We start from the raw sequence: 72,089 nt of genomic DNA, 5'->3' as shown, positions 1-72,089 counted from the left end.
GACCTTTATGTTCTTGAAATAGGATATCATATTCTGAAACAAATTTTTCTAAATCATCTTTCTATTTAGTATCACAGCCTTCAAATACATTGTTTTTATTAGGCTTCTTTTCCTTTACAACCATTAGTAAAAATTGCTTGCATGAATTTACAATTCTTTTCATCTGCCCTGAATTTATAAGAGTGTAGTTATTTTTGAGCTGATGAGCTCTTACAATATATTCTATTCCATCTTTTGTGAGTTGATACTTATTTTTAGTTATATAGAAAATGGCTTTTCTATCATACAAGTAAGGACTTCCTAAAACAATACCACACATATCCAAGGGAACTATATCTAACTCAACCTCATCTACAAATGTTGACCCAAAAGCAAACCTAAGTTTACATTGTCTAGTCACTTATATCTTTGCCTTATCACATACCCAACCTAATGGATATGGCTCCTTGTGAGGTGTTGTTAGTAATCCAGCTTCTTTACAATTGCTTCAGAAATCAAGTTTACTTGTGAATCACTATCAAATAAAGTATCAATCTTTTGATTCTTGGAAATAACTCTAATATGAAAAAGCTCATGCCTTTTCCTCTCATTTTTTTCATTATCAATAGATTGTGTAGAATTACTAGTAGATGCTTTAGAATTTTTACCTTTTATTCCTGTAGCTATGACTATTGTTTCATCACCTGAGTATGACCCCAAATCATTTTGAATAGCAGCAGCAGTCTTCTTCTTCTTGCCATCAAACTTTTGGGTTTCAACTCCGGAAGCAAAGACCAGCAGTGTTCATCACCGTGTCCACCCTTCTTGAAATGAGTCCATGAAGGTTTGTCTCTCTGTAAAACATTTTCCTTCCTCTCTTTCCATCTCAACTTCTTCTTTTCCTTTTTTTTCTTGTAGTGGGTTTTGATGATCCCCCAATCTCTGGGTTCACATTCTTGCCTCTAGCCTCTAGATGTGTAGCATGAATGAATACCTCATCTATGCTAGTGGGGTTAAACATGAGAATGGTGTGCCTCAAATAGCTATGCAGACCACCTATATACTTCAACAAAGTTTCAGGTGAGTCTAGAGAAATGCCTAGAATTAAAGCTCTTTTTCTAAATTCTTGGGTATAGGTTTGTACACTTTGGCCCTTTAATTGGAGAAGAATTTGCCAACTCATCATCGCTTGCTGCATATAAGTTAGTGGATAGAACTGTTTTTTAAGGGCAGAAACAAATTCTCTCCAGGTAGAAAGAATTTTACCATGCTTCTTCAAATCAACTTGGGTCCTGCCTTCCCACCACACTAGGACAGTTCCTCCAAGGTGAAGGATAGCCAGTTGAATTTTACTGTTAGGTCCCTATAATACTAGTGATTACCCCATTACTTTTGTCATTTTTGTGACCCTATTGTCCCCATATTGTTATTATTGTGCACCCTAGAAGCCCACTATTGTTATTTATGTGGCCTTATATTATTATGGTTAGGTCGGCTTGGGTTATATTGTGACCCCTTAGACTCCTATATATAGAAAGGAGGTTTTGTCATTTGTACCATCCAAGAATTGTTCATTTGTGTAATGTAAAGAAGTTTACCCCCTCGAAGAGGCTTATTTCTAAGGCATTCATCTATCTTTTCTATCTTTTTGTGAGTTGGTTTCATAACATTTGGTATCAAAGCTAGGGATTCTAGGGTTTCGCTTCTCCAAACAGGTCATCGTGGAATTTCCGCTATAACATTTTTTCTGTGACATTTCAGATGCTAAAAAAAAACCCATTTGGGTTAAAATCGATCTAAACCTCGGGTCCAAATTTTAGGGATTTTCGCGCTATATTTGTGGAGATATGATCTAAGGAAGTTGGCCTTTTTGCAGACTCCTGAATTATATTCCAAACAGGTGACCTACGAAAAATAGTCATAACCTTTGTTTTGAGCATCAGATTGAAATTTCGTAAGAAGTTGCAGAAAGAGGATGGACTATAGTTTCCTGTGTATATTTTTCAGATCCTAAGGTCAAAAGAGTGACACGTGGAACTTCATAAAAGTTTGCTCTTCTGAAAAGGTATATCATTAGGTCATCTTGGGAGATTGTGCATAACTCTTTCTTGGAGAATCTAAATTCGATCAGACTGGTGGCATTGGAAAGAGGACACAGAGGGCTATTGCAGGTCGCAATTTCAGAACTAGAAGATCCGAAATTACAGAGATATGTCAAATTCAATATCGATTGCCTACAAAGTGAAAAAAGGTGTGTATTTTCTTTTAATATTTGCATAAGCTTGGTTTGAAAAATTAGTTTGAAGAAATTCAAAGGGCATAGTGAAGTATTATTATCGATAATTAATGCCCCGAAGAAAGAAAATGGAAACACCTAGTAAACAACTTGAAATCTCTAGCATGACTCATGAAGAAGAGGAAGAAATGCTACATGAAATGAGACTACTATGATATATGATTTTTCCACAAAAAGATTCGCCAATGACGACGCAAGAATGCCAACATTATATAGAGACTAATATTAATCACCAATAAACATTTATAATTTGCATATTAGGGATTAGTGAGATTCAAAAACTTCAAGCCATCCTTAACAGAAAGTGCTAAGATAAGATAAATGACGTGGAATCTAAGATAAATGGCGTGGAAGCTAAGATGAATGGCGTGGAAGCTAAGATGAATGGCATGGAAACTAAGATGGATGGCATGGAAGCTAAGATGGAAGCTAAGATGGATGGTATGAAAACATTGTTACTAGAAAGGCTTCCTAATGGAAAAAAGGTAGGAGAGGAAACTCATAATGAGAACAAAAAAAATGTTAATCATGATTTTAAGAATGACAACATGGAAGATTTGAAGAAATACATTGAAGGATTGAAGGAAGGTTTGACAAAGTTGCTACAAGAAAGGCTTCTTAATGGCGAAAATGTTGTAGAGGAAACTCATGATGAGAACAAAAGAAATGATAATAATGATTTCATAGACTCTAACATTGGAACAAAGACCCACCATGTTCCAAAGATCGATATGAGGAAGTTTGATGGCAAGGATCCTGTAACATGGATACTACAGATGGAGCAATTTTTCGAACTCCATAATGTGCAAAACACACAAAAGGTATTTATTGCAACTTTATATTTGGAACCAAACCAGTTTGTATGGTATCAATGGCTTTGCTCTCATAAACAAATTGTAACTTGGGAAATTTTTACGGAAGAAATGACAACACATTAAGAGGATACGAAAAACAACACTTTTTTTAGCCAATTGATAAACCTCAAACAAAAGGGTTCAATGAGGGAGCACATTGAGGACTTCCAAAAATTGAATATAAGGGTAAAAAATATTCTATAGGAGCATAGGATTGATATGTTCATAGGGACTTTAAAGGATAACATCCAACATGAGGTTCGCCTTTGGGAACCGGACTCACTGGAGAAGGTATTCAAGTTGGCAAGAAAAATGGAAAGCAAAATTATGGCAACAAGGAAGCCTACCACTCACAACTATAAGGATGTAAGTGTTGTTTCCCCCAGCCATCCACAACCTACAAGGTTGACACCCCAACAATTGGAAGAAAAAAAAGAAAAAGGGCTTTGTTATAATTGTGATAGCAAATACACTAAAGGTCATAAGTGTGCTGAGAAGAAATTATTTTACATGGATTGTGAAGAGGAGGAAGAAAAGGAACAAGAAACACCAAAAGAAGAGGATATACACTAGGTACAAACCCTAGAGAAAGAAGAAATGAATCCAACCATATCTTGTAATACATTGGCTGGAATTACCACTCCTCAAACTATCAAGATAGAAGGACATATCAAGAAGAAAAAGGTAATAGTGTTGATTGATTCGGGAAGTACCCATAATTTTATTCATTGTAAGATAGCCAAGGAATTGAATTGCTTCTTATATCCAGCACCAGAGTGTCAAGTGATGGTTGCAAGTGGATGAACCATAAATTTCTCTGGAAAGTGCCATAATATCAAGCTATCCATGCGAGAATATGTATTGAATAGTCCAATGCTTTCCATTCCAATGGGTGGTGTTGATGTTGTACTAGGAGTCCAATGGCTACAATCCTTGGGTACAATAGCTTTTAATTTTCAAGAACTTTTCATGAAATTTTCTTCGGAAGGAAAGGAAGTTGAATTAAGAGGTATTGAAGGGAAACCAAGAAAGATAATAAGCTCTAATGGAATGACAAAGCTTCTAAGGAAAGAATGAAGGGGTGTAATTACACAATTATGTTTGCTAGAAGTTCCCACATAAAAATCATCTATTTCTCCAAATCTCCAAAAAGTCTTAGATAGTCATTCCAAGGTATTTGAGACTCCCAAAGGACTCCCACCTATTCGTGATCAGGATCATGCTATTCGTTTGATTCCAGGAAGTGTCCTTCAAACATCAGGCCTTATAGATATCCCTATGCCCAAAAAAGTGAAATTGGACGTATGGTTGCAGAAATGCTAGAGGCTGGTATAATTCAACCTAGTCAAAGTTCTTTCTCTACTACCATAGTATTCATGCACAAGAAGGATGGATCATGGCGCATGTGTCCGGATTATAGGGAGCTCAACAAACTCACTATTAAAGATAAATTTCCCATTCTTGTCATTGATGAACTATTGGATGAATTGCATGGATTGATTTAGTTCACCAAGTTGGATCCTCATTCAGGATAACATCAAATCATAATGAAGACTGAAGGCATTCCGAAAACAACATTTAGAACTCATGAGGGTCATTATGAATTTTTGGTCATGCCTTTTGGCATTACCAATGCACCTTCTACATTTCAAGGTTTGATGAATTCCATTTTCAAGCCCTTAGAAAATTTGTGTTAGTATTTTGTGATGATATACTAATCTATAGCAAGTCTTGGAAGGATCATGTTGACAGGGTGCTCAACCTATTGCAGGAGAAACAATTATATGCAAAACGTTCCAATTGTTTCTTTGGAGTACAAGAGGTGGAATATATGGGTCATATTGTATCTCATGAAGGTGTTAAGGTAGACCCCAGCAAAATTAAAGTCATTAAGGAATGGAAAATCCCCACATCCATAAAACATCTGCGAGGATTTCTTGGGTTGACAGGGTATTACTGTAAGTTTGTTATGAATTATGGGAGAATAGCAGCACCTCTAACAATATTATTGAAGAAAGATTCATTTTTATGGACCCCAGAAGCAACAAAACCCTTTGAACATCTTAAAGAAGCAATGTTCCAAGCACTGGTCTTAGCTACGCCAGACTTCACAAAAACCTTTATTATGGAATGTGATGCCTCAGGAAATGGAATTGGTGCTGTTTTAGTGCAAGAAGAAAGACCCATTGCTTTCGAAAGTTGTCCAATTAAAGGAAAGTATTTACACAAAGCTATTTATGAAAAGGAAATGTTGGCAATACTACATGCACTTAAGAAATGGCGACCATACCTAATGGGAAGACACTTCAAGGTAAAAATGGATCATGATAGTCTTAAATACCTTTTAGAACAAAGATTATCCTCAAAAGAGTAGCAAAAATGGGTCACAAAGATGTTGGGTTATGACTTTGAAATCATCTACAAAAAAGGGAAGCAAAATGTTGTGGCAGATGCGCTCTCAAGAAAGGATGAGGATGTGGAAGCATTTCTTTGTGCCATATCTATTATCCAACCAGATTAGATAAATGAGGCAAGGGATGAATGGAAGAATGATGAAGAAGTGGGGGCACTCATTCAAAAGTTACAACAAGATCCTGGTGCATCTGATACATTTAGCTGGAAAAATGATTCATTATGGTACAAAGATCATTTATACCTATGTAAGAATTCCCAACTCAAACAAAATATTCTTATGGAATTGCATGCCTCTCCCTTAGGAGGGCACTCAGGATTTTCAAAGACTTACCATAGGGTTAAGAAGGAATTTTTTTGGGACGGCCTTAAATCTGATATTCAAAAGTTCGTGGCGGAATGTTTGGTTTGCCAACAAAATAAAGTTGAAACAATTAAGACCTTGGGTCTAGTACAACCTTTATCCATTCCAAGACAACATTGGGAGGAGGTTTCAATGGATTTTATCACAGGTTTACCCAAATCCAAAGGGAGGAGTGTCATCATGGTAGTAGTTGACAGACTTACCAAGTATGCACACTTTTGTGCATTATCTCATCCATTTAAAGCCAGTGTAGTTTCTACTACATTTATGGAAACAATTCAAAAGCTACATGGAAACCCAAAGATTATTGTAAGCGACAGAGATCCCATCTTCACTGGAAATTTTTGGACAGAATTATTTTCTTGTCTTAGTACTCAAGTAGCTCATAGTTCATCTTATCATCCTCAATTTGATGGGAAAACTAAGATAGTAAACAAATGTTTGGAAGGATATCTTCGTTGCTTTGTATTTGATAAACAGACACATTGGGTCAAATGGTTTCCTCTCGCTGAATGGTGGTATAACACTTCCTTCCATACTTCAACAAAAATGACCTCATTTATGGCACTTTATGGATATCACCCACCATCCATCACATCATATTTAAGAGAAAATTCTAAGGTTCAAGCAGTGGAAGATCACATCAAGAATCAACAACAAGTTCTCCAACTCTTAAAGGATAACCTCATCTTGGCGCAGAATAGAATGAAACAACAGGCAGATCAACATCGCAGTGAAAGAAGTTTTTATGTAGGTGATTAGGTATTCCTACGGCTACAACCATATAAACAAATGTCCCTCAAGCAAGCTATGAAGGATAACAAATTATCACCAAATTATTATGGTCCATATAAAGTGTTGCAAAAGATAGGTACAATGGCATACAAATTGGAGCTTCCTGCAACTTCCTGAGTGCACTCAGTTTTCCATGTTTCATGCTTAAAGAAGGTTATAGGTGACAAGCTCCCAGTTCAAACAATATTTCCAGAACTTGACGAGGAAGGAAAGATCATATTGGAACTTGAAGCAATTAAAGAAACAAGAACTCGACAGCTACGAAATCGATCAATTTCATAGTATCTCATCAAGTGGAAGCACTTACCTATTGAAGATTCCACATGGGAGGATGAGAATTTTTTACAAAAGCATCCAGAACTACTCAAGTGTTGAGGAAAACACTTTTTTGAAGGAGAGGGGCATGTTAGGTCCCTATAATACTAGTGACTACCCCATTACCATTGTCATTGTATTCCTTATTATCATTGTTGTGACCCTATTGTCCCCATATTGTTATTATTGTGCACCCCAGAAGCCCACTATTGTTATTTATGTGGCCTTATATTATTATGGTTAGGTCGGCTTGGGTTATATTGTGACCCCTTAGGCTCCTATATATAGAAAGGAGGTTTTGTCATTTGTATCATCCAAGAATTGTTCATTTGTGTAATGTAAATGAGGTTGCCCCCTCGAAGAGGCTTATTTCTAAGGCATTCATCTATCTATTCTATATTTTTGAGAGTTGGTTTTATAACATTTACTCCTTTCTAAATCAATGTTTTTCACCCTGCAATACACATCAATCTTTCTAATCCAATTATCTAACTTTTCTACATTTAATTCTCCATCATAGATTGGCAAATCAAATTTTACATCGAATTTAATCAAAGATGTTTTCTTCTTTTTCTTTTCAGGGCTAGAAGGAGGAGTTGATGGAGGAGGCTCTTCCCTTCTCCCTTTGCCTTCTGAATGGGAAAATAGAAGAGGTTCCTCTACTCTTTTGCCTTGTTCGGGTGTTGAGGTGCTTGCACCTCGATCCTTCTTAAATTCCCGATAAATTTCTTCCACCATGGCTCTCATGGTCATGAAACTGTCCATGAACTAAGAGTCTGATTCCAAGGGAATTTCTTCTGCCATTTTCCTCCTAGGATAGACTCTTTCAATTTCTGGGTTAGCCTCAACTAGTTCTCCTTCTCCTAATTTGAGCTTTGACCTAGTTAGCATTCAACAATCAAGCACAAGCTTGTCTAACCTTAGCAAACCTAAAGCTCTGATACCACTTGATCTGAAAATGAGATCTTAGACAATTATTAAGGTATTATAGACTCATGTGCATGGATTTTCCTATGTTACTTTGTGCAATGGATTGATAAGATTACGAAATACATAGACAATGAAGCAGTTAAAGAACACAATAGACAAAAGCACATAAACACATCAAGTTTAATATGGAGTTCACCCAACACTCCTGGGCTACGTCTCCTGGTCCAGCCTTCAGTGGTGACCTCTCTATTATGTCTTCAGAAGCAAAGTTTTTACAAAAGTGAGCTCAATTTTAGTCTCACACAACAGATACAAAACAACAAGGCTTTACTTGGATTCCCCAAGCCTTTATGAGTACACAAACTCTCCTCACTAACTCTCTATCTCTGTTTTCTCTCTGTCTCAACACTGCTTGTCTCTATCTTCTGTCTACTGTGGCTTTAAAGCCAATTGGCGCTGTCTGTTCATTTCCCCTTCTTGAGCTCTCTAGCTCCCGGCCTCTATTCGCTCGAATCCCCCTCTGAGCGTTAGCAATCATTGCTAAATGACTTCAGGGATGGTAGCCACCTGTTCTATAACGGAATGGACCATTGATGCCTTTGAAATCCCAAAAATAGCGTTTTTTGTTTACACATAGAAACACTATAAAACACGAGAAAAATCCACCAAATCACTATTCATCGAACTTCAAATATTCATAAATCCGCACTATATTTCTATCGGGTCCACCTTTATATCGGGATCGCATCTCCACCATTGATGTGAGTGATCTTGATCCAATGGATGAGATTCATTTCGGGCAGCTCATGTGTACGGAAGTTAACCACCTGAAAAGGGTGGTTTTCTCTCTCTGGGGCCTTTCCGCATGGCAGCAAGTGTACGAGCTCGGGCGGAGCCCGGCCAAAACCACTTATTGCCTACGGCCCGCTCGAAATCCCGCTTATTTTGTGATTTCCCTTTGTATTTGCAAAATACATTAAAACATGGAAATCCTGCAAAATGGCTCATATCGGACTTGAAATAATATACAACAACATTAATAAACCCTTTTGGGTCCATTTTCATCACATCGATGCTTTTTCCTTTGTATTTCATTTATTTAACGAAAATGTGAATTACAAAGGAAAACCATGTTTTCCGGATCTCAAAACATATCAAATATCGTTCATAATTTTATCGGGTCCGGCTATCGCAGTCACAGTTGTTATCGGCCCCGCTCCTTTGCATAGCTCTGATGCGATATTGTGATATCACGATCGCATGTCACTGATCCTCTGGGTCGCGGTTAAGTCCATATATATATATATATATATATATATATATATATATATATAGATAGATAGATATAGATATATATCAGTGATGTGATAGCGCGATTGAATCTGGACCATTGATCTGCGTGCATAGATCAACGACTCTCTTTTGATCATGCTTCCCATATAGCTGCCTCCGATAACCTTTGGCGATTGGATCTGGACCATTGATTGGCCAGATCCAACGACTCTCATGCAAAGTAGTTTTAAACCCCCGATAGCTCTGTTTTTCAATGTTTTTTAGGCCTAATAGTGTTATCTGCCTTTTTTTAAAGGTTCTCCCCTTGAGATAGTTTTTAACTATATGAAGACTTAGAGGGTTTTAGGATCCATTTGGATCAGTGATACATCCATTGACAGATTCAAATCGATACAACATAAACTAAAGTAAAATATGAGGTGTGCCAAGTTTTAAAAGGATCAATACTACATAAGTTGAACCACAATTTAACTATGGAAACTTCAATCAAACCATGCCCACACATTCGTTCATGGTTCTGCAAAGCGATACAATAAGATTAAATAGATTCAAGGAAATGGGGTTTTTTGCCTCTGTCTCAGTTAGTATCAACTAAAAAAGGGAGAATTTGCAAATACAATGTTTCTTCAATCCACTGCACTTTGTAACGACACTCAAATTGTTACAAGAACTCACATTCGAAGCTATCACAATCCACACATGCGACTACTCCAAAACACAACCCTTCAAATTATGAAAAGCGATACATCGAGAGTTGAAAAGGAAAACGAAGAGATTGATTGAATTTGTCATGGATCTCTGATACCAAAAATGATGTAGGGTGACTCAAGAAGACTCACCAGTGTTGTACCTCTCTCAGCTCTGTCAGATAATTTGGCACCGCTCTGTAAACTTTTTTTTCTTCTGTTCTGCCAATTGATTTCGCAATGATTCTCAAAATTTATGCACTCTTACACTGCCAATTGATTTGGTAGCACTTTCTCAAACCACTACTTTTGTTGCTTTGTCAAAATATTTGCCAATGCTTTCTTAATATGGTCTTTGTCTACATCAAATGGCTTTCAAAGCACCTTCAATGCTCAATGATCTAGCCATATTCAATTCCTTCCACTTGGATAGATTTCTTATGCTCTCACAATGAGACCCTTTTATGCCCTTTATCAAATCAAACCTGCAATGTCTTGTCTATCACCTTCTTGGCTCTGATTTTAACTCTTTTGTGTGAATCCTCTACTTGGAATCTAAATCTGTTCAACTTGAATCCACAAGGCTACTCAAAAATTTTATTTATGATTTGGAAGTGTCTTCTACGAACTTCTGTGTAATATGACTCCATCCTTAGATCAGTACCATATCAAGTTCACCACAGGTTCTAAAATCAACCCTTTAAGCTAAACTCTAGGCATGTAAAAACTTACACAACCATTCAAACTGCACCATAAATTTATGAATGATTACCTGACATACAATCTTAGAGTTCACTAATTGTAAACCACTTTGTGTTGCACTCTACGTATGATTTGAACTCTATTCTTCTCTCCTCATATGATATTCGATTTCATTCTTCCCTAGTTTACCAAAATTTGCAACCCAAATACACAAATTAGAAGAAAGTGTATCAATTGTATTCAAAGAGTAGGGTTCTTTGTTGTTCCTTGGTTTAATGGTGTTGCAAAGCCACACCTCTAGTGACGGTGATACATCGTATTCTAAAACCAAGGATTTTGTCTTAACTTCATGCACTCAAATCATTGTAGAAACTACACATTCCTTTACAGCCTCAAAATCAATACAACGAAAATCAAAAGGGCAAGATAAGGTGTCTTAAAAAGGATTGAGTGCACATGCATCAGGTTACAGTTTAATAACAACCATTTATAGATAGATAAATACCAATGTTGCTCAACATCGTCCCTTCTTGTTCACAACATTTTGTATGGCAACAAGCCCCATAAGCATTTCATCTTCAACACCTTTACTACATCTTGCTACTCAACATTGAAAGGAAACACTGACCATCCCTTCACTTGAATGTGGAAATGTAGTGTATATCCTAGCAATGGATTCTAGTGTTGTTCTATCCAACTCACTAAGTTGAAATTTTTACTAATGTTTATTAGAATTGTTGAATGTTTTACATCATTGGAATGTCATCTTAGTTCTAGCTTATTCGAAATTTTATTATTGTATGTGCACTTTGATATGACGTAATGTGATTATCGTTCCATTTTATATGTTGTAATATTAGATATATAACAGAGAAATTAATTATTGCATGAAGTAAATAATAAGTTTTCATTCTAAATGTCATTTTTTGCAAAACAAGGATCTTCCAAAAGATCTAAATGATCCTCGTCACATAGATCCAGATCACATTGGGTCTAATGATGAGATGGCAGATGATGCTCATGATTACAAAAATATAGATGAAAATGAGGTCGATGTCGATAAAGATGGATATGATGATGATGATGATGATGATGGTGATGATTATGATGAGGAAGTTGTTGGTAGTAGTTAGTGAACATAGTTATCGATCAAACGAGAAAATGAACTCGTACCCATCTTTTTGAGGTAGCAAAAGATCACCCGATTTTGAAAAGTGGTGATGTAAGAATACAATTTTTTTTTTAGCATATTTTTGGCACTTTAAATTTTCTTATGTATCAAGTATGAACATTTTTTTTAGATGTTAGTGATTTTCATTCTGATTTTGAAAAGTGTTAATGCAGAATCAACCCCATTTTTTTAGAGGATTGATTTTTGACACTTTAAATTTTTTTATGTATCAATTATGAACACTTTTTTTAAATGTTAGTGATTTTCATCTTGATTTTGAAAAGTGTTGATGCAGCAACAACCCTTTTTATTTAGAGAGCTTATTTTTTACACTTTAAATTTTGTAATGTATTAAGTGTGGATTTTTTTTTAAATGTTTGCGATTTTCATGTTGGTAATAAAACATAATTTTTTTTTTAAACATGACAAAAAAAAAACTCAAATAATAAAAAAATATATATAAAAAAAACCCAAAACATAGCCATAAAAATGTAAAAAAAAAAACACAAATTAAATTGTAAAAACAAAAAAAAATAAACAAAAAATTAAAATAAAAAAAAAAAAAAAAAATATTAAAAAATAATTAAAAGAAAAGGAAAATATTTCAAAAAAGCATATAGTTTATAAAAAAAAATAATAATAATAATTGAAAATTAAACAAACAAAACACATCTATAATTATTTCTTTAAGCTAAAAAAAAAAAAAAAATACAACCACATAATAATAATAATAATAACCTTAAAAAAAAAAAACAGAAAAAAAAAAGTTGAATATTTAAACTAAATAAATAAATAAATAAATAAAAAAATTTAAAAAAAGTTCAATTAAAAAACTAAAAAAAAATCATAAAAATTACAAAATTAAAATACAAAAAATTAAAAATAAAATTAAAGAAAAAAATATTTAAATTAAAACGAAAAAATCAAACAAAAACTAAACAATTAAAAATAATAATAATAATAACAATAGTAAAAATAAAATTGAAAAAAAAAAAAAAATTGAAAACAAAACAAGGATAGAAAATAACATAAAATAAAGGAGTTAAAAGAAAAAAAAAATAATTAAAAAAATTGATAAAAAAATGAAAAATAAAAAATTCCTGCCACCCCCGGATGCGGGTGTCTAAAGCCGCTTTCATTGCGATGGGACCGGAGTGGGCCGAGCTCCTGCCAGCCCTGTACAGTGGAGCTGGATCCATGTGGAGGGAGGATCACAAGCAGGTGGGTTTCACTTGGTTTAAAGGAATGTTTGTTGGCGACATTAATACTCCGTTCACCTCCGCACGCGCTGTCTTGTTTTGGCTCTCGGCTCCCATGAATGCCACAGTTATGGCAGGAGTGTCTCGAGGCAGGGGAAGGCGCATAATAACCAGACTCCGCCATGGGTTTCTTCTGTTGTTCCTTATGTTGTGTTGGTTGGGCTCTGGCTCAGCTAGCTCGAAGCCTCTGTCTACTTCTCCGACTCCTGCTACTGCTTTGGGCTCCCGTCCGTTAGCCTGTGTGTATGGTCTTAGACATATCTCTCCGGTGGTCTGTTCTGTAATCCATAAAGGCACTGTCTCTGCTGTCATGCCTCGGCTCCGCCAAAGAATGCTTAGCCACAGAGGCACCTCTCGGGGTGCTCCTTCTTGCCCTTCTTCCGGTGATGCTACTTCGAGTCAGCACCCTCGCACTCGCAGCGGAAGAGGGAGCATTCTGAGGCCCAGTCAATTTCTTGAACCCAGCTCTCCAGGTTCCTCGTCTTCGCCCTCCTTCGGTTCTGCAATCTTCACATTCAACTGCTCCCTGAACCGTCCTCAAATCATTGCCCATGTATCTGTGCTCTTTCTCGAGGAAGCCCAAGAAGAGGGTGAATCCAGTGTTCTTCAGGAGGACCAGGGAATAGTTCCGATGCCAATTGCAGGTTCCTCGCGAGACATGGAAATGCCGGCCAGCAACGTCTATGCCACAATGATGGAGCCTGCGCCGCCGATTTCGACTACGAATGAGGAGGCCCAAGCTCAGGACCTGGCTGATGGTGGATGGTGCAGGATCGTGGAGGAGACTCCTGAAGTTTAAACCAAGCTTTGCAGCTTCTTTTTAGGTTATGCGGCCCAGTAGCAAGGGCTTTTTGTCAATACTGTTAATCTTTTGTATCTGTTGTTGTGTCGAGGTCAATCATGTTTGTTTTTTTGTAAATCTGGTAAGCTCAGGAAAGCTAAATTGTGTTCCTCTGGATCCCCTGCGTGGGACTGCAAAACATGGTCTTGTCCAACATCTATGCTCTGGACACTTTCTGTTTCATGCTGCCTTCCCTTCTGGACAACTGGTTCTTTTTGCTCGTCATGTTGTAATTTTACAATTTTAATGTGAATAATAGAATAGTCTTATTTACAAAAAAAAAAAAAAAAAAATCCTACCATGGGCGAGGGAGGGGACGCAGTTGCATGCAGCCTACCTCCGCGCCCGCGCATGTGGCGAGATTTTATTTTTATTTTTTATTTTTAAACCTTTTTATTTTATTTTAATTCAATTTTAATTGTTTTATTTTGATTTTTTTTTCAATTTTTTGTAATATTTTTTTTTTTTTTTTTGTTATTTTTCAATTTTTTTAATTGCTTTTTTTTAATTTAATTTAACTTTTTAGTTATGTATTTTTTGTATTTAAAAAAAGTTTTTTATTTTTATTTTGTTAATTTACTTTTTTATTGTTAAATTATGTCTATTTCGGTTTTTTTTTTTTTTTTTTTAATTATTTTATTTATTTTTTAATTTTTTTTGCCTAATTTTTTATATTTATAAGTTTATTTTATTTTATTTTCTACATTTTTATGGTTTTTATTGTCATTTTTTTATAGTTGACTTTTTTGTCATGCTTTTAATTTTTTTTATGCTATATTTCTTGTTATTATTTTTAAAAGACAATTATGTTTTTTTTTTTTTTTTTTTCTATTTCTATTTTTGAATTTTTTGTGTCTTTTCTATTATTTTTGTGTTATTTTTAATGTTTTTAATTTTCTATAATATTTGATTTTTTTTTGTTTTTTTTTCTTTTGTATCGTTTTATGGTATTTCTTTGAATATTTGATTTTTTTTTATTATTTTTTGTATTTTTTTTTAATTGATTTGTTTTGATTTTTTTTTATTGTTTTTTTTCAATTTTGTTGAATTGTTTTTTTTTGTTTAATTGTTTTTGTAATTTAGTTTAATTTTTTAATTATGTATTTTTTGTATTTAAAAAAAAATATATTTTTATTTTGTTAATTTAATTCTTTATTGTTAAGTTATGTCTATTTTGGTTTTTTTTGTGTTCTTTTAAGATTATTTTATGATATTTTTTATTTATTTTTTTTATTTTTTTGTCTATTTTTTTATATTGATAAGTTAATTTTATTTTATTTTTTGCATTTTTATAGTATTTATTGTCATTTTTTTTAGTTGATTTTTTTTGTCATGCTTTTAATTTTTTTTATGTTTTATTTCTTGTTATTTTTTTTGAAAAGCAATATTTTTTTTTTTTTTTCTTCTCTATATTTGAATTTTTGGTGTCTTTTGTATTATTTTTGTGTTATCTTTATTGTTTTTAAATTTTTATAATATTTGATTTTTTTTTCTTTTGTTTTCTTTGTATTTTTTTATTGTATTTTTTTCAATATTTGATTTTTTGTATTATTTTTCATTTTTTTTCATTGTTTTTATTTTTTTTCAATATTTAAATTTTGCTTTCTTTTTATTATTTTTTGTGTTTTTTTATCAATATTAAATTTTTTTGTTTTCTTTTGTATTATTTTTTGTGTTTGTTTTTTATTTTTTTTTCAATATTTGATTCTTTGTTTTCTTTTATATTTTTTATTTTTATTTCTTTATACATTTATTTTTTATTTTGGTTTTTATTTTATTTTTTTTACCTATAAGGTCTGTGTTGATGCTCGTCTAGCAACCCGATCCCATTATGGGCAATTTGATATTTTATGATATTTTTGATTCATGCTGCCTTCCCTTCTGGACAGCTGGTTCTTTTTGCTCGTCATGTTGTAATTTTACAATTTTAATGTGAATAATAGAATAGTCTTATTTACAAAAAAAAAAAAAAAAATCCTACCATGGGCGAGGGCGGGGACGCAGTTGCATGCAGCCTACCTCCGCGCCCGCGCATGTGGCGAGATTTTATTTTTAAACCTTTTTATTTTATTTTAATTCAATTTTAATTGTTTTATTTTGATTTTTTTTTCAATTTTTTGTAATATTTTTTTTTTTTTTTTGTTATTTTTCAATTTTTTTAATTGCTTTTTTTTAATTTAATTTAACTTTTTAGTTATGTATTTTTTGTATTTAAAAAAAGTTTTTTATTTTTATTTTGTTAATTTACTTTTTTATTGTTAAATTATGTCTATTTCGGTTGTTTTTTTTTTTTTTTTAATTATTTTATGATATTATTTTATTTATTTTTTAATTTTTTTTGCCTAATTTTTTATATTTATAAGTTTATTTTATTTTATTTTCTACATTTTTATGGTTTTTATTGTCATTTTTTTATAGTTGACTTTTTTGTCATGCTTTTAATTTTTTTTATGCTTTATTTCTTGTTATTATTTTTAAAAGACAATTATGTTTTTTTTTTTTTTTTTCTATTTCTATTTTTGAATTTTTTGTGTCTTTTCTATTATTTTTGTGTTATTTTTAATGTTTTTAATTTTCTATAATATTTGATTTTTTTTTGTTTTTTTTTCTTTTGTATCGTTTTATGGTATTTCTTTGAATATTTGATTTTTTTTTATTATTTTTTGTATTTTTTTTAATTGATTTGTTTTTATTTTTTTTTATTGTTTTTTTTCATTTTTGTTGAATTGTTTTTTTTGTTTAATTGTTTTTTTAATTTAGTTTAATTTTTTAATTATGTATTTTTTGTATTTTAAAAAAAATATATTTTTATTTTGTTAATTTAATTCTTTATTGTTAAATTATGTCTATTTTGGTTTTTTTTTGTGTTTTTTTAAGATTATTTTATGATATTTTTTATTTATTTTTTTTATTTTTTTTGTCTATTTTTTTATATTGATAAGTTAATTTTATTTTATTTTTTGCATTTTTATAGTATTTATTGTCATTTTTTTTAGTTGATTTTTTTTGTCATGCTTTTAATTTTTTTTATGTTTTATTTCTTGTTATTCTTTTTGAAAAGCAAGAATTTTTTTTTTTTTTTCTTCTCTATATTTGAATTTTTGGTGTCTTTTGTATTATTTTTGTGTTATCTTTATTGTTTTTAAATTTTTATAATATTTGAATTTTTTTTCCTTTTGTTTTCTTTGTATTTTTTTATTGTATTTTTTTCAATATTTGATTTTTTGTATTATTTTTCATTTTTTTTCATTGTTTTTATTTTTTTTCAATATTTAAATTTTGCTTTCTTTTTATTATTTTTTGTGTTTTTTTATCAATATTAAATTTTTTTGTTTTCTTTTGTATTATTTTTTGTGTTTGTTTTTTATTTTTTTTTCAATATTTGAATCTTTGTTTTCTTTTATATTTTTTATTTTTATTTCTTTATACATTTATTTTTTATTTTGGTTTTTATTTTTATTTTTTTACCTATAAGGTCTGTGTTGATGCTCGTCTAGCAACCCGATCCCATTATGGGCAATTTGATATTTTATAATATTTTTTATTTTTTATTTTTATTTTTTTGTCTATTTTTTTATATTGATAAAAATAAAAAATATCATAAAATATTAAATTTTGCTTTCTTTTTATTATTTTTTGTGTTTTTTTATCAATATTAAATTTTTTTGTTTTCTTTTGTATTATTTTTTGTGTTTGTTTTTTATTTTTTTTTCAATATTTGAATCTTTGTTTTCTTTTATATTTTATATTTTTATTTCTTTATACATTTATTTTTTATTTTGGTTTTTATTTTTATTTTTTTACCTATAAGGTCTGTGTTGATGCTCGTCTAGCAACCCGATCCCATTACGGGCAATTTGATATTTTATGATATTTTTTATTTATTTTTTTTATTTTTTTGTCTATTTTTTTATATTGATAAAAATAAAAAATATCATAAAATATCAAATTGCCCATATTTTTTATTTATTTAGTTGATTTTTTTTGTCATGCTTTTAATTTTTTTTATGTTTTATTTCTTGTTATTTTTTTTGAAAAGCAATATTTTTTTTTTTTTTTCTTCTCTATATTTGAATTTTTGGTGTCTTTTGTATTATTTTTGTGTTATCTTTATTGTTTTTAAATTTTTATAATATTTGATTTTTTTTTCTTTTGTTTTCTTTGTATTTTTTTATCGTATTTTTTTCAATATTTGATTTTTTGTATTATTTTTCATTTTTTTTCATTGTTTTTATTTTTTTTCAATATTTAAATTTTGCTTTCTTTTTATTATTTTTTTGTGTTTTTTTATCAATATTAAATTTTTTTGTTTTCTTTTGTATTATTTTTTGTGTTTGTTTTTTTTTTTTTTTTCAATATTTGAATCTTTGTTTTCTTTTATATTTTTTATTTTTATTTCTTTATACATTTATTTTTTATTTTGGTTTTTATTTTTATTTTTTTACCTATAAGGTCTGTGTTGATGCTCGTCTAGCAACCCGATCCCATTATGGGCAATTTGATATTTTATAATATTTTTTATTTATTTTTTTTATTTTTTTGTCTATTTTTTTATATTGATAAAAATAAAAAATATCATAAAATATTAAATTTTGCTTTCTTTTTATTATTTTTTGTGTTTTTTTATCAATATTAAATTTTTTTGTTTTCTTTTGTATTATTTTTTGTGTTTGTTTTTTATTTTTTTTTCAATATTTGAATCTTTGTTTTCTTTTATATTTTATATTTTTATTTCTTTATACATTTATTTTTTATTTTGGTTTTTATTTTTATTTTTTTACCTATAAGGTCTGTGTTGATGCTCGTCTAGCAACCCGATCCCATTATGGGCAATTTGATATTTTATGATATTTTTTATTTATTTTTTTTATTTTTTTGTCTATTTTTTTATATTGATAAAAATAAAAAATATCATAAAATATCAAATTGCCCATATTTTTTATTTATTTAGTTGATTTTTTTTGTCATGCTTTTAATTTTTTTTATGTTTTATTTCTTGTTATTTTTTTTGAAAAGCAATATTTTTTTTTTTTTTTTTTTCTCTATATTTGAATTTTTGGTGTCTTTTGTATTATTTTTGTGTTATCTTTATTGTTTTTAAATTTTTATAATATTTGATTTTTTTTTCTTTTGTTTTCTTTGTATTTTTTTATTGTATTTTTTTCAATATTTGATTTTTTGTATTATTTTTCATTTTTTTTCATTGTTTTTATTTTTTTTCAATATTTAAATTTTGTTTTCTTTTTATTATTTTTTGTGTTTTTTTATCAATATTAAATTTTTTTGTTTTCTTTTGTATTATTTTTTGTGTTTGTTTTTTTTTTTTTTTCAATATTTGAATTTTTGTTTTCTTTTATATTTTTTATTTTTATTTCTTTATACATTTATTTTTTATTTTGGTTTTTATTTTTATTTTTTTACCTATAAGGTCTGTGTTGATGCTCGTCTAGCAACCCGATCCCATTATGGGCAATTTGATAGTTGCTTTTAAAATTTTTGTTATAATGAATCAAGTCTGCCCCTACAATGTATCAATTTTATGGTTGGTCTTTAAGTTTTCTTTACAACAGGTCGAGTTCACCTACATTGCATGTCAATTTAATGGTTGATTTTTAAATTTTTGTTGCAATGTATCGAGTTGTCTTAGGATAAAATTTTAAAATCACTATATATTTAGCATTTAAAGAATAAATTACTCTTGGGTGTTCATTTTTAAATTTTTTTTGTCATGAAATGTTTCCATAATGTCATGATTGAAATATTTTGAAAAATTGATATCTTTTTGTAGTCATCATCTTTGGTTTTAATTGCATGGTTGAAAATTTGTTAAGATTTTAATGTTTTTCTAAGTCATGATATTTTATCTTTAATGCTATGGTTGAAAACAATTACAATTTCAGGGCTTTTTAGAGTCAAGATATTTTATCTTTAACAACATGGATGGAAATTGTTTGAATTATCAGGATTTGAGATATGATATTTTATCTTTAACATCATGTGCAAGAATTGTTGTAATTTTATAGTTTTTCGAAGTCCGGATATTTTATCTTTAATTCTATTGCTAAAAAATGTCAAAATTGTAACCTGACTTTTTTTTGTTATTCTAGAATAAACACTTTTTTTTCAAGCGTGTATTTTTCATCCATTTTTTAAAACAAAAATGCTTTTTACTTTCATTTAAAAAAATGTTAAAAATTTACTCTAAAAAAAAACATCGTTCTGGCATAAACAATTTTCAATTTGGGTTGTTTTTTCATGTTTTTTGGGGGTTTTTAAGCTAGAGTACCCATTTTGAGGTAATAGATCCCATTTGATCAGTAACTATGTTAGTGACATTCATGATCATATAGACTACAACATGGATCATTTTTGATATATTGTTATGACGTTAATTTTCATGGTTAATATGATATGTATCATTTTCACAGCCTCTAGTACCATATTATTGAGTTGTATATTTTTTACATGTATCATTTTGAATTATCATTTGGACATGACATATCATATTGACTTGTATCATTTTTTCTTACATAATTTATTATTTTTGTTTATATCATTTGTGCATGATGTATCATTTTGACTTATGTTGATTGTTGGACATGTATCATTTTCACATGTTATTGATCTACTAGTATATGTGAATTTCACCTGTTTTAGTTATATATGATGACGATCTTATCAATATTGACTCATTAACTTTTATATATTGAAAGTGGTTGATGATTTGGATGCATATTTATTACATATGATGATTTTGATTTACTGCTCTTGATGGATATTGTCAAATTCACTTAAATTATAGATATTTGACTCACTTGTTTTAATTATAGATGATGATCTTATTATAGTAATTATCTTATTATTTTATATATATTGGATATTGTAGATTCCATTTTGATGGAGATTTAATAAGTATAATGATGTTTTTAATGTGTATGGTTTTTTGTTTCCTGAAAATTACTTTATAAATGTTATACTATAAAATATTTCAAATGCATTCATATGAATTACTGTATAACTTATTTAAGAGACATGATATATTTAACTAATTAAATTGAAATAAAACATATTAATTTAACTGTATGAAAAATAATAATCATTTTTGGAAGCAGGAAAAAGCAACAATGGAAGAAAAATTGGAAGCCACACTAGAAACAAAATAGGAAGAAAAACTAGAAGCAAAATGGAAAGAAAAATTGGAAGCAAAACAAGAAGAAAAAATGGAAGTCAAATAAAAAGCCAATCTGGAAGCAGTTCTTGGCGCTAAACCTAGCACTATTCCCGATGATTGGAAGCAAAAAAAGAAGCAACAATGGAAGAAAAATTGGAAGCCGCACTAGAAGCAAAACTGGATGGAAAACTGGAAGCCAAACTAGAAGCCAATGGGAAGAAAATCCTGACACTAATTATGGAGATAAATCAATTCTATTCATGATGCTATGACTGGAGATATTTCCAATACAATTTATGACACAATTTCTAGCACAATTCCTGGCACTATTGCCAGCGCAATTCGCGACGCTATTTCTGGTGCTATTCTAGGTGCTATTTCTGGCATTATTTTTGGTACAAAATATAGCGCTATGATAAACATCCCTGTTTGTACCCCATTTGCACCAAAAAAGGTGTCCAATTCGTGAAATAAAATACATTAAATTTCGACCTTTTTTTAGGCACTATTTGTTATTCTGTTGTAGTGCATAATGTGGTAGAAGAAGTTTTATTCTTTTGTATTAGGATTTCTTTTATAATCTAAATCAAATCATTATGTGTATTGAAATAAAAATGTGGTCATTTCCTTGTTATTATTCTATATGTATATGATATGTTATTCTTCGTTATAACTATGAATATGATTTGTGATTTAAAGTCTCAGTGTTCAACACAATTTGATATGAATGACTTGGGGCTACAAAATGCCTCTTAGCAATAGAGATCAGGAGAGATAGAGTGAATAAAAGGCTTTGGTGTAACAACCCTTTTTTTTGCCTCTCGTGTTAATATCACTATATGAATTTGTTTATGTAAATTTATACAAAATGAAAATTATGGCTGAGTTCAAGGAATCGACATAGTTTGAGAGATCTAAGGAGGGGAGCTTGCTTGTGATGTGATTAACCCAATCCACTTCATTTATTTCCATGTTACCTACCCCCTTATGAATTAAAATGGTCTACACAATAGATAGTGAATTGGAGTATGGGACTTTGAGTGGAGGATGAGTCCCATGTTACTCCCTTTCTTGTGGGATGTGTGGGAAAAGAAGTTAACATGCAAAATGAGAATATTTGGGGAGGGGAGGTGATACGAGAATGCATGAAATGAAAGAGAGAAATATGCAAAGGAAAAAGTAGAAGACAAGTGACGAGGAAGTGGAACATGAGAATAATTACAAGAAAGAAGTGTTGGAGTAGTTGCAACCAGTGAAGAAACGTTTGAAGCCAGTGCTCTATAATTGGGACACCATTCATTGTGATTTCATTGAGGCCAACATTATGTGTCTATGTTGTCAGCCAGTGAAGGATTGGTGGAGATTTGATTCAATAGTCCTAGTTGAATAATCCAAAAAACCTCTAAGTGAATATTGTAAGCTGAAAAACCTCTTGGGTTATTTTTGGAAAGTTGACAAACCAATGGATAGGCTGAGCCATTGAGGTGCTTGTTGTAAGGGGATGATAAACCACTAAGTGCTTGCTAAGGAAGTTGATAAACCACTTGGTTCCTTCTAAGTAAGATGATACACAACATGGAAAGTGGGCTCTAGAGTCTTACAGTGCTTGCCTTGAAAATCCAGCTGATAAACCACCTATTTAGTGAAATCATTCTCCTAGGACTGAGTAGAACTTCAACTGAGCCTTGGTTGAGTCCCTATGATCAATTTCAGTGAGGTTTAGAGTAATTATTCTTCTCATTGCTATAGACTATTTGATAAACCACTTGGACAACAAAATCCTCTTGTTTTCTCTGTTTGACGGAATATTGGTGTGAAATTCCCTTGAACAAATTAGTCCTTAAACTTTTAATCTAGCTCAAGGGTGGTCAACTACAAGAAAGATTGCAGTGTAGCGAGCCTATGGTTGGGTGGAGAGTTGAAGTCCCTCCTTTATTTTTCAAACATTCAAGCTAATGATATAAATGTATTTACTTGTATATATATTTGTACCATGGATGACGAACAATGTCTAGTACGTGATATGAAAGTGTACAGATTAGAAATAATAGTGGAGGACTGTTGATATTCCTATATGTTTATGAGGAATGCTTTGCTTTAATGTTATTATGGTTATGTGGAACTTATATATATTTTTGTTTCTTTTTATTCCTATAAGATAAAAATTTAATAACATGAGTATTCCTGATTGCTTGATGTGCCTTAGCTATCCTATTATAGTAAGTAATTTCAATTATCTGATATGTTATGAATATCATGACTCACTACCTTGTTTAAGGTTGTGGACTTCCTCTCATAATAAGGAGTTTTTGCAGGGGTTGTGTTATGTATAACAATTCAATTAAGTCTGATAGTTACTTTTGTTAAAAAAAGAGAGAACATTTGCGTGATTAAGTGTAGACATGTGTGGTGCTTCAAGATATCGAGGGTTTCACAAGGGAAACACGGTATGTGAAATCCTTGTTAAATTGGGTTGTTGGAGCCATTTCTTAGTTTTTTTAGCATAAAACATAAGGCAGATTTCTACAGCCATCAAACTTATTATGGTCATGCCATAATTCCTTTAAGGATCAATGCTTAGATGTGGTTTTCAATCCTAAAAAGTTGGTGCTTTGGGAAATATCATGCTTTAAGGAAATTTTGGTCTAAACTCTTGAAGTTTCTTCCTTGTGATTTTAGTAGAAATTTTGCACTTGCATAAGGGGTCGCATAGTTCTTGGATGAACCATGTATTCAGGTTGTAATCTCTTTAAACTTTTAACGATAGTTGCATCTATATATATGGAGGGGCGTGGGGGTGGCGGAGATGCATAGAAGACTACCAAATGTATCTTGAAATATGGACATCCACCCAATCATCACATGTGCACCTTCAAAGTGTACTAGTTTCAAATGGTCCAAAATTCCATGGTAATTCAATGTAGGAGCGATCTCTGGTGTGGGATCTGCTTGGGAGGAGCCAAATGTTTATTTTGATTAGAAAGTAATCCAAGGATTTTAGGGTTCCAGAGGTGTGTCAAGAGTTCATACTTGTATGCACTTTCGATTTCCCCTGAACCATATTTAACTAAGAAGAGTAATGAATCATGAAGGGACTGGCCCCTGTGGGACCTATGAGCTAGGGTGAGGTGGAAAGTGCCATCAATATCTTGAATTGGCCATGTAAGTGCCATGTTAGATCCGTGAGTGACATGGGACTTTTTAGAGTGAAGTAGTAGATCCATTTGGGAACACGCGTGGTGGACCCATGCTAGCATGGCATAAATTAGTTGTTCAAACTTCAAATGGGCATTAATCTCAATCCAGGAATCAAATTGAGATCAAATTTATATCCCCAAAAATATATCGATGAGATGTATGCAATGGTAATATTAAATATTAGTTCCATGAAATTTGGAGAAGAATGATTTTTTTTGTAAACCCATATTCATAATACACTTTGGAGGTATGGTTAATTATAATGTAACAACTTCCACAACTGGAAAGGCACAATTGGGTGGAAGGGAGTGTTACATTTGATTGATCTAGAGTAAATATGTAAACTTTTTCCCACAACATTTCACATGGTAGGTTGCAAACCATTAAGCATTCTAATTTCTACGAGAACTAAGATTTCAATTAAGTAATTTCCTACAAAACCCAGAGAGATGGAGGATATGGCTTATGTTCCTTTTGTTAATAGAGTTGGTAGTTTGATCTATGATATGGCATGTACTAGATCATACATTGACCAAGCAGTGGGAGTCTTTAGTCAATTCATGGCTACTCCTATATGTAAACATTACGTTGCAATGAAGAGGGACTTTAAGTATTTGTGAAGTACCTTTGGATATTAGATTTGGGAACACACGTGGTGGACCCTCGCTGATGTGGAACAATTTAGTTATTAAAACTTCAAATAGGCATAAATCTCAATCCATGAATCAGTTTGAGGTAAAATTTATATCGTTGAAAACCTCACGATGAGTCATACGCCATGGTGCTATCAAATATTAATTCTAAAAAATTTGGAGAGGAATTTTTTTTTTTGTAAACCCATATTCATAAGAGACTCTAGAGGTATGGTTAATTATAAAGTAATGCCTTCCACAACCCGAAAGGTACAGTTGGGTGGAAGGGAGTGTTACATTCGATTAAGCTAGAGTAAATATGTAAACTTTTTGCCACAAAATTTCACATGGTAGGTTGCAGACCATTAAGAATTCTAATTTCTATAGGAACTAAGATTTCAATTAAGTAATTTCCTAGAACACCCAAAGAGATGGAGGATATGGGTTATGCTCTTTTTGCTAGTATAGATGGTAGTTTGATTTATGATATGGCATGTACTAGACCATACATTGCCCAAGTAGTGGGAGTCTTACGTCAATTCATGGCTAATCCTAGACGTAGACATTTGGTTGTAGTGAAGAGGCCCTTCAATTAAATTTGTGAAGTACCTTTGAATATTCCATTTTCTATCATAATGAAGTTTTAGGGGATACACACTTAGTGAATATGTAACATTATGTAGAATTTTATTGTGTAATGGATGTGGATAAAAGAAGATATATGAGTGGAAACATGTTTTGGTTATTTGTTGGATTAGAGAGTTGGATGAGAAAGTATAAAGTTGTTGCAACTTTGTCCATTATAGAGTAAAAGTATATGAAAGCTAATCACAATTTTAAGGAGGCCAATTGGATTATGGAACTATGTTCAAAGTAGGGCTAAGTTAGATACCTATTACAATTCAATGTGATAGTATTAGTGCCATTTCTCTAGCTAAGAACCCAACCATTCATGCAAAGACAAAGAATAGATATATAGTAACATTTCACAAAGGGCATAGTAGAGGATGGAAAGGTGATACTAGAGAAATTGACAGCTTACAAAATGTTGTGATGAGACCAATGAACAAAGGTACATGAAAGTGGTGTTGTGGGTTGATGTGACTTATGGACCTTAGCAATTAGCTTTTATATTAATGTATTCTCCCTTGTGCCTTTGCTAGGTATATGACAAGTGGGAAAATGCCAAAATTTCTTTAAAGATTTGATATTATTAAACACTTTTGTTGAGAGAAAAAACATTATATTGTAACCATCTAATCTAATTGTTGAGTAATACATGGATTGTACTTCAAAATATGAGGTTTTATTCCAAAAAGGTTTTCTAAGAAAAAATTATTTATGTTTTATATTTTGTTTATTTGTTGCAATCCATTTTTTAATTTATTTACACCCTTCTCTTATAAATTAGTGTAGAAAATGTATTTCATACTTTCTTACCATCCAATTTAAAATCAAAATCAATTTCATCATTCCTATAAAGAAATTATAATCCAAACATTATATTCTTTGAAGCTCCTAATTTATCTATCAAATTATTCAATCTGAAATGATATGGGAAACATATACATGTCTATTGATACATTCCTTTCCATTCTAATTCCCTATCCTAAAAAAAATGGCTTTCATTGTTGGTAAGATAAAACATTTGAAAGTTCAGTAAATTGTTAAGAAAACTTCAAACTATTAAACACAATTTTCCCATGTAATGAACTTTTAAAATAACCCTTACCTTCAAATGTTTGTTTGTTTTTAATATATGATCAACTTTTAATGAAAAACAATCTCCTAATTGAAGTTATATCTAAAGCATTTAAAAGGACATGCTTAAAGAGCCATGACATCTAAATCGAGAGTGACCTGCATTTCATGCCAAATTTCTTCCTCCACAAGGAAAATTTCCTCATGTATGGTTGGGGGTGTATAGGCATGAAAACTACGGGTTGAAGCTTCTACTTGAAGGTGTGCCTTGGATCCACCTGAAGATCCATGATTGCGAATTTCATGTTGACAATGATCTCTTTGATGTGTCATGGCTACCAAAAGCTTTAAGATGTCACATGGACCAGTGTTGGAATGATAGGGGATTTTCCTAAGTCGACCATGAAAGAGAGATGATATAACACTAACATCGAACTCAGGCCCATACCATCTCCCTCTAAAAAAGTTCACAATGAAGGGGAGGAACTTAAATAAGGATGGGATAATAGAGGAGTAGAAGGAAGCGATGGAGGAGGAAGAAAAGCTCAAGCCACCAACCAAGGATGAAGGACATCATGGAGAGTTCATAGATGTCATGGATGCATATACCACAATCTTACCGAGGAGCCTAGGTGTCATGCCCCTATGCCAATGGTGTCTTTCAACCACACATAGGTAGGGGTGGCACCACCTAAATTTTTCGTTTCACCACCACTTGAGTTCACGAGCTATTCTTATTCAACACTTAACCAATTTTCCACTCTGTTATCATGCAATGGAAATCATTTCATTTATCTTTCATTAGTTAATCTTCACATGCAATAGAAATAAATATAACTCAACAATGTACACACATATCATAAGAGAGGGGAAACTCCCAAATATAAGTTTTCTCAATCAATTATAATTCAGTAATGTACAATTTACAAACTTTACAATTTTCACTAAGTCGTCTAGCCTCTAAATGGCTTGAACACCTTCTACCAAATTCATGCAACTCTAGCATACATTTCCCAAGCCACCACTGTGTTACTCTAGTGTACATGACATGTCGGCTCATAAAATCTTCTGCCTGATCCGACTATACATATTCTACATCACTTTACCTAACCCACTCGTCGCACCATTCGGTGACTCGCCCACCCTAGGCGCCTGACTGGTGTCGCCTCTGCACTTCAGTCGCTCTTCTTGTTGGACAGGCGCCTGCCCATCACGGCGAGCCCGCTACATGCGTTCACCCATTCTTCGCACTTAACCGACTGCTACACCCCTATGTGCCTTTTAAATGATAGTGGGGTCACACATAACTAAATGTCCACCTCCAAGTCGCCATTTAACCAATGGCCTCTACCCAAGTTGCTTTTAAACGATCTAGCGTTGTCTCATATCTTGGGCGTGCACGCACACCTTTAACTTAGGTCATCGGTTTTTCGACTCTCTTGGGTGCTCGCCAACTCGAGGCCCTCACACTATGCCTCCCTCCTTGTATAACATGCACAAAGGATGACGAAGAGAAAGCGAGTTAAACCAACCCCATTTAAATGACCATATAACACCCCAATGGGGTAGAAATATATTTAACCATAGTTATTATTATTTTACTTAATTTTACATTATAAAAAAGATAAAATAAATTTAACCTTCTCTTTTTAGATAAACAATCAAAACAAATTTAATAACGTTTACTATTAATATTTTATTAATCAAAACAGTTTAAATCTTATAACTCTTTTTTATTTACCTATGAATTAATCAAAACATTTTAAATAAATATTTGTTGTATAAACCTAAATTAATATTTATTTTAAATTTCAATTTTTTTGGAAAACCATGCACATTTACTCCAACAATAAATCAATACATTAAAAAAACAAAAGTAAATAAATATAAATATAATCTTAATTTTTGAAAAGCCACACCAATTATACATTAATATCAAAGAGATATCATTAAACCATGTGCATTAATTAAACCAACCCATTAAAACAACGAAATCCATATATCAAATATACATTAATATGAAAAATATCATTAAAGCACATGCATTAATTAATCCAAAACATTAAAAACAACCAAATACATATATTAAATCACATATGATATATACATCAATTAATCCAACACAATAGAAACAAACAAATATATTTGAAACCTTATATATGAATTTATCAACACATCAAAGGGCAAACAGGTGCATATATTTAGATCGCCCTCAATGACTTTGGACATATTACTTCAGCAACTTATAATACATTCCACTGATCTATTAACAATCTACTCCTCTGAAATCAATTGCACACATTTTGATCTTATTATGACACAAACCCATCTAGCATATACCACTAAGTTTCAACTCATTAAACACAATTAGGTCACAGACGATCTAATATCACCACTTATGACCTGAAACTTCTCAGACACAAACCAATCCAGAACCTGCTACATAACCAAATAAAACCTTCAATTTGTTTAAATCCCAACACAATTTATCCTTATATTTGAAGACTGTTACCACTCGATAATTTTAGTTTCATGGAGGACTGGTCAACTATAAACCATCATGTTACTTACGAATTGGGCGTTGCACTATTGAGAGATTCTGTGCCGTTAATGGAGCTCCTGTCCCTGCTTATTGCTTGAGATGTGGAACTACCAATTGAAGAAGCAAAATATACAGCCAAACGCTCCACTGGTACCTTAATTTTATCATCGCGAACACCAATATCTCCTTTATATCTCCCTGTAGCAAAATTTACAACCGTCCCGAAGGCCACGACTACTGGATCAGCAACAAATATAACTCTGTACGCGTACTTTGAAGTTAAACAATAACGAGCAGCACGCATTACAGCGCGCAGTACTGCTACTTGCCCACTTCCCGAGTCATGACTTTCAACAATGAATTCTGTCTTGCAGTATATTGCGAAGTCCTCACAATTCATCGATATTACATCGTAATTTGCAAACCCATTTTGAAGCAGGTACTCTGCACGGTGAATCACTGTTTCTGGGGGATCCGATCGTGCAAATGTGCACGTTCCTCCGCGGGCTTGTGCGAAAAATACAGCTACACTAACACCATACTCAAATCTATGCACAGCTCCTCCCTCGAGAAAGCAATCCAAACAAGAACGGATTACTCCATTATTTCCATTTTGGAAGCCGCAGTAGCCAGTTGGATTCGTACAGCTCAGATGTTGTATTGGTATTGAACTAGAGGCGAATGAATTAATTAAACTGGTCCCCACTCCGGGTTCTTGGTCTGACCCTCTTGTAAAATGGACCACGTAATTATCCCCAACATAAATCCCTGTGGAGGAACCGGCAAGCATAAAATGTGACACAAGTGAAATTGGAGAAATCATACAAAATCCATGTACATTGATTGCAAAACAGATAAGCAAAGCATAATTACCAATTAAAATTCAATGGCGGAAAACCCAATACTCAAAAAAAAAAAAAAAAAAAGATCAATCTAAAATATACTTCAACCTATTATTTTTAAGGGAAAATTGATAATATATTTTTCCAAGCAAAAAAAACAGAACATTTTCATTAATAAAATGTTTTATATCTGCTTACATCTTGTTCACTTTCTACTGAAGACAATAGTTCATATCAATATCTTGTGACTAACCAACAACTTACTCTGCATATTAATGACAAAAATACAGCAAAAAAAAAAAAAATCTGACTGCTCAAGAGAGAATATGGACATGACCAAAGACTTACCCAGAGAAATAAGAACAAAAACAAGGCAAATGATGATCTTTGATTGCTCAAAGAGAGAAAGCTCTCCAAATAGATCATCGATTGATCCTATTATACTCTCGGCTAGCCAAAACACAATTAAGACTCCAATCGCATCATAAAGGAAAATGTACCAGATGCACATACTGCCAATCGTGGAAAATAAAGAAAAAAAAGAGAGGGACAAAAAGGAGACAATGGAATCCACTAAGTAAACCTCCGGAGGGCCCGAATCCCCAGTAGAGACCGAGAACTTCATAATATTACAAAAAACACCTTGGCTTTGTATAGAACCTTCCACAACTTGTTCAAAGTCCATATAGTCGGGCTGAAGAGATAGATTATGTTTTGAGAGGGAATCAGATTCAATGTTATGTTCTTTGTAAATGTGTTGAAAGGTGACCTCCGAGAAAAGAGCCTTAAAGACAAAAATGCACTGCATCCAATTGAGAAGATTTGGAACCTGAACAACGAAACTATCTTGGATCCATTGGATAGTGGAAAGGGAGTCCCCGACCACCCAAATGCTATCAAAACAAAGCCATTGAGCCACGTGTAAAGCACCCCATAAGGCCAACATCTCGGCTCAACAATTGTCACCTAGGCTGCCAAACCATTGGAAGCAAAAAGATATATCATGGTCTATATGAAGTGTGACACCACACCCATATCACCCTCTAGTAGAAGTCCCATCAAAATAACAAATAGGATGAATATTATCCAGATAAAATAAAATTACAGTCTGAGGGGAACCCTTGGCGACCCATGGTCCAATCTCCATAAAAAGTGTTATGACGTGGAGGGAATTTAGTAGTGCATTGGGGGATGAACCTTCAAATATATATTGATTACATGCACGCCAAATACCCCATAAAATATAGAGAGGAACAAATCTATAAGCCTGATTTTGGCGTTCACAAAATCATATCCAATCAACCACCGAGGACATTTCAGTGACAATTTGTAAGCCCATAAGAGAAATCACCCGCTTCGAACTGTCCCTTGCGAAGGGGCAGAGAACAAAAAGATGGAGGCAATCCTTCGCCACTGCCATATAGAGGGAACATCTACCAGGCCCAATAAATCCCTTCTTTAGAAGGGTGTCCCATGTGAGAATGCGGTTGTGGAGAATTAACCATGTAAAGCATAAAATATTAAGAGGCACCTCCCAACCCCATAGCCTAACAATCAGCTCAGCAAAAGGGAGGGGTTGAGAGTAAGAAATGATATGCTTGTATGATTCTAAAACAATGATTATGCCATCGAACAAATGTCCGCCCCACACAAGTCTATACATACATGGAGTCCATAGAATACCAGCATACTAGAGATTACCTCGATATGATTCCATTTTGACTATAGGAATGTATGGATGCCAATGTCTCGAGCATGAGGCCAAGAAACAATAGATAGAGGCAATTGATGTCCCCTCCCAATGCTGGCCAAAATGTTGAATCTCTCCTGATTGAGAAATTTGACTAAAGGAACCCATAGGAGATGACATCCATGCATGCCTTTAATTGCATCCAATCCCACTTGTATTCTCTACCCATTCTCGACAACCTAGAGAAGGTTGCTACATAACCAAGGGATCACTGACCTTAAGCTCTGCCATTTGATTGAAATGCAAGACCTCGATGGAGATCCTACTTGGGTCCACTCCTCCAAAGCTCCTTGAGGAATGTATTTAGCCATCATAATAGATTGACAGAGGCCATGCTCTCTAAAGATGCGTCATAGGCTGGTCATCAGGAGAGCCTGATTAAAACTTTTTATGCTCAGGATGCCAAAGCCACCATTTTTAACCGGTCTAGAAATGAGATTAATTCCAACTAGTGGGATCTTTCTCTTGGAATCGAATCTAGACCACATAAAGTTTTCCATGATAGACTCAATCCTTTTTGTTATGGCTTGGGGAATTTGGAATATATGCATGTAGAGCACTAAAATCCTTTGAAAAGCTTCTCTCGCCATAATTAACCTAGCCCCCATAAAAATCCATTTATGGTCCCATCTGAGCAACGAATTCTCAAATTTTGCAATTAGCTGGTCCCAATCAGCAATCTTGTATTGGTTAGGCTTCAAGAAACAACCCAGGTATTTGAGTCACGAGGATAGTGGATGAAACTTCACCCCAAACAAATATGCAATGCCATTTATTTTAGATCTATCTCCCCCATCAAAGATGAGCTCAATTTTTTCTATGTTTATGTGGAGACTAGAGGCTTTGTGTAAATCGTGAAATATATTATGAAAGGCTTCCCATTAAGATAAATTTTCCTCCCCTCCACAAAGTATATCATCAATGAATAGGAGGTGTGATAATCGGTTGTTTCTAGTAATCCCACATCCCTTGATTGTGCCTGCTTCCTTCATGGGATGAACACTTATGTTGAAAGAATCCATAATTAAAATAAATAACAGTGGAGACAAAGCACAACCTTGTCTCAACCCTTTGCTCATTTTGAGGAAATTTGTGGGCTCCCCATTGACAAGGATCACCATAGAAGTTGTGGTAACGGATACCATTATCCAAGAAGCATGCCTATGCTTAAAACCAATTTTTTATAGAATCATAGACATGAATTCTCAATCAACATTGTCATATGCCCAAATTAGGTCAATTTTCATAAGACATGATTTATGTTTCCTGCATTTAATCGAGTGAATACACTCTTGTGCAATTGCTACAACGTCCTAAATTCTCTGTTGGACAAAAAACTGAACTGCTCCAACACGATGTGGGGGAAATGATCTTTTTGACTCGATGATGCAAATATTTTTAACTTCAAAGATGCATACAAAATTGCATATAAAAGAGCATGTAACAAAGTAACTTAAACACATGAAAAGAACTGGAAATCATAAATCAACCATAAGATCAAAGGCACACAAACTATTTGACTACGGACTTCACCCAAGGTGGGCTACGTCTTCAAGCCCTGCTCAAAGTGGGGAGGCCTTCTTTCATTAAATGGGAGCAAAGAAATGAATTACAATCAAATTTACATAAATGACCCTTATATCTCCAATTTTTGTCATGGATAGAAAATATAAAGCTTAGATGCATAAATGATCAGATTCGTGGTGTGAAATCATGTCAAATGGCTATAATCTTGACCATATTCTGAGCAAGTGACCTTTGGAGCTCCAAGGAACCTTTAGATTTCCTTAAGACTTCCTACAAGAATATTCTCCCAATATTCCTTCAATATCTTTCTCAGTTTCCATGTCCGCCTGGGCACAATTCTAGCTTGGGAACTCTTAGTTATGCCTGCACAACTTTCTTCTTTGTCCCGATTACGTCACCTCCCCCACTCCATTGGAAAATGAATGAGGTTTCTATACAAAACGTGGGCAAACCTTCCAACAAACGAGTTGTTGGCTCGTTAGCAAGTGGTGGTGATTATCGTGGGGACGAGTCAGGTTCAAAACTTGTTGCAACCATATATAGTTTGTTATTTTATTAAATAGTTGACATTGTTGGGGATTACCATGACGATTACACTGCTTGGTTGGCAGTTTATTATTTGAAGTCGCCTGTTGGAGGGCGGCCCACATAGGTTGAACAGGTTTGACCCTAGCTGGCTCCCTATTGGGTAGCCAATACACAGTTGGGTGGGGTCCACAGTACCTGTAGCCTCGACCCATTTATTATATACATTTTGTTTTATAGATAATACAACATTGTCATTGGACCGTTGAGGGGTGGCAGGCCACCACCCCAAAATATATATATATATATATATATATATATATATATATATATATATATATATATATATATATATTGATTTTTAATAACAATACAGTTAAACATTTTCTGTTGGATTTTAAGGGTTACTGGATGAATTAAGGAGGTGACAAATTAGCCCTTTCTAATTGTCGTTTTCCATGCATCGTCCCTTTACCAAATTATTGCCTCGTTAGTGACTTCCACTTGGCCTAGTTTGACTAGAACTTTGATCGGCGATATCTTGAGCATATAATTGGTCCTAGTTTCATTTCAATTTGATAACTTTGATTTTTGAGCTTTTTCAAGGCTAATTCTATTTCTGGAGCCACCTGGATCACCCAGTTAGCAATGAGCTTAGACATCATTTTGTAAGATAGAATTGCATAAATAGATAGGCCTATAATCTGAAAATGAATTAGAGCTATATTTCTTAGGGATGAGAGTGAGAAAGGTCGAGTTGATAACACCTGAAATATGCCAAGATTTTTTCACTGCTTCCTCCATCCACACAAAATCCAGCCCCATCAGTTCAAAGAAGTGGAGGAAGAAATCGCATGGCCAACCATCAGGCCCATGGCTATTATCCTTAATCATCTCCTTGAGAGATTGATGTAGCTCCTCATCAGAGATCTGCTTATCCATTATAGTTGAATCCTCCTCATTGAGCTTGTTAGGACATTTATTGATGAATTTGATCTTTTCTACCATGTGATCCTCCTCCCTATCTTGGAAATGATTTTTTGAAAAAAATAAATGCCCCCTCCTTGATCTCCTTGGGGGATGAAATAATGTGCCATGTTTCAACTTCAATATCCCATTTGGAGTTAATTTGTCTCATTTTAGATATAGCCCTCCAAACCATCAAGTCATTCCAAAATAATTGCTTCATGATCGAATATATATCTATAAATTTAATCATATTAATTTTTCAAAATTTTGAAATATTTAAATGAACCACCATTATATTCAAAACTTTTAAAAATTTCATTCAAGTTTTAACTTTGTTTTGCCACTACATTGACTCAAAATTCTGTGTTCAATAGAATAAATTTTCCACCCTATAAACATACAATTGGTAAACGTAAAAAGAAAAAAGTTAAAATTAATTGGTAAACTAGATTTGTTGCAATTTTTTAAAACTAAAATTTAATACTTTCTAAGGTACTTTAATATGGGATTTACCATTTTTATTATTTTTAGCAACTACAAATATTTTAATATGCAATTTACTGTTATCTATAACTTTTTTTAATATAGTGAATCTATGTCAAAGTTTAAAGCTCACAAGATGATAAGATCAGTGGGATACCTAAACAAAAATGGCAAACATATTTTGTAAGATCTCAAATGGTAAAATTTTCAATAGATCTGGCACATTATTGTGTCCTAAAATTGCTTCAACCTAGAACACGAAACATAAAGGGATCTGAGAAAGAAAAATTAAACCACTTATTTATATTAATAGTGTAGAAATGATACATGCTCTTATAAGTAACATTGAAGCCCCTACCAATGGCATGCGATGATTGCCAATTAAATGACTAAGCCAAAATATTGAAGCGCTCTTGTGAATCCTGAATAGATCCACCAAACAAAGATCACTGCAAGGTTTTCGTCCCGAGATCAAACTGGAACTAACCACGCTAAGCTCTCAAGAAACACAACAAGATAGACAAACTCCCTGATGTCCAAATGCCTTGCTCTTCTCCCCTTTTATAGGCTTGATGGACTCTCTAGAAGCCTTTATTTTATTATTTTCTCAAAAAACGAAGGAAAATACCATGGGAAAATACCACAACAAATACCATGGTTAAATATCATCCATCTTGACCATATCAAAAAAAAAAAATATTACAAACCCTCCCACCTCGATATTGCTTTCCCTCAAGCAATTCACACCTATGTATCAGTAAGGTTGTCTGAAGCATACACATAACAATATAAGGGTCTCATATGAACCACTAAATCATTACAATATGCCAGTGTATCATCCAATCAAGGATAGATCTTTTGATGCCTGAATCCCAGATCAACCTTTGAGACCATAGCCCATGAGTGGTGTGTGTACTTTCCCTGGATCCCAATCTAATTGTTGACTCCACTTGCTATTAACAAAACCTCTTGGATCCCAATGCCACCAGAACCCAATTTCATAGCTCATGAGCCATGGCTCGAAGTGCATTATGTCCCTAGCTATGAATGTCTTCTCAAGATTCATCAGGTGCTAACTCATAAATCCTTGAGTCCATATGCAAGGAACACTCCCACCATGTTAATGTTGCACTAGTCTGATTCTAATTGGGATACTCCTAAGTTGTCAAATCATTGCTTGGCCTTGGTGCACCAGTAAAAACCATATGGAGGGCTCCCATAAGATCCACCTGGAAAAAAATTCCCTCCTTTCTCCAATTCACAAAGGTAGGCAACTCCCAAGTATATTATTTTGGTTTCCTTGAGATGAACTTGAGTTGTTCCTTAACACTATACAACATGGCCATTGATTTGGCACATACTCCTATGAGTTCCTCACTTTCCCTATTCTACTGTAAGACAACACCTCAGGCTAACTCAATTTTTTTCTTCAATGCCATAAGATCTATCTTAAAATGCTCAATCTTTCCTTGGAAGTCTTCTCTTGGAAATTCTGGTGTCTTATTATATGCCTTTGTATCTGCGTACACTTAATGCTCAACTGCCACACCTACAACTTGAGATTTTGACAGTATCTCTAGAAGTGGCTCATCCTGCATACTATGTGTTATGCTCCCCTTCATTTTTATGCTCATCATGCCAGTTCACTACTACTGGTTCTCCATTCAAGTCTCCTTGAATGTATTCTCCATGGCCTTCTCCACTTGTGGAAACAATCTGCGGTTCATCCTTATGTTATCCTAAGTGCTCATCATGTATGTTGTACCCATGCACCTCTAAGTGTTCATCATGTTGGTCCATCATTACTGATTCACCCCACAAGTCTCCTTGAATGTCGTTTCCTTGGTCTTTTGTGCTCATAGAAACATTTTGTTGTTGAGGTGAACTTTTACTTAATTACTCATATCCTCCATGGATGTTCTCCTGCAAATCAATGGAATCAACTATAGTAGAGGAATCCTGTTCTATTCCTATTATCCCCTTCATGACATTTGAGCATGAGTGGTAAACTGCCCAAGGTCCCTTGCATACAAAGCATAGACCTTTCCTTCTTAGTTCATTCTTGTTGTCAACATAAATCCTTGTTAGTTCCTCTTTTTTCAACTTCTTCCTAAATACTTTGATATTTTGTTTGACCAATCCCCCAACTAGTTCATAGGAAACATGCGATACAATTAGCTCCTTCCTCCAAATGGCCAACAATTTGGATCTCAGTTGTTTGCAGATGACCTTATCTTCTCCCAAGATCAGGGACATGATCTCTTGCATGTCTGTTTTGACAAAGTTTGGATGAGATGTTGTAATGTTGGTGCAAAAGTATTGGAGCATTTGAAGGATTAAGTCATCACATTCTATATCTAACATACGTATACCAAATTTGAATTTTGCCATGTGTTCTAAAATTTTGCACCTTCGAAAAAATGTAATAAGCGTGATACTGTCCAACCCTTGGAAGGCTTCTACCATCAGTTAAAAAATCCTTCTCATGATGTCATCATTGTAGGCTGTAGAAATGTTGTTAATACTAGGACTTTACTGAGACAAGAGGCAACCGTGAGTCTAACCTTTTCAATTTGATTGCTCTGTTAGTCACAAAGCCATGTATAAGGTGTCCAACAATAGGAAGACATCTTCTGACTTTGTACTCTGCAATTTGGATCCAAGTTCAAAGAGACACTTGCTTCTTACATCTTCCTTCCAGATATCCTTTGAATGTTGACGGATAGCATGGACCTTCCAAGAGAAAGGCTTGTTGTTTAGCTCTTGCTTTTGATCTGTAAGTTGTTGTCATTTTTTATCCACAAAAGTTTTACAGCCCAGAGTACCAGTGGATGTATTACTATGTTGATTCTTGAGGTGTTTCCAACAGTAAAGTGATGACATTATGGCTTGGCATCAATGGATTTCCTTCCTTCTCTTCCCAAATTTGTTCAATGAAATCAATTCACATCTTTTGAGAAATTAAACGGAGAAACAATTCATTGCAATAAAAATAATAACCCAATGGAAGACACTTTCTGCAAAATCAATTCCTGCAATAGCTGGTGGAATATTTTGTGGAAATAGATCCCTTATCTTGCAAAAATAATAATATGTCTTTGATGAGGGAGGCTTCGAATCTTCGTTTTGTATGTGATCACAATTTAAACACCTTGTTATATCTGACAGAGAAAAAATTTCAAATCTGAACTGACGCTTAACCTCATTTGAATTGAAGGAAGCAGAGCATTACACCATGACAACAAGATGGAACTTGGTTTAGGCTAAATAACTTAGCCTTCAATCCACACACCCTCGGCCCTTGATTATGGCAACTTCTCAGTCGCTTAGAAAAATACAGTGCTGGACGTTACAAATTTTGGCCTACTTTTATGTAGATGAGTTGGCCTCTTCCAGAATTTCGCTCATGATCCACCTCCAGATCATATGAACTCTTTTACTGTATATGACAAAGTTGATTTTAATAAATTTCTGAACCCGACAACAAGTTGATCTGGCAATAACTCAACCATGAATCCAGGAGATTCGGCCACCAATAATGGCTCAACTTTTCTGAAATTTTAATGAGAAAAATATAGTTCTTTAATTCAGCCCCAACTTGGTAGATTGGCCACGTGCAATTTTCACTTCATATCCACCTCTTGCTGCATCGATTTTATTCTGCACAATGCACAGATTGAGAAATTTGGCCCATTCTTTGCTAATCACATCAAGTCTTTGGCATTCGGGCAGCTAGGCCTTGCATATGAATAGGGAAACTTTAATTTTATTTTCATGGAGGGAAATTACAACAATTGGTGGCCCAATCCTTTTGGTCCGCACTTTCCCCTGTCGATACATCCACTACCCACGACCTGCCAATAGTTGGTTGACCTTGTTCGACGGATGCGACCTCGGGGCTCAGCATACAGCCCATGACCACTGTTACCAAACAACGGATGGCTTGGCCGTTGAGATTCTCATGCGTCCCTCCCTCGAGCCCATGTGCTATGAATATATAGTGCTTCACGACAGTGCAATCAGTGTATGGCCCTTCAGCCTTGGAAAGCTAATGTATGATTGACCCTCGACCTTGTGCTTTAATTTCATTCCCACAAATTGCAAAATATATCAACTAACTCTACCACAATTGACCCACTCTCCTGTGGTATGGAAAATCTTGGGTTCTATAGTGATTTGGCTGATCGACCCTCCCTGGAATTACTAACTCCAGCACTGTCCGTGGATCTCTGCCGGACACCTGATTGATACATCCGTGAATGCATAGGTTACTCAACGAGATGTTTGGATGGGTTTTCCCTTCAACACCCAGTAACTGGTTCTTTTCTAGGGTACACCTGCTGAATGACCAGGTCCACACAACGTATCCATGTTACAGGAGTTGTACTCGGGTTCTCTACACAAGTATCTGTTGAAATTGTAATTTCACCTGCGCATTTAATTCAGAAAACCACCAGTACTCCCATCACACCGCTTTTCACCGAGCGGTGGTTTTTTCTTAAACGGCTCCGATAATGTACACAGTCTGACACATGGCTGGCAGTTTTTCAAAAGTGGTTTTCATTGGAGCGTAAAGGTCATTTGGTTCGACTGAGCAATAGCCATCCGATTGAAAGGATGGTGGATGTTTGTTGATTGAAGCCAAAGCTATGCACAGTTCAGCACATGGAGCTTGCGTGAAGTTTTTGTTTTGACCGCCAGTTTCTCCATAAAAGTAATTAATGAAATTTATTGTGATGGGTAGAACGTAGGTAAAAAATTTTAATTTTATTATTTTCTATTAGCGGGAGTATGAGCACAAGTAAATGTTGGTAAAACCATTTAATTTTATTGTTTTTTTTTAACTCATGGGAGTAAGGCAAAGTAATATGTAATGTTATTTTGTTTGGCTTTTTTTTTTTTTATGATATGTGTGTGTAATGAAACGCACAACAGTGCGAATATAGAAGAATAGGGGGAGCATGTAATGAAGATAGGAGCAGCAGCTTGAAATGTGATGTGAAATATACATAGCAGTGTAAAATGCAAATTGTTGTTCGTTGAAAAATAGAAATATACAGCAGCTCGTGAGTGAGGAGTGAAAAGTAAGGAGAAAAATTTTACAACAGTAAATGTAAGTTTTATTTCTACACACAGTAGTGTAAAAATTTGGAGCTGAAATAGAGTAATTTTTTATGGAACTGGAAGTTCTTGATGAATCCCTCTGTTAAGAGGAAAAAATTTGTATCAAGCAGTTTTTATTAATGAATACAAAGTTTTATTGTGCATCTGAAATACTCTGTTCTGTCCAGAAACAATTTAGCTTCCCTGTGTTAAGATCCTGTGGAAAACAGAGCATTATTCTCTATTCTATTCAGTTAATTTGTTTTGGAATTTAGCAGAAAATTCCCAACATTGGTATCAGAGCTTGTCCAGGTTCTTTGAAGGTGTCAAAGAAGCTAAAGGAAGGACTTTTTTGTTGCAGCAGCTTCTCCAGCAGAGTGAAGACTCAGTCAAAAATCCAAGGTATTTCTCAAGTTTTCTTTGTGTTGCTGTTGAGAACAGTCAGTGATTTTTAATACACAGTCAAGTATTTTTTAAGAGTGCAAGAATGGTTGGCTCCAGCACCAGCACTAGCATGGGTATTTTTAATGCTCAGCTCCCATAGTTTAATGGGAAAAACTATGACTATTGGGAAATAACCATGAAGGCTTTGCTAGGCTCACAAGACCTATGGGAATTTGTTGAGGATGGATTTGAAGAACCAACAGATGAAAATGAGTTTAATAACTTAACTCAGGCAGAGAAATATTTGTTGAAGAGCTATAAGAAGAAGGATTCAAAAGCCCTCGTATTTTTGTATCAAGCAGTGCATGAGAGTGTGTTTCCAAGGATAGCAGCAGCCAAGACATCCAAAGAAGCATGGAAAACTCTCAAGACAGCCTATCAAGGCATGGAGAAAGTGAAGACAACAAAACTACAGTTGCTGAGGAGAGATTTTGAGAATCTTTGCATGAAGGAGTCAGATAATATTGACTCATTCTTCACACAAGTGATTGGTCTGGTCACACAGATGAGGTCTCATGGAGAGATTCTTGAAGAAAGGAGGATTGTGGAGAAACTGTTGAGGGTCCTACCCTCAAAGTTCGATGTGATTGTCACCACCATAGAAGAGTCAAAATATCTCTCAAACTTCTCAGTTGATGAACTACATGCATCATTGACAACACATGAGCAGAGATTGAGTAGAAATGAAAACTTATCTCTAGAGCATGCCTTCAAGACCCATATGTCTTTTGGAAGAGGAAGAGGTCAAGGCAGAGGAAACAAGAAAGGAAGAGGCAGAAGCCAAAACAGAGGTGGAAGAAACAGTCCAGCAAATGTTCAAGGAAGAGGCAGCAATCCAAATCAGAACCAAAGCCAAAGCAACACCCAACAAAGTGGACAACATCATGCTCAAGGACAAAGGTATGAAAAATCTAATGTCCAATGTTGCTACTGTGAAAAATATGGGCATTATGCAAGTGAATGTAGGAAGAAGCAGCATGATATGAACAATAGAACTAGTGCAAATATCACTAGAGAAAATATCAGCCAAAATAATTTGTTTTTAGCTTATAATATGGCTGAAGAAAAAAGTGAAGATATATGGTTTCTAGACTTTGGTTGCAGCAACCATATGACAGGAAACATAGCCATGTTTTCTATGTTAGATCAGAATGTGAAGTCACAAGTTACACTAGGGACTGATAACAAAGTTTCTGTTATGGGAAAATGAGAGGTAAATGTCTTAACAAATAAAGGTGAAAAGAAAACCATAGCAGATGTTTATTATGTTCCTGGAATGAAATGTAATCTCTTAAGTATTGGACAGCTTGTTCAAAAGGGTTACAATATTTTCTTTGTGAATGATGTATGCACCATCATGGATAGAGCACCCAGCAAACAATGTATTGCTGAAGTGAGGATGACAAGGAATAGGATATTCCCTCTCAAAATGAAAGCAGATTTGACAAATAAAGAAGTAGTGGCAATAGTGACTCAAGAGGTTTTCCAAAGCGAACCAAAGGATGAAAATTGGTTGTGGCACTTGAGATTTGGACATCTCAACTTTGGAGGTCTTAATTTGTTGAGTAGAAAAGGAATGGTAAGAGGATTACCATTGATAGAGAAACCAGATAGCCTTTGTGAAGGTTGCATCTTGGGGAAACAACACAGAGAAAGTTTTCCATCAGGGAAAAGCATAAGGGCAAAAGCACCCTTAGAAATTGTTCACTCAGATTTATGTGGACCAATGCAAACTCCATCACTTGCAGGCAGCCACTACATACTAACATTCATTGATGATTTTACAAGAAAAACTTGGGTTTATTTTTTGAAGAACAAAAGTGAAGTGTTTGAAAGATTTTGCAATTTCAAGGCACTTGTGGAAAACCAAAGCGGGCTGCATATCAAAGTTCTAAGAACTGATAGAGGAGGTGAGTATATCTCCAAAGAATTTCTACGGTTTTGTAGAGAAAATGGAATTCATAAGCAGTTTACAGCTAGGTACACCCCGCAGCAAAATGGAGTTGCTGAAAGGAAGAATAGGAAAATCATGGACATGGAAAGGAGTATGTTAAAGGCAAAGAATTTGCTAAATGATTATTGGGCTGAAGCTGTACACTGTGCAGTGTACATTTTGAATAGATGCCCTACAAAAGCAGTGATGAACAAAGTGCCAGAAGAAGCATGGAGTGGGAGAAAGCAAGGAGTCACCCACATGAAAGTTTTTGGATGTGTGGCTTATGCACACATTCCAGATCAGCTAAGGAAGAAGTTGGACAGCAAAGGGGAGAAATGTATTTTCATTGGATACAGTGAGGAATCCAAATCTTATAGGTTGTATAACCCATCCACCAAGAAGCTCACTGTGAGTAGAGATGTTCAGTTCATTGAGGAGGAAGCTTGGGATGGAAGCATAGAGAAAACAGTGAATGTTAAAACCTCTTTGTCACATGATGAAAATGATGAAGAGATGGCTGAAATACATCCCCAAACAGCAGCACCAACACAAGGACAGCAAGGGACACCCTTGAGGAGAAATGAAAGTGCTTCTACAAGCACACCACAAGGAGGAAATTCAAGTGCTTCTTCAAGCACTTGCACACCAAATGAAAGAGGTAAGAAGTTCAGAAATTTAAATGACATTTATGAGCAAGAGGTAGCAAATGAAAGTATGAATTCTTTGTTTGCATTATATTGTCATGTTGATGACCCTATTCATTTTGAAGATACAATTAAGGATAAGAAATGGACAGAAGCTATGGATGAGGAAATCAATGCCATAGAAAGAAACAAGACATGGAATTTAGTTGAACTACCAAAAGGAAAGGAAGTCATTAGAGTTAAATGGGTCTACAAGACCAAGAGTAATGTTGAAGGCAAAATAGAAAGACACAAGGCAAGACTGGTAGTTAAAGGATATAAGCAGCAGTATGGGAGAGACTATGATGAAACTTTTGCACCAGTTGCAAGAATGGAAACAGTGAGAGCAGTGCTGTCCATAGCAGCACAAAACAAGTGGAAAGTTTACCAAATGGACGTGAAGTCAACATTCCTAAATGGAGTGTTAAAGGAGGAGGTTTATATTGAACAACCTTAGGCTATGAAAAGAAAGGCCAAGAGCACAAAATGTGTAGATTGAAGAAAGCTCTTTATGGGCTGAAGCAAGCACCAAGAGCATGGTACAGTAGGATAGATTCCTATCTACTGAAAAATGGATTTGAAAAGTGTGAGGGAGAACCCACCCTCTACATCAAAGAAAATGATGGTAAATTACTAATTGTTGTGTTGTATGTTGATGATGTTATTTTCACAGGCAATGATGTTTATCTTATTGAAAATTTCAAAACAGTCATGAAAAAAGAATTTGAAATGACTGACATGGGTTTGCTGAGATACTTCTTAGGAATAGAAGTAGAACAAAGTGGAAATGTGATTTTTATCTCACAAACAAAATATGTTAATGAAGTGTTGAAAAGATTTAATATGCAGGAAAGCAAGGCAGCAATCACTCCCACAAAGAGGACAGCAGCAAGGATTTTGATCCTAGCTTGTATAAGAGCATAGTTGGCTGTCTCATGTATTTGATTGCAACTAGGCCGGATATAATGTATGTTGTTAGTTTAATTTCCAGATTCATGGAGAGACCAAAAGAAGCACATTGGCAGGCAGCAAAAAGAATTCTGAGGTATGTTAAAGGTACTAAAAGGTTTGGCATTTTATATATTACTTCAGAATGTTCAGATTTAGTTGGATACACTAATAGTGATTGGGCTGGAAGTGTAGATGATCGGAAAAGCACATCCGGTTATGTTTTTCACATGGGTTCAGGAGACATTTCATGGGCTTCTAAAAAACAGCCTATTGTAGCATTGTCTACAGCAGAGGCAGAATATGTGGTAGCTACAGCAGTAGCATGTCAAGCAGTTTGGATGAGAAGGATGTTAAGGAGCTTATGTCAAGAGCAAGTAAAAGGAACTATGATTTTTTGTGACAATAGCTCAGCTATTGCATTATCCAAGAATTATGTGTTTCATAAGAGAACGAAACACATTGACACAAAGTTTCACTACATCAGAGAATTGGTGAACAATGGAAACATTGTCTTAGAACATTGCAAAACTCAGGAGCAGGTTGCTGACATTCTAACCAAGCCATTGGGACAAAAAAGTTTTGAATTTTTGAGGAAATGTTTGGGTATCACTGATAACTCAGCAGTTGAAATTAAAGGGGAGCGTTGAAATTGTAATTTCACCTGCGCATTTAATTCAAAAAACCACCAGTACTCCCATCGCACCGCTTTTCACCGAGCGGTGGTTTTTTCTCAAACGGCTCCGATAATGTATACAGTGTGACACGTGGCTAGCAGTTTTTGAAAAGTGGTTTTCATCGGAAAGTAAAAGTCGTTTGGTTCGATTGAGTGATAGCCATCCGATTGAAAGGATGGTGGATGTCCGTTGGTTGAAGCCAAAGCTACGCACAGTTCAGCACATGGAGCTTGCGTGAAGTTTTTGTTTTGACCGCCAGTTTTTCCGTAAAAGTAATTAATGAAATTTATTGTGATGGGTAGAACGTAGGTAAAAAATTTTAATTTTATTATTTTCTATCAGCGGGAGTATGGGCACAAGTGAACATTGGTAAAACCATTTAATTTTATTGTTTTTTTTTTTTAACTCACGGGAGTAAGGCAAAGTAATATGTAATGTTATTTTGTTTTGTTTTTTGTTTTTTGCTTTTTTTGTTGTTTTTTTGTTTTTTATGATATGTGTGTGTAATGAAACGCACAGCAGTGCGAATATAGAAGAACAGGGGGAGCATGTAATGAAGATAGGAGCAGCAGCGTGAAATGTAATGTGAAATATACACAGCACTGTAAAATGCAAATTGTTGTTCGTTGAAAAATAGAAATATGCAGCAGCTCGTGAGTGAGGAGTGAAAAGTAAGGAGAAAAATTTTACAACAGTAAATGTAAGTTTTATTTTTTTACACACAGTAGTGTAAAAATTTGGAGCTGAAACAAAGTAATTTTTTATGGAACTAGAAGTTCTTGGTGAATCCCTCTGTTAAGAAGAAGCAATTTGTATCAGACAGTTTTTATTAATGAAGACAAAGTTTTATTGTGCATCTGAAATACTCTGTTCTGTCCAGAAACAATTTAGTTTCCCTGTGTTAAAACCCTGTGGAAAACAGAGCATCATTCTTGTTCTGTTCAGTTAATTTGTTTTGGAATTTAGCAGAAAATTCCCAACAGTGTCTGCAATCGGTTTTTGCGATGCATAGGCTGATGCACGCACTTGCTTGGTCCAACTTCTTGTTTTCTATCCTCTAACCGATCTAGCTCGCACAAGCTCCAATCGACTGCCATGATAACAATCCCATGCACATGTTTTGTCTCAAACCGACATCCACTAGCCAGATTGCTCCAACACTATAAATTACTCAGCGTACCTCGCACAAAATCCACATGCTATTAGACTTCGTCTTTCTCTGGTGATCACGCTAACCTTCTTGGTACTCGCACCCGCAGATCAACATTTCATGGTCGCTTCAATGATTTTGGCCATTCTCAGTGTTGTTCAAACGCATGCACACCATAATCTGGCTTCTACTTAATGGTGGCAATGGATCCCTAAATTAAGTTGCATGAGCAGCTTAGCCTTATGGTGGCAATCGACCACAATAATCAAAACTATTGCCAGAAAATGATAATTTCACAACTAGAAATCGACATCCACACTGACCAAACTCTGCCTCAAATTTACAGTAGATTTGACCTCCTGTTCGTAATTGATGTGATCCCCCAGATCTGTGATGGGCTCAATCTCGACATTGGACTACAGATCCCGTAAGATAGTCTTAGATCTGATCCGTACGAATCATTTAAAAATAATAAAATTAGTAATTAAACAATCTAGGGTGACACTTGGTATCGCTGAAGATGAGAAAATGGGAAAATGTCAGTTTAGGCGAAAAGAAATCTCACTGAAGTTACGACAAAAAAATTTCAATCCTGCGAACAAAGATCTGATTCACTGACAAGAATCCTTAGGCCGGTAAAATGCACGGTTCTGCTACCACTGGAAGATCCCAAACTGTAAAATTGTCACTTGATCTGACACATTATTGTGTCCTAAAATGTTCGGGACCCAAAACACCAAACACAAAACGATTTGAGGAAAAAAATGTAGTCATTTATTTATATTAATGTAAAAATGATATATGCTTATACAAGTAACACTGAAAATGGCATGTTGTGAATTTTGGATGGATCTACTCAACAAAGATTACCGACTACCGTAGGTTTCGTCTAGGGATCAAATTGGAACTGCCTATGTCAAGTTCTAAAAAAAACACAATAAAATAAACAAATTCTCAATGTCCAAATGCTTTGCTCTTCTCCTCTTTTATAGGTTTGATGGACTTTCTATAAGTTTTTATTTTATTATTTTCTCAAAAAGCGAAGGCAAATACCACGGAAAAGACCACAGAAAATACCATGGTTAAATATCGTCCATCTTGACCATATCAAGAAAAAAAAAATATTACAAATCCTCTGATTCTGAAACCTGTAATAATATAAAAATGATACATGTTCATAAAAGTAACATTGAAGCCCCTACTAATGACATGCAACGATTGCCCATCAAATGACTAAGCTAAAATATTGAACTGCTCTTGTGAATCCGGAATGGATTCACCCAACAAAGATTATCTTGGGGTTTTCGTCGAATCAAACTGGGACTCACCACGGCACAATAAGATAAACAAACTCCCAGATAACCAAAATCCTTGCTCCTCTCCCCTTCTATAAGCTTCATAGACTTTCTGCAAATCTTTATTTTATTATTTTATCCCAAGCAAATACTATTAAAAAAAAAATAAACGAAAAAATAAAAGAAAAAATGTTGCATATTTCCGGAAGAAATAACAAACATATAGATTACGAGAAGAAAACCATAACTCAAACATTTTAAAGAGGAAAACCTCATATCAAAGGAAATGCAACCTTGTTGTCGCTTCCAAACTCAACTCCCTGTACGCAAAATTGGTAAGCAAAATCGAAGTGCATGGTATATGAATAGAAAACCAGATGAGGGTATCAAAATCTTCTTCAACACATATAAACCACAACGATAATTGTTTATGCAGCCAATTTAACAGATGATTTTCATTAATTAGTTTGAATAGTTAATGTGATGAATGTCATACTCCCACTTAAATTTTCCCTTAAAAAAATTGAGGCTGTTTGTCATACTCCCGCTTAAATTTTTGTAGCATGTTGCATGACGGGATGGTCGGGCGGTTTGGTTTACTCGCCCCGGCCGTGTTTCGATTCCTGCAGATACTGCAGCGTATTTGTTCCATGGCAACTCAATGTTTAGATGTTGACGGCTGTTCAGGTTCTGACGCACATTTGTACCCATATATATGTTAAAAAAAAAAAGAGACCATAATGCTTCTAAAAAGAACTAGCCCCTCCCATTTAAAAAAAAAAATATGTAAGTTTCCTCCTTGTAAGCTAATTTACCTCACAAGAAACGATTGCATGTGGATATGAAATCTGAACAAGAAATGGGTTGAGGTGGATACGAAATCTGATATAGACATTAACAGGTCTGCTCAAACGTGATTTCGTGAGTTATAACGGATGGCACAGTAAATAAAGGGACAAATGTGGAAGAGGTTTTTGGAATTTAATGATGGATAGAGTTATTATTCTAAATGTTGGATATAGTTTTATTTTAGAAATCTTTAATAATAATATAAATAATTCTGCAAATCTCCAATTATTTATATCTTAATCTCTCACATATCATAGATCTACATCCAAAATTTATCAACTCTGAAAATCTCCCATCACTTATTTCTTAATCTCCTACGCATCATAGATCCACATCCCAAAAATGCTCATATTGTGTAAAAAGTAGTAAACATTCTTCATACAAAACACGTAATTTCCTTGATGCAAAACATTGAATAGTTCATGAAAATAAGAGAAATTGTATTAAAGAATGTAAATACTAAAAAAAAATGAGAAATTGTATTTGGGAATGTAAATACAAAATTGAGAGGATGTAAAAAATTTTCACTTAATATCCTGGATACAAATAAGAGAAATTGTACTAAGCAATGTAAATATTAGCATGAGAATAAGGGAAATTCTATTTAGGAATGTAAATACAAAATTGAGGATGAGAAATTGTATTTAGGAATGTAAATAGAAATTTGAGAGGATGAATAAGAGAAATTGTATTTAGAAATGTAAACACAAAATTGAGAGGATGTGAAATTGTATTTAGGAATGTAAATAAAAATTGAGAGAATGAAGTTTGACATTGTTTATATTTATTTTGATAATATTACATCAAGTTTGACTTGTGGCTTGAGAAACCGCAATTTAGGGACATTTAAGCCCTCAAAATATCCGCCTTAACATGTCTAGATTTTTGCCCATGGAGTTTGGAACGGTGAACTTCACATCACAAAGTGAGTCAACAATACAACCCATAAAGATCTATTCTACCTTGGTGAGAAAATAATAACTTTATTATTAATATAATAGATTAATATAAAATTATTTATTAAAATTTAATTAATATTCTTATTTTTTAATCATTTTATAAATAAATTTATAGAAATCTAATTAATTAATTATTTTTAATTATTGTACCACTTCCTTATGTAAATGTTCATTGTCCTTATCAATTTTTATTTTTATTTTTTTTTTAATGTTTCAATGCTTATTATCATTCTGAATCTGAACGGAACACAAATAAGGAATTCAGCTTTTAAAAACCACTTTTCCTAAGTGGGAAGCTTATCCATGTGCCTAACTACGTAAGTGGCGATGATGTCATGAAACAGGTAAGTGGTGATGATGCCATGACATTGGAGATGGCCAACATTATATCATATAGAAGCAATGATTGGAAATTAAGCACATTGTCGACTAGATAGAGGATAGGGAACTCTTCTTCAGATTCGAAGGGTTTATAAAGATTTTACTAGGATAAATTAATTATTAGATGAATACAAAGTTGTGAAGACACCTCAAACTTGAAACCATTTTTTCACAACTTTAACAAATATTTGTAGGGATTATACTGAAGTGAATGGAGCTTGTGAGGATTGGCCCCCTGGAAATGCTACTTTTGAAGGTATAATAATACTTATCAGTTATGTAGAATGGAGATACATTGTGATGGTGATATTTGAGTTTCCTCACATGCTTTTTATTTTTCTAGAGTGCTACTTAAAATTGTAATGAGTTTGGGTAATTAGGTGGAAAAAGGAAGTGACATATTGTCGGGTGTTTTGCTACTGTTGAGAGTTAGGAGAAGGGAAGAGAATTGGAAACTGAAAGGCGACTATGGTTAGTACCCATAAAAAGCTTCAAAAAGGCACTACAAGAGTTTTGCAACCAAAGATCGAAAGAGATTAAATTCACAAAAAGATTGATTGACCTCAAATATAACTAAAAGCAACATAGTTATTGTTTCCAAGAAGATTTAAAAAAATAATTTAAAAAAGACTAAACTAGTGCTAATGTGACTATCAAATAAGAAGGTATCTAAGATTTCTTACTAATTCCTTTACTTAGGTCAGCCAAATTTTCAAGGCATATTTCATAGTAGAACAAATTCCTTTACTTAGGTCAGCCAAATTTTCAAGGCATATTTCATAGTAGAACGAATTCCTTTACTTAGGTCAACTAAATTTTCAAGGCATATTTCATAGTAGATATCCATGATCTCTTTTTCACTTGCTAAGGAAAATGCTTTTCTTAGATGTGGTTGCTATCTTTCTTTAGCTCCCACAAGTTGTGATTAACTGCTTTCCACTTTGTATAGTTTAATATGCATTTAAAAGACGTGCACCACTTTGACTTATTGATAGGTAACTAATCTAATACCACTCTACATCAATTTTCATTTTAATTCCTTGTTAGTGTTTTAGCTAGGCCTATACATGCTGAAAACAAGTCTTACACAAAGGTATCATTGAAAAAACTAGGTGACATTGTATTAGGTCTTATGGTGATAACAATTGATCCAAGGGTATGTTAATTTCGTTTCCTTGGTTGCTTCATTCCGGAAGCCTATGAGTTAGGCTGAAAACTTCAAGTCTTACACAAAGGCATAATTGGAAAAACTAGGTGACACTGTATTAGGTGTTACTGTGATGAAAAACGATCCAAGGTTCTATCAATTTCAATTCCCTGGTGACTTCATTCTCAAATCCTATGAGTTAGGTTGAAAACTTCAAGTCTTACACAAAGGCATCATTGAAAAAACTAGGTGACACTGTATTCAGTGTTATTGTGATGAAAACTGATCCAAGGGTCTGTCAAATTCGATTCCTTGGTGGCTTCATTCCAAAAGCCTACGAGTTAGGCTGAAAACTTCAAGTCTTACACAAAGGCATCATTGAAAAAACTGGGTGACACTGTATTAGGTGTTATTGCGATGAAAATTGATCCAAGGGTCTGCCAATTTTGATTCCTTGGTGGCTTCATTCTGGAAGCCTATGAGTTATGGATCCACGAAAATTTTCCTTCAAGACCTTTCTCTGCAGCAACGAACTCGTGAATCCAAATGCCCCATACTTCTCTTATGCACATTGCTTAAATACCATGTAGGACTCGATGCTATAGGAACCTGATTGTCTCAATTCCCATGCTAATTGCTTTGATCATTCTCTTAGCACCCACACTATGTCACGCTGTAGACTGGTTGGAGTCTAGAAGCTTTTTTTCTATGCCACAAGCCAACACCTCAAGGCATGATCAAGCTCCAACTCTTATGATGCCAACGCCATAGGCCCCTCTGGAGATCAAGGTCGGGCCTCGACTTGAAGTCAGAGGTTGGGTTATGGCCAAGCTTAGGACTACAAGAAAATCATGCCCAATGGCCTGACTCAACGTTGGCTTAGCTCTTTAATCCGATGCTCCCCGTATTCCTTCATGATCTCATGGCCTGTAGCCATCCAAGGACTTCACCACTCCATTCTTCATTCAAGGTTCCTTTGACATAGTTCTTCCAGTGCTGCCCTTTGTGCGTTCTTGCCCCCTTTCAAAATAGATTCATGAAAGATCCAAGTACTTTATCGCCCTTGGTCCTGTGAGTCACCTATAACCCTCATTAAACTTATGAATGACGCACTATGGTAACACTTCGGCTTGACTTTTATACCTCTGAACACTGCAATCCAACCAACACTTATGAGCACAAAAACAATACAATGTTTACAAGCATAAAACAAACATGTGTTGGTTACAGGGATACTTGGATTAAAATAAAACAAACTCAGTTACAATGACATGACCTTTGAGAACCCAATGACCTTTCCCAGCCTAATCCTTTCCATGACCTATTTCTACATTGAAATTGGTCGTCCCCTGACATTTCACAGGCGGCTTATGCATAAACAAAACAAACCTAAAGAATGAAGAATGTATTCTTCTGCCAGTGCATGCCTTCTAGAGGCTTCTAATTAATAAAAATATTACATAAAAAGGGAGGAAAGGGTGTCCTCTCTCCAAGTTTGCCACACTGCTCAATTTGGAGCCTTTAGGGAAAAAAATTGGTTTGGGTGGAGACTATGCCCCTGCATCATACTCCCGCACTTGAAAATCTTCATGTCTCTTGATCATGTGCCTACATCACTGCATCTCATCTTCTCCATATTATTCTTCTTTCACCTCATGTATCATTGAACTCCTCTTCTCACTTAGTAGTGAGTTGCAACTAAGCCTCCACTAAGACCTCACCGGATCTCCTCCTTTGGCTCAGAATTTTGGCATCTCAATTCGCCCCTCTTGGAACCTCTCAAGCTTCCTCTACTCACTTGTGGTTGTTGCACACTCCTCTCAAAAATTCTACCCACAATCGCAGCCGTGGAATTGTTACACAACTTCTACCCAACTGTAACTAGAAGTTTTTTTCGGCAGGAAATTTGTCATGCTTTGGTACCACTTGATGAAAGTTGATCTAATGGTATGTCAATTTCAATTCCCTGGTAGCTTCATTTCGCAAGCCTGTGGGTTATGGGCCCACAAAATGATTCCTTCAAAACCTTTTCCTATAGCAATGAACTCGTGAATCCAAATGCCCCATGCTTCACTTGTGCACATGTTGGTTAAACAATACGCAAGACTCAATACTATAGGAACCGAACTGGCTCAACTCCCATGTTGATGCTTTAATCACTCTATCAGCACCCACACTGTCTCACGCCCTAGATTAGTCGGAGTCAGGATGCTTTTTTTCTACACCACATGCTAACACTGCAAGGCACGATCAAGCTCTCGTTCTTCCAAGGCTAACACCCATAGGTGCCATCAGAGGTCGAGGATGGGTCCCGACTTAAAATTGGAGCTCCGGTTACGAACAAGGTTAGGACTTCAAGGAAATCCCCCCAATGGCCCGACTCAATGTTGGTCCCACTCTTTAATCTGACGGTCCCCATCTTCCTTCGTGATTTGACGTCATATGGCCATCCAAGGACTTCACCACTCCATTATTCATTTGGGGCTCCTTTGACATAGTGCTTCCAACGTTGTCCTTTGTGCGTTCTTGCTCCCTTTCATAATATCTTCAAGTGAGAGAAAATTTCTTTCTCACCCTTGGTCTTGTAATCTCGAACCCTCAATAAACTTCTAAACAATGCACTATGGTAGCTGCTCTTCCCACTTGTTCCTCATAAAACTATGAACGTCTTCATGACATTCACCAGCATAAGAAATCATTCCTCCACAAGAAGGATTTATGATGACCCTATCAGACAATGACATATATACATATAAACATTAGCATAAATAAATCATGATCTGTGACGGCCTTGTCAGACAATGGCATATGCACATATATATAAAAATATATAAACATTATCATAATCATAATCACAACACAATTACCATATATCGTAAGGTCAAGGTTAAGAGAACTCCAATTGTCCATGCACAACATTGAGAACAACATTTCCCAACATAGCCAAGGCATATGGCACCTCAAATCCATTTACTTTACCTTTCTGTTACCTTTCTCATGATTGTCCCGACATTGTTTATTAACCCCAATGGACCCAACCAATCGAACTGGTTGTCATACTCTTTTCTTTAGCTACCCTTACTCATGCACCCGCTTCATCTAGGTCTCACATTACTTGTTGGGTTTCATTAAGCTCTCCTTGAGCTCCCATAAATTCCTATTCCCCTAATCAATTCCCAATACCCTAAAAACATAAAAGAAAAGAACAAGAAACAAACAACAAGAAAACCATGAAAAACAAATAGCAATACGACACCATAAACAAAGTGACATGGCCATGCACTAGACATAACAAAACTGCAAACCAAATGGAAATAAATCACAAGGCACTGAAAGAAGAAAAAATAACAACAAACACCATGACTCAACCAGTGGCTTCCATCAAAGATTATAAAAAAAACTCTTACTATTATAACATCAAGTAACCTGTCAATATCCATAATTATACATTAACTAGCATTTGAATAATAACTATTAATACATCAACTTACCCCAATTATATTAATTATATTAAATTATAGTGCTAAATCAATAAAAATACCACATACCATTCCATAAAAGTTGTGCCCAACTTCCGCTTTTTACTTACATTGAATGTATACTTCCACTCTTTACTTACATTGGATGTATTCTTTTAATCCTATTAACATACTTTTCTAATCACTTTGAGACATTAATAAATATTAAGATAACTAATATACACAACTTTTATTAAAGCACCTGACATTCCATTAACATACCAAAATAGTTGAAAAAAACATAACATGCAACAAAGGACTGTTGCAACCAAAGATCACGGGGGCTTAAATTCATAGGTTTGATTGGCCCCAAAGACACCTGTTGTAGTGTGAGGTGCGGTCTTTGGGGGAGCAATAAACACCAGCCAACGACCTGACTTTGATCTAGAGCATGTGTACAATGCATGAGGAGGTCATACTGCTTATAAGGAGCACGATTTGCTTAATGAGAGACAAATTTGCAAACCAGTACGACCAAAAGGATGGAAAACATAAAACAGCAAAAGCAATTAAAGCTTAAGCCTGCAGGAGATAGAAATATATCCACGTGTTTTAGGAAAACTGATTTGACAATTTCCAATTTATTTACAATAACTCTGAAATAGGAGCAACTGATTTTTCATTTTCCAAATCATCCAACAATGAAGGAAAGAGCACATTAATGAAGAAAAGCACTTATTGTAATGTGTTGCAATGTCCATTTACCATTAAAACACTGAAATATGAGAAAAAATTTCACACTATAGGGATAGCTATCTTTATAACTAGCGCTCATAAAAATCTTCAGAGTGGCAAATTAAATATTAAGAACAATCACCAAAATGCAAACGGTTAATTTTAATAGTTCGCAAATGCAAGTTCACAGCGAAATACACAACATGCAGAGGAAAATCAATGTACATGGAAACATTATTTATCCTAAAAATCCAAAGGAATTGGATTCAGCCAGGCTGTTTTGTTATGCGTCTATCTACAGGTCATATGTTTTCTGATTAATCTCTAACCTCATCAACGAACCTCATCAACGAAGTATCGGTAGCATGTAGCATTCCTCTTCATTTCCAGTCAAAGAATTCCTCTTCCCTCTTACAGGAACAATATATAAAAACAAAACAACATAGAGAAGATTGGCTTAATTAACAGATAGCTGAAATGTAAAGCCTTTTAATTTTGTATTTCTCCAAACTTATTTTTATTCTTGATATTTAGAAAAAATTATTATAGTTTAGTTGTCAAATCACAATGAGGATAGTTATTACTAATTGTTATAGGCAAATGCAGATAGATTTATCACTTTTATTCAAGGAAAACCAAGGTACCTAGTATTACCCCCAGTGGTATGTAAAATACAGACTGTTAAATGCTTCTGGATCTTGAGCTATTAACCTATTTCTTTATGTGAGAAAAATAAACTCAGCCAAACAAAAATAATTTCTTTTCTCTTTATATTCTAGAAATAAAAGATTTTTTTTTTAAATAAATAACTTCTATTTTTTCTACAATAACCCATACCCATTCTATTCTAAATTATTTTTGATATTTACAATCCAGATAAACTATTCTTGAAATTTACAAAACTACACATAATAACCCATAACACCAACAAGCGGATCTCTTTCATATTGTGCGGATCTAATTCGAATCATTCTGGGAAGCAAACCATAACCCAAACTTTTCAAGGGAAAAAAGAACTTAACAGCAAAGAAGAGGCAACCTTCTTGCCTCTTCGAAAACCTAGGTTCCCAGTACCCAAAAATCCAAACGGGTCACAGTTATACCCAACTTAAACAAAAGGATAGAAAACATTATTGCCATTAAAACTAGGAAAATGCTGAAAACAATTTGGGTATCAGACCATCCATATCAATACAAATGTCACGGAACCAAGTCAGAACAAATGCATTACAACGCAGAAGAATCTGATACCTTCTCAGTAACTATATTGAATGTAAAGGTTATATTGAGGCGAGGAAATGTACCGTGGTGAGCATATGTGTAACCTGCCCTCCATGAGTAAACATGATCCCCAGCTCTGAGATCGCTTCTGTCCACCTTGTTGAAGAGAAAGCCCATTCTGATTAACTGAACTGAATCACGATGGATGGCGCAATGCAGAGGAGCCTGCCTCGGAGTCCCGCTATCGAAATAGAATGCGCTGCGTTTTCCGATTTGCAATAAAACGTAGGAAACCGTAGGTTTAAGCATGATTCATATAATAGTTACCAAATTCGAATTCGAATACGAATACGAATTCGATTCGATATGGAAAAAATTTCGATTGATTAAAATTCAATACGGAAAAAATTCGAAAATATAAAACTTATAAATTCGTTATATTTTTAAATTAAAAAAAAAAAATCTAATTTTTTAAGATTAAATTATTTTCCTTTAATTATTTATAAATTGAAACAATTAGAAATATTATACTTGTATATAATATTATATAAATCTGTTTTTGGAAAAACAAATACACCGAAAAATATCATTTTCTTAAAAAAAATTATCATTTTCTTAAAAAAATGCCAACCTCAAATCAAAGGTTTTTTTTTATCTCTTAAAAATAAAAAATAACGTGAATATTGATTAATAACTTAAAACCTAAATATCTACCTGTAGATTAGCTCTTTTAGTGAATCCTGTTAGAAAGCACAATGTAGAGGAGTTATTTATGTTGTAATTATGTTCCCCTATTAAGGACTGCAAATCCTATGTTTTTGCCATCTGTTCCCTCTACTGATTGTGGGCATGCCGAGTCCGCATTTCCTAGTCGAGCAAGGGAAAATGGAGATGCGCTCTTTGGTTGGCGGGAATATTACGGGACTCTCTCTCATCCATAATTCTAACTCCATCCACGACAAACACGTCAGTTTTGTCAGGAATAGGAACTAATTACATTATGCAGTGATCGAATCGAATTTAATCGTATTTTTCACCGAACCGAATCGAATTGCCGAATATTCGAATTTTTCAGCGTGATTCGGCCGAATTTGGTAGCAATTTCATATAGGTACTATGCTTGGACAGCGACGCCATGCGTAGATGGGACGAATCACCTGCTTGCCTTTTCTTGGAGTACGCGTCTTGGTAAACTGAGAAATTTCCGAACCGCGGATACATGATGATTGAATGGACACTTGTGTTGGGAATTTGCCGAGCACTTTCGTTAGTCAAACTTCTCCCCGGCCTCGAGAAAATAATATGCTCTGCTCCGCGCCAACATCATTACTCGTACATTCCGTACAATTTAGACGTGATGGTTGACAGTCTTTGGAAACTTCGTCTCGTCGGTAAGAGGAGCTCACCACATCAAAATCTTTAGCGAAGACAAATAAACTTGGTCATTGTTAATGAAGTCTAGTTTGAATGGTTAACGTGCAGGTTGCTATCCTCCACTTTTAGAAAAAATAGAAGAGCGAGCAGAGAGGGATTACATACAAATTATCACCCGTACAAATATATCAGACACAAATTATTGATTTCGATATAAACAAATTACCATTACAATTTATACATTAAAAACAAGGATGGCTGCGAAGCAGCTAGTCCCTGCACATAGTTCTTTTACAGGAGAGCCTAATTATTACAAGAACGAACAACAGATTTTCATAGTGCTTTCTTGGAACATGTTAAAGTAATGATAGCTAAGAAAAAGAACAGATCATGGTTTGCAAGATAAAAGGTCAGGAACCGATTCTCTCAGAGGGCGCTGTTGACAAAACATGAAGCTCTTCGTGAACTCCGCAAGCACCATGCCATATTGAAACTCAATGGGACTTGATCGTGTTCTTCAGACTGATGTAGAGGTTAGACACATGATTTTCCTTTGCTTTAGCAACTCCAACGAATTCTAGTTCAATATGCACAAGTACCTATCTGTAACTATTAATCGTGGGAATATGCAAATACAACATTAACATACAAAATATTCTAGAATCTCCGCTTCACTTGTAATTAAATGAAGCAAAGCAAATTTCCATGACTTAGCTCATGCTTATATATAACTCCACAAACAAAATATTCTAGAATTTCCACTTCACTTGCAACTAAGTGAAGCAAAGCAAATTTCCAAACTGTACAGTTGTTATCTAAGGTCTAGGAATCGCATCTGACGTGGTTGTTAGAATATACTGACCATTGACATAATTAAATTATGCTACTGCACATTGCACGCTTAAATTACACGTGAAGTCAGGCCATGATAAAGGAATATTAATCGCTGAATAAGATAGAGATTTCATTAAAAAAATCGAAGGGATTTCATTAAAAAACTGGAGTGTCGTGCGGCATGAGTAAATCACAATAAAATCTCAGATGGCCCGGCACCTCAAGGCGACAACAGGACAGGGAGCAACGTCAATCATGAAAGAGTTATATTCCTTAGAAGCGTCGTTTACCATATTGTTTTCTTATTCAATTTAGTGACAGGCATAACGTGGCAGCTGCCAGGAAACTATGAAATGACAGAGCGAATGCCACCCATTTTTCGACCCCGTATATACTTGGATGACGTGTGAACTCAAGTTCGTGCGATGTTGCAGCCTCTCCAAGAAAATGTTAACTTTGCCCAGCACTTTTGTTGCAGCCAGATATGAGTTCAACGTGGAAACACTCATGCAGATAAATCATTGGCTACATGTGCGGCTAGGGTAACTTGTCAAATGCGCTCAGCTGTGTCATTGTCATCCCAGGATCGGTTTAAGGAAGGCCAACGAGCCAACGAGCTGTTCGTGAGTAGTGTAGCCATTATCGGCTTCACTGTGAGCAACCCAATGTCTCCGTCGCTCTCCCTCTCTGCCCAAACGACAGACTGCAATGTTTAGGCGAAGCCAAATAGTATGCTAACTGCCACGTAGCCCTGTTGTTGCTCTGCCGCTTGGAGTGCTGCTGCTGGTACTCATGGTTTGCGTTTTCGGTGTGCAATTGTACAGTGTTTTCTTCAAGATTTTATTCAAGCACAGGCTCCAGAACCAAGCGCAAGTGGTCGATCATGATGCTGGGCAAGGGGTTACATCGAGGTCTGGATCAGGGAACGTGCCTGCAAATGCTGCATTCGTCGATGGGATTGCGACCAAGGACATACACATAGATGCCCTCACAAATCTGTCGATCAGGATTTTTCTTCCAGAGTCATCTTTGTTACCTGAATAGGTATCTAAACAGTCCCTGACTGGTCTGAAAGATGCAAGGGTGGGATCTGATAGGAGAACAAAGGAATTAGACACTAATAGAGGCTTTAGGAGGAGCAGCTATGGAGGGGCCATCGACACAAGTCATGGGGAAGGCAATAGGAGGAGCAGCTATGGAGGTATTGGCGAGAAAGAGAGGAGTTCCATGAACGAAAGGCTTAGGAATGGGGTTGAAGCAACAGGTTATATAACACAGAAGGAGGGCTTTCAGCCTAATGGGGGTACTAGATTGGGGCATGCCCATCATCCTTCAGTTCCACGGTGGGGGGTTTGTCGCGGGTAGTAAGGATTCTTCTGCCAATGATTTTTTCTGCAGGAGGTTGGCCAAAGTGTGGAGAAGGTATATTATTTTCTTTGTTTTCTTTGTTACAAAATCTCGCCCAGAAAACCCTAGCGCAACAGGAATATCTATGCAAAGCGTCGCCGTTGCCGAATCGGACACAGTAATAACGAAGGTGCAGACGCGTTGTTTGTTCGAGAACTTTATGCATAATTTATATCGCTTGAATATTTAGATTAAATGAACAAGAATATATAAGTTTGTGTTTACTTGTTGCAGCAAACAGCTGAGATGCAGGAGGAAGGGAGGATACTGTTGGCGGACGGCAACAGCGTAATGAGCAGCTTCTGGATAAATGTGTGCTTCAACAGGCTCTGCTTCTAGATCTTGCTCACCAAGGTATGGGTCTTTATCTCTAAATTCAGAATCCCAAGCATGAGGGAAAAATGTAAATATACAGGTTTAAAAAATTGAACCAGAATTTCTAGTAAATATGCATTCTCTGAGTCAATCAATTTGCATGAGCTTAGGTACTATACCTGCATGCCATAATAATGAAAAGCCATCTCTTAGCCGTTGAGCTTGCATTTCAGGTCGTGTATATCTAGCGTACTTGGCGTTAGAACCTGTAAAAACAGTAAAACATATCGTAAACCACGCAGCTGATTCTCTGAAAAAGCTAGACTGAATCCTAGATTAGCTCGACTTTACTGCGTGGCTCGTTTGTAGACTATGATAAGCTGTTCAAACAACGATATTGTAGATATTGTATTCAGTCTCTGTAGATATTGTATTCAGCAAAATTGAATACTGAATGTTAATAGCGCAATCAAATATGTAAATAAAAAAAAAATGATGTGAAAATTTGGTATTCAGCTTACTACATTACAGTAACGCTAATCATGGATGATTTGCTCAGGTTTACCATCTGCAAGGGCTTTCTCCTTGACACATCCGTACATCAAAGAAGAGCAAAGAAGTATAAAGCAAAGCACAGCTGCGATGAAGAATACAAGCTCTATAAAGCAAAGCACAGCTGCGCTGCATCATCCACCTGTAACACATGCAAACACACTTGTAATTACCTGCGATTGCTAATGAACTTATGATATGTTACTTGTAACTACCTGCCAATCTCAAACATTTAATGTTTCAAACTAATGTTAACATTAAAACAAACCCGTTGACAGTTAGCCAAAATGCAGCAGGCGTAAAACCAATTTAAGCTATGGTCGGGCCTCTTCCGCCTCGGGAAGAGGCCAAATAAGATGAGAAAGGTTAAGCTGCGAATCCGACTTTGGTTATGTGCAGAGAACACCTCACAGCGGAATTCCAGACTTTAGTATAAGCGCCGTATAACAGACAACGAAAGCACTGAACTAATGCTAAGTCGGCACAGAACGATTACTATAGTCCCTGCCGGATGCCAGATGGCAGGGACTAATAAAACGAACTCCTCATAACTTCTAATAACAACTACACATAACATAAAAACATTATTTCTATTTTGTTGCTTTTAAAGTAATTTGTATTTGTTCCTAATAAGGTGATTCACCTAGCAAATAGCTATTGAATGTGATGTGAAATCTTAACAAGTAATTTATGTTTACTCCTTATAAGCTAAATCACCTAGCAAAAAGCGATTGCATGTGATGTGAAATCTTAACCAGATATGATTTCACATGAATATGATATCTCATCATGACACTAATTCACACATGTTGGCCATCTAAATTGCCTTATAGGTTTTAGTAAAAACCAAAGTGAAGTCAATTAGTTATCATGCATGGGCATGTGGAGCTGCTAAAAGAAAAGATACATTTTGCTCTCCATGGGAGATAGGAGATAGGGAACTCTTCTCCCCAATGGCCCTCGTGGGAGATAGGGAATGCTTCTTCATATTAGGAGGGTTCATAAAGCTTCAACTAAAATATATGGTCTACTTTGATGAATACAAAGCTTCGAAGGAAACTCAAGTTTGAAAGTATTATTTATTTGTAGCTTTTGTAAAGCTTCGAAGTAAATTTAAGTCGAAGGAAACTTAAGTTTGAAAGTATTTATTTGTAGTTTTGCAAAATTGAGTAGGGATTATAACAAAGAGTAGGGATTATAACAAAGTGGATGGAGTTTTTGAATTTACTTTAGAAGGCACAATGATACATGATCACTAATTCGTAATGGAGATGTATTATGATGATGATATTTGAGATCTTTATTTTGTTAGAGTGTTTTTTTAGAATTGCAAATGGATTTGGGTAACTTGCTGAGTAAAAGAAGTGGTTTATTGTTGGGTGTTGAGTTAGCTTTAAGACGTGGGTAAAGAAAAGAAAAGTGGAAATTCAAAGTGGGCTAATGGTTGGTACTTATAACAAACATCAAAAGAGTGAAATATAATGGTGTGAAGTACTTTATTGTAAAAATGTTGCATTATGTGAATGGCCTTATTCTTTTGCTCGTTTTTGGTATATGTTGTGTGACTCCCATGGTACCAATCAATGATTAATTACATTAACTTTTCCATGTTTGCAATGAAATGTAGTAGAATACTAAAGTTCGCATTCCAAATGTTGCCACAACACTTTCCAAAGTTGGCTAAGGAAATATGCATCACTATTAGATGTGATGGTACATGATGATCCAACAAATATTCAAACATGTCGAAATAATTGTTTTGTAGTTTGTTCGATTTTCATATGTTTGGTGTTGCAAAGGAATAATGTCAATTTGGAGAAGCAATATATGATTACAAAAACACATTAATGTTTTTGAAATATCACTGGAAGACCCTCAATGAAATACAAGAAATCACCTTCTAAGAATGGGAAGTAATTGTAACTGTTCATGTAACCCAAGCATATCGTGTGTACGTTAGCTATGGTCTATCATCGTAAGCCTTGACGTTTTTATATTATTATGTAAAACACGAAATAAAATTAAATTTTAAATTAGAAGAAGGAAAAATAAAAGAAAGGAAATCAACAAAACTACCTAAAATTAGGATCCTTGAAAATAGTCCATACTCATGTAGATAACATATTTACCATTTACTACCCAACATAATTTAAACATGTGTTTGCATAAAGTATGGAATAGGAACAAGATGTAAATAAATATACTTACCAAGAGTTATTTCCCACCATTATTTACACGATATTCAACACTTTAACAAATCTGAGTAAATATATAAATGTGCAAAATTACTACAATTTAATTTACAAAGAGACGTGATTTAATTTAAGAGACATGTCTCTTGGGTATAAAATACACTTAAAATTTTTCATTTTATATACATATGTATCACTCACATATATCTCTCTCACACACTTTATGCTATCTACTTTATTTTCATGGTTCTTAATTGAGTTTTTGAAGTGTGATTGTTGGATGAAGATAAAAGAACTATAAGATATATTCAGAAGTGATTACCATAGTGTTATAGACATATGTGGGCACTGCAACCCCAATCACATATGTTCGTAAACATAGGGCTTCTAAGTCCCTAAAAGAGTTGTTTCATACCCTAAAGGAGCAAGGTCAGCTGATTACATCATCTCCCAGAAGTTTTCCATGAAAAACCACTCAGAACTGGTCAAAACAAGAACATACAAACTGCCAGTGCAAAGGGTGCGATGCATCTCACCTGCCACATGCAAAAAGTTTGATGCATACTGGAAAGCCCTTCTGTATGGTGCGATGAGTGAGAGCAGACAAATGGCATAAGCAATTTGCTAGGTGGAGACCTTGAGAATCTTCTAGAAGCTGCTCATTTGACACTTGCCTCCCTGAATTCGCCCAAGGATGAGTAAGAGATCATGAAATCTCCAAGTGGAACCAAGAACTATCAGAGAGATGACACTAATCAAAATCCCAAAAGCTGACTCACCCCCCTGCAAATATCTATAAATGGATCCCTCATCCCAGAGATCCAGAGGTTGGAATAGGGTAATTTGCAAAGAAGTGTTGTTAGTTTCTCTTTGAAGACATTGTTGGGTGATCTTGCTTTGTATGAGGTGAAGAGGGCTTTCAAGCTGGGAGGATGGCATTGGGTCAGACCAAGTGGTTGTAATCCTCTCTTCTACTACTTTTACTAATAAAGCTATTTGAGTTTTCCTCCATATTCTTGTGTATCTCTGAATATTGTGTTGATATATGCATTTGTATGGTAAATATATATATCTGATCCTATATTGTTTACAGTGATAGATCTCTATGCTTTGATTGTATTATGCTGTTGTGAATCTACAGGTGCTCTTTGAAGTGGGATAAGTAAGGAAGCAGTGGTGAGATTCTGTCAAAGGAGAAAGGAAACAAGCAAGGAGCCAAGCGGAAGACTGAGGTTGGTACTCTCTGCTTCTTTCTCATCTCTCTCTCGTAAATGAAAAACAAGTGACTTTAATCTATTTGTTTCTAAGATAGCTACCCGTATTAGTGGGACTAGCAGCTCTGAATAGACACTAGATTTCCCGATAACAAAATGGCGACTCTGCAGGGGAGCGATTAGTTTGATTCCTTGTCTCTATTTGCTTGATTCATAAACCACAGACGGAGCCTGAAGTTAAGCCAGCTAGCCTTCGAACTGCATTTGCTATGCAAGCGAAAAGTAGGTCAACGCTGCTTCAGTCAATCTCCGGGATTGTTTATGAACTGAACAATTGACTTGCAAACATCCTAACTGCCCTAGAGGTAGCTTGAGTAACCTCATTAGATTAGCCCTTGTACTTTGTAGTTACTGACTATCATTTTCTCGGCCTAAATCCTTGAACTAAGTTGTAAACTGTGACCAAAAACCAAGTTAAAGTCTTGTGCCTGTACCATCGCACCCTCTCTTCTAGGAAATCTGGATGCATCACACCTCTTGTGTGTAGTAGGTGAGATACATCCCTGTTTCCCTGTGTTACAGGTGCGATGATTAGATAAGGTTAATTGTGCCTCCAAATTTTGGTTTTTCTTCACTCCTTCAGCTTTATTAAGGAGTTTTGTTGTCTGTGATCAGTAGACCACTGTTGAAACCCCCTTCCTTTGCATCATCCAACCTATATTGTGCAAAGATTTTTGAATGTTTTTATGTATTTTTCGCCATTCACAGTTCTCATTTACAAAATGGTAGCTTAATCGAACTGTCATCTTTGGATTTGAAAGTGTCGCAAGTGTCGTTTTTAGTCAAGGAAAAGAATCCTTCTCTTTTTGATAGTCGATTACACAGTTACTCTTGTATTTGATTTGAATTAATAGTACTTCAAGTGTCGAAAGCAATTTTTAATTCAAAATCGCAATGAGTCGTCTTGTCTCCATTTTGTTTTTTGAAAAGAAAATCGTTAGTACTGTCGCTTTGAAAGAAGATATAGTTCAGATTTGTGCTTAGCATTCTTTTTGTCATTCACACATTAAGAAAGCGGAAAATAAATACATGCATGTCCATTTGCATTTAGATTGCTTGTTGATTTTTATTTAGGACAGTGCATCTAGTGTGTGCTCTCTACTCTATGTTGAAAGGATTTCGTTTCTCTTTACTTAGTAGCTAGGATTTTCATTGCAAAAAGAAGATTAAATGATTGTTTATCATCTTAGATTGCATTTTAGGAATTTTATATCTACATCACGCGGTGAACCTGAAAGGCAAACTTCTTAAGAAAGATTAACTGTAAAATAAATTCAATGAACATAAAAACGCTTTGGAACCTAATGCACAACATTTAGAAGTCTAGGCTAGAGACGTATTCCAGCGTCGTAAAGCTTGGTAACTATCACTTTCATCGTAGGTTGGGTGATTCCTCCTCTTTAAGATGTCAAGTGCCAGTACGGACTTGTGCTCCCATGTACCGTCGAGTATATATTGGGAGACCACAATAGGCTATATCCTTTATCCTTAGGAAGTCGTGTCTGCCGCCCTATCGATCGTAATGCATTGAACATAGCATTCAGGAATATTGACTGTTGTACCGTAAAAAGTATTCTGCAGTTTTGCGATTGGTTTGGTAATCCCTCTTTCTAGATTTCCAGAGTAGCCTCTTTCATTCTTTTTCAGACTCCTTAAAGGAAAAGGTCCATCTGAGCACTTGTCACTTCAGGATCATTAAAAATCGAAGGCGACTAGAGTCATCTTTAGCTTCTTCTCGACTCTCTAAAATTGAAAAAGCAAGTTGTGTCAAAGTGTCATAAAATTTATTTTAATCGGAATAACGTCACTGTTCCCTCCTTGGTATTAGGTTGAGAAAATGGAGTCCACCAACCAAGGATTTTCCCTTGGAGGAAATCCTAGTCCTTTCTCCTCTTGGGGAGATGTTGGTGCACCTCATATGGCTACATTGTCCCTTCCAGGACTGACAATTTCCTTGCCAATATGGCTCTTCTCGACCTCTGTCGTTCAAAGCACCGCGATTCCTGGGCAATCAAGTCAGCAACTAGATGATACTAGAGTTACCCCCCAACCTTCTGCTTTGTTTGTTTCTCCTTCCCCTCCTTCCTCTTCGCTTGGTGACGCTGGTAAAGCTAAAAACCAAGTAACTGAGAAGAAGAAGAAGGGAAGGAGAAGGAGAAGAAGAAGAAGGAGCCAAAGGCAAAAACAGGCAACCATGCATCATCTAGGGAAAATCCACAAACTACACCGTCCAAACCTAAATCTTCATGTGTCATTTGCAAAGGAGACCACTATCATCGAGATTGTCCTTGCATCCCTCGGATCTTAAGGAACTGGTCTCCTCGTTTGCACAATCCAGTGTCGTCAACTTCTGACGATCATGTTGAGAGTACACCATCAACTAGTGAAAGCTAAGTCTCTTGACAGAAAGGAAAATATAAATTTCCTTGTAAGCTGTGTGAAGGCAATCATGTCGTCCACCATTGTCCCTTCCTAAATGAAGCTAAAAGAGTCTTGGATAACCGTCCTGCTTCACCGCTATGGCTTCCTCCTGGATACAAGAAACTCTTGCCGAGTCCATCGCTAGTTGAAAATCCGACTGACACACATTTGTGGTCAGTCGAACCATCTATCATTAAAGATAAACCCTCTGAGTCCACGTCATACCAAAGTCAACAAGTCGAGGCGGCAGTCGACCCAGTCTTGTCTTTAGAGGGTCCATCTTCAAATGATACAATCATCGGAGAGAATGAGAATGACACCATTCAAATTATTTTCGTAAACACAGACTCCGATGAACATGGGGGCAATCTACCCATTCCTTTACCACAGGAAGGAAGTTCGTCAGAGTCGTATTTGGCTGTTTATTCGGTCCCACCTCCGAGCAACCTAGTCGTCTCGTTTGATTGGAATCTACTAGGCAGACCCCGTCTACTGTCTAATGCACCATTCTGAATCATTGTACAAGCTTATAGAATGGTCATGGTCGGTACCATCATAGATGAAGGGGCTTCTATGAGTATCCTTTCCTCAACTGCTTGGAAAGTGCTTGGTTTGCCATCGCTTATGTCTGAGATGCGAAATCTGATAGGCTTCGACAAAGGAACCAATCGACCGTTAGGGATCCTTCCAAATTTGCCTATAACTTTGAGAAGGAAAACCATTTATCTAAATGTAATGGTAGTCCAAGGACCTTTAGATTATAATCTACTCCTTGGGCGTGACTACATTTATAGCATGGGAGCCATTGTCTCCTCACTCTTTTGAGTAATGTGTTTTCCGCATGAAGGCAGAGTGGTCTAGCTCGTAGACCAGCTTTCATTACCTGGGTCACACATAGCTAATATTCAAATTCCATCGCTAACTGGTCTTTTCATGCAAGGAATGTCTCATCAATCTCCAGTCCGTCCAACTGAAGAGTGCGAGTAATTCGGTGGCCATGACTGAAACCCAGGGGGCATGCACCCTGGTCTGCCTCGGCAGGAAAACCTTGGGTATAGGGTAAAGTTTCCGTGAAGGATATATGACTAGTCTGACACACCCATCCATATAGGAAAATGGGATTAGACCGGAATAAGATTCCCTCGTCAAAGTTATGTGAGTGGAGGCGACTGCGCCATTCACCTTTGTCTATTTTAGTAGACATCGCCAAGGAAGTGTTTTGTCTACAAATGCGGATGGAGAAATCTTGCAAATGCGAGAACTTTCATATGGTAACCTAGAAACTCTACTTCACTATACCTGGGGGCATGCAAACCTTTTGTGCACAAGTGAAAAGCGACAAGTGTAATGCTAACTCCATAGTTTCGCTGACTTCAACTGCTTAAGTTAGGTGAGTGGTCGAATCGACCGTTCACCTTTGCAGGGGCCAAATGGTGTCGACAAAGTAAAGGAAAAATTTTCCTGCTTGACCTTAGTAGTTAACTAACCCCTAGGGCAGTAGTTGGTCACTCCTAGCTTGCATGCGAGGGGCAGCGGAGCAAAGTTTCGAATGGTGCAAGCTCCTTAAAATTTGAACCTATCGATGAGACATCCTTATTATATGACTGGCACGAGCAGTTTTACGCAAAGTTCAAGCTCATTAAAAATTAAACCTAAGCAATGAGCAAATGTTCCCCTAGAGTTTAAGCTCATTAAAAAATGAACCAACCTCTGGTAAATAACCATTGTGAATGCATTATCATCAGCTTTGGAGCCTTGGTCGTGTTCTTACCATCACCTCCACTCTGTTTTAGGCGATCATATGCCTCCATTTGATTGTTTACCCTTTTGAGGAACAGCTGCGACGAGTGATTCTGTTAGCCATCCTCTTAACACTGCTATGATTGGAAAGTTCCAAACCTTACCTGGAACCAGCTGCTATCTGAACATCACTCGTTCCTCAAAAACGAGTCTCCTTTAAGCTCTTTTCATCTGACTCATAAAATATGAAAAGATTGTCGAGCAATTGGCCTCTCCAGCTTGTTAAAGTGATTGGAAGTGCTATCCCTCCTCCAGATTTTAATCTTTTTGGACCTGAGGGATTATTACACAAAAAGATCCAGCGTTTGTCTTGTTCGGCTCGTTAAAACTATCGAAAATTCATCCCTTTCGCATTGTTTTATACTTTTTCAGACTTAAGGGATTATATTACAAAAAATGAATATTGGAGTTTCCTTTCCGTCTCTTTTCAGACTCTCTAAAATTGAAAAGGACTGAGTTATCCTTGTCGTTAAACTCATTAAAACAATAGCGACAAACTTGTCCATTCAGACAAGAGCGAGTTTCATTGTCGCTAGGCTCGTTAAAACATAGTGATGGGTTTGCCCGAAGGGAAAATTATAGAACAAGCATATGTTATCCTCCTCAAGCTTGAAAAAAAAAAGAGGTACTAGTCAGAAATGACTGGGGAAAATTGGGAAGAAAACTTGAAGAAACTTTATTGGTAGTAGGTCGCTCTTGAACATGACACTTTCACTCCATCACCATGATTGAGTCGGGTTGGGTTATTCCGTTCACCAGTCATATCACCATTGGTCCACCGTACCATCCACTTTTGGGGTTAACGCTACCAATCCATTTCAGTATCGTTGATATGTTCAAGAGAAGTCACTTAGAGAATTCACCTACCCAGCTTGTGTCTCATCCACTACAATACCCTCATGCTTCATTCTTTCATGACCGCCACCCTGAACCTTGTATCATTAGATCGTTTCACCTATAAAAAATCATTTGCTCCGTTCCGTGTCGTAGATGTGGTATCATAATGCCCTCCTACGACGGGTCACTTCTTGTCGACATCAGCTCATTATCCAAGAAGCTAACCTAGGGACAACCCTTCCAGTACTTTGAAGCTTGCATGCCTCAATGGCAAGTTTCTCACTTCCGGCGATAGGTCTACATTAGTGGCCTTCGACTGAAATATTTTACGTGGTGTTCGACATTGACTCATGTATTCACACCACGTGAATTGTACTGTAGTACCTTGAGGGTCATCATCATCATCGATGATTCCTCTTGCACCTGTTAATAGCCTACATCATTGGCTGGTAATCAGGGGATGTCCTTCCATGTTCGACATCATAACATCTTTTTCACATGGATCGACTTGTACTTTCGAGCGAAGATTGAACAAGTTTTGAAGACCCCGGATCTAGTTTCATCCATCCAGGTTGCGATATATTCAGGAAAATAAAGACATCAAATGTACATCATTGCTACACAGATAATCATCCAAACTAAGGGATGATGGCTCTACCAGAATCATCAGTCTGCACACAGACGGTTGTTTGTCCTATGTACATGAAAATGAATTTATCAAGCTGAGCATGGGAATGCCCGCCTCAGCTAGATCATGAAAATATTATGAAGATAATGTATTGTATTGTATCTTATTATAGGTCACCTTCCAATGCTAAAAACCTCGGATCCTCATTATAAAGCATTTCACCTGACATCAAAAGATTTATGACCTCATGCTTTAGGGGACAACTATTATAGACATATTTGGGCACTGCAACCCCAATCAAATATGTCCATAAACCAAGGGCTTCTAAGTCCCTAAAAGAGTTGTTTCATACCATAAAGGAGCAAGGTCAACTGATTACATCATCTCCCAGAAGTTTTCCATGAAAAACCACTCAGAACTGGTCAAAACAAGACCATACAGACTGCCGAGTGCAAAGGGTGTGATGCATCTCACCAACCACATGCAAAAAGTGTGATGCATACTGGAAATCCCTTCTATAGGGTGCGATGAGTGAGAGCAGACAAATTGCACAAGCAGTTTGCTAGGTGGAGACCCTAAGAATCTTCTAGAAGCTGCTCATTTGACACTTGCCTCCATGAATTCGCCCAAGGATGAGTAAGAGATCATGAAATCTCCAAGTGGAACCAAGAACTATCAGAGAGATGACACTAATTAAAATCCCAGAATCTGACTCACTCCCCTGCAAATATCTATAAATGGATCCCTCATCCCAGAGATCTAGAGGTTGGAATAGGGTAATTTGCAAAGAAGTTTTGTTGGTTTCTCTTTGAAGACATTGTTGGGTGATCTTGCTACTGGGTCAGACCAAGTGGTTGTAATCCTCTCTTCTACTACTTTTACTAATAAAGCTATTTGAGTTTTCCTCCATATTCTTGTGTATCTCTGAATATTGTGTTGATATATGCATTTGTATGGTCAATATATATCTGATCCTATATTGTTTGCAGTGATAGATCTCTATGCTTTGATGGTATTATGCTGTTGTGAATCTACAGGTGCTCTTTGAAGTGGGATAAGTAAGGAAGCAGTGGCGAGATTCTGTCAAAGGAGAAAGGAAACAAGGAAGGAGCCAAGTGGAAGACTGAGGTTGTTACTCTCTACTTATTTCTCATCTCTCTCTCGTAAAGGAAAAACAAATAACTTTAATCTATTTGTTTCTAAGATAGCTACCCGTCTTAGTGGGACTAGCAGCTCTGAATAGACACTAGATTTCCCGATAACACATAGTTCATAACTAAATTAATTGTATTGAAAAATCAACATGGTATTAGAGCTTTGGTAAAAGAAAGAGCACATAGATCACTCCTTGAAAAAACATTGCGATCACTTTGAAGAAAACCTAGATCGATATTCAAGTTGCATCCTTGGCCTCTACTATGAAATCAAAGAAAAAGTTAAAGGGGGGAACTAACTTTAAGGTTTGGAAGACAAGAATTGAATTAATTCTCACAAAAGAAGATATTTTAGAAATTATGCAAGGCAAAGTGACTGAACCTATATATGAATTTGGGAAGTAGAAGTACAATAAAGATGACATCAACACCATGAGGATTACTATGGACTCCATCAAGGATCATCTTATTCCATAGATCTAAAAGCTTGACACTTATAAGAAGATGAATGATTCCCTAAATAAGTTATATATTGTCAAAATTATCAACCAAGTCACGAGCTTGAGAAATGAGATTCATGATATAAGAATGACAAAGAATGAAACATTGACTTCATACTTTGTGAGGGTTTTTCAACTAAGAGATCAATTGCAAGCTATTGGTGAAATTGTCTCTAATAAAGAGCTTGTGACTTCAGCACTTGATGGACTACCACATTCATTGGATTCATTTGTAGCAGGTATAAGTAGCCGAAAGGAAGCTCCAAGATTGGAAGAATTATTGGCAGCATGTGCTTAAGAAGAATTAAGACTTTTATGTAGAGAAAGAAAGCCAAAAGAAGAATAAGATTCTCAAGCCTATGCAACTCGTTCCACGAAAGTTGGAGGAAGAAAGAAGTCTAGTTGTTAGAAGAAGAAAAAGGGTTTTGATGGCAGACCTAATCCTTAAAGGAAGAAATATATATCTCAAATTCAGTGCTTTCGTTGCAACAAATTTGGTCACTTCAAAGCCCAATGTCATCAAAGTTTCATTGATAGGAATAAGAGAGGAAATCAACATGCTACCATGGCAAATTGAT

The 72,089-nt window shown here is 35.2% G+C and overlaps 1 protein-coding gene across 1 annotated transcript; it reads right to left on the bottom strand.

Annotated features, from left to right (window-relative positions):
* Positions 1–28,711: 28,711 nt before the first annotated feature.
* On the bottom strand, positions 28,712–56,491 carry LOC149265106 (protein LEAD-SENSITIVE 1-like). The gene is made up of 2 exons (XM_089391581.1): positions 56,307–56,491; positions 28,712–29,909 (listed from the first exon to the last, which is right to left on the bottom strand). The coding sequence occupies exons 1-2, from the start codon at positions 56,398–56,400 to the stop codon at positions 29,167–29,169; spliced, it is 837 nt and encodes a 278-aa protein (XP_089247707.1). The 5' UTR covers positions 56,401–56,491; the 3' UTR covers positions 28,712–29,166.
* Between the last annotated feature and the right edge of the window lie 15,598 nt (positions 56,492–72,089).

The sequence above is a fragment of the Pinus tabuliformis genome, chromosome 6 (genome assembly GCF_031772625.1).
Source record: "Pinus tabuliformis cultivar Carrire ecotype Pingquan chromosome 6, CPIR1, whole genome shotgun sequence".
Taxonomy (NCBI): Eukaryota; Viridiplantae; Streptophyta; class Pinopsida; order Pinales; family Pinaceae; genus Pinus; species Pinus tabuliformis.
This window is presented reverse-complemented; position numbering and strand designations above follow the sequence as displayed.

What these genes read in the sequence shown, in the direction of transcription:
- LOC149265106 (XM_089391581.1), bottom strand. Translation starts at nt 56,400, where the DNA reads ATGGGCTTTCTCTTCAACAAGGTGGACAGAAGCGATCTCAGAGCTGGG. An exon ending in TTACACATATGCTCACCACG is followed by an intron (nt 29,910 to 56,306) that starts GTACATTTCCTC and finishes GTTCCTCCACAG; the next exon opens with GGATTTATGTTGGGGATAAT.